The sequence below is a fragment of the Spermophilus citellus genome (assembly GCF_964194105.1).
Source record: "Spermophilus citellus genome assembly, chromosome: 15".
Classification (NCBI taxonomy): Eukaryota; Metazoa; Chordata; class Mammalia; order Rodentia; family Sciuridae; genus Spermophilus; species Spermophilus citellus.
Window position 1 is genome coordinate 14,511,758 of NC_138195.1, and position 72,089 is coordinate 14,583,846.

A 72,089-nucleotide genomic window follows, 5' to 3' on the forward strand; every position below is an offset into this window, starting at 1 on the left:
TTCGTTGGCAGTAACAGTTTTAATTTTTAGGTTTCTCTCTGTTTCCTCCTATATGGATACATGTATTTGGAACTCTAAATCAAACACGGTTTGTGCTAGCACTTTGAAACTTGAAACAATTAAGTAGTTCCAAGTTCTATCTCTATGGTTTGTTTCCTATTGATGTAGCTCTAAGCAGAGACTGGCACAAATCCCTTTCATGGAAAGGGGTTGCCAAGCTTCCAAAAAACTACAAGTTTCCTGAAATCTCAGCACACATTTTTTTCACCCAATCTTGATGACAATTTCAGGTAATGATCAGTACCCCTATCCCACTTGGCTCACCAAATTTCGTTCTTCTGTGTTAAACCGTTCGTTGGCAGTAACAGTTTTAATTTTTATGTTTCACTCTGTTTTCTCCTATATGGATACATGTAGTTGGAACTCTAAATCAAACACGGTTTGTGCTAGCTCTTTGAAACTTGACACAATCAAGTAGTTCCAGGTTCTATCACTATGGTTTGTTTCCTATAGATGTAGCCCTAAGCAGAGACTGGCAAAAATCACTTTCATGGAAAGGGGTTGTCTAGCTTCCAAAAACCTACGTGTATCCTGACATCTCAGCACACATTTTTTCAACCAATCTTGATGACACTTTCAGGTAATGATCAGTACCCCAATCCCACTTGGCTCACCAAATTACCTTCTTCTAGGTTAAACCGTTCGTTGGCAGTAACAGTTTTAATTTTTAGGTTTCACTCTGTTTTCTCCTATATGGATACATGTATTGGAACTCTAAATCAAACACGGTTTGTGCTAGCTCTTTGAAACTTGACACAATGAAGTAGTTCCAAGTTCTATCTCTATGGTTTGTTTCCTATTGATGTAGCCCTAAGCAGAGACTGGCAAAAATCACTTAAATGGAAAGGGGTTGCCAAGCTTCCAAAAACCTACGAGTTTCCTGACATCTCAGCACACATTTTTTCACCCAATCTTGATGACACTTTCAGGTAATGATCAGTACCCCAATCCCACTTGGCTCACCAAATTTCGTTCTTCTAGGTTAAACCGTTCGTTGGCAGTAACAGTTTTAATTTTTAGGTTTCACTCTGTTTCCTCCTATATGGATACAGGTAGTTGGAACTCTAAATCAAACATGGTTTGTGCTAGCTCTTTGAAACTTGACACAATCAAGTAGTTCCAAGTTCTATCTCAATGGTTTGTTTCCTACTGATGTAGCCCTAAGCAGTGACTGGCGCAAATCACATTCATGGAAAGGGGTTGCCAAGCTTCCAAAAAACTACTAGTTTCCTGAAATCTCAGCACACATTTTTTCACCCAGTCTTGATGACACTTTCAGGTAATGATCAGTACCCCAATTCCACTTGGCTCACCAAATTTCGTTCTTCTAGGTTAAACCGTTCGTTGGCAGTAACAGTTTTAATTTTTAGGTTTCACTCTGTTTTCTCCTACATGGATACATGTAGTTGGAACTCTAAATAAAACACGGTTTGTGCTGCCTCTTTGAAACTTGACACAATCAAGTAGTTCTAAGTTTTATCTCTATGATTTGTTTCCTATTGATGTAGCCCTAAGCAGAGACTGGCGCAAATCACTTTCATGGAAAGGGGTGACAAGCTTCCAAAAAACTAAGAGTTTCCTCAAATCTCAGCACACATTTTTTCACCCAATCTTGAGGACACTTTCAGGTAATGATCAGTACCCCAATCCCACTTGGCTCACCAAATTTCGTTAATCTGTTTTAAACCGTTCGTTGGCAGTAACAGTTTTAATTTTTAGGTTTCACTCTGTTTTCTCCTATGTGGGTACATGTAGTTGGAACTCTAAATCAAACACGGTTTGTGCTAGCTCTTTGAAACTTGACACAATCATGTAGTTCCACGTTCTATCTCTATGGTTTGTTTCGTATTGATGTAGCCCTAAGCAGAGAATGGCACAAATCACTTTCATGGAAAGGGGTTGCCAAGCTTTCAAAAAACTACGAGTTTCCTGAAATCTCAGAACACATTTTTTCACCCAATCTTCATGAACTTTTAGGTAATGATCAGTTCCCCAATCCCACTTGGCTCACCAAATTTCGTTCTTCTAGGTTAAACCGTTCATTGACAGTAACAGTTTTAATTTTTAGGTTTCACTCTGTTTCCTCCTATATGGATACATGTAGTTGGAACTATAAATCAAACACGGTTTGTGCTAGCTCTTTGAAAAATGACAAAATAATGTAGTTCCAAGTTCTATCTCTATGGTTTGTTTCCAATTGGCGTAGCCCTAAGCAGAGACTGGCGCAAATCACTTTCATGGAAAGTGGTTGCCAAGCTTCCAAAAAACTACGAGTTTCCTGAAATCTCAGCACACATTTTTTCACCCAATCTTGATGACACTTTCAGGTAATGATCAGTACCCCAATCCCACTTGGCTCACCAAATTTCGTTCTTCTAGGTTAAACCGTTCGTTGGCAGTAACAGTTTTAATTTTTAGGTTTCTCTCTGTTTCCTCCTATATGGATACATGTATTTGGAACTCTAAATCAAACACGGTTTGTGCTAGCACTTTGAAACTTGAAACAATTAAGTAGTTCCAAGTTCTATCTCTATGGTTTGTTTCCTATTGATGTATCTCTAAGCAGAGACTGGCGCATATCACTTTAATGGAAAGGGGTTGCCAAGCTTCCAAAAAACTACGAGTTTCCTGAAATCTAAGCACACATTTTTTCACCCAATCTTGATGACACTTTCAGGTAATGATCAGTACCCCAATGCCACTTGGCTCAACAAATTTCGTTCTTCTAGGTTAAACCGTTCGTTGGCAGTAACAGTTTTAATTTTTAGGTTTCACTCTCTTTTCTCCTATATGGATACATGTAGTTGGAACTCTAAATCAACGACGGTTTGTGCTAGCTCTTTGTAACTTGACACAATCAAGTAGTTCCAAGTTCTATCTCGATGGTTTGTTTCCTATTGATGTAGCCCTATGCAGAGACTGGCACAAATCACTTTCATGGAAAGGGGTTGCCAAGCTTCCAAAAAACTACTAGTTTCCTGAAATCTCAGCACACATTTTTTCACCCAATCTTGATGACACTTTCAGGTAATGATCAGTACCCCAATCCCACTTGGCTAACCAAATTTCGTTAATCTGTTTTAAACCGTTCGTTGGCAGTAACAGTTTTAATTTTTAGGTTTCACTCTGTTTTCTCCTACGTGGGTACATGTAGTTGGAACTCTAAATAAAACACGGTTTGTGCTAGCTCTTTGAAACTTGACACAATCATGTAGTTCCACGTTCTATCTCTATGGTTTGTTTCGTATTGATGTAGCCCTAAGCAGAGAATGGCACAAATCACTTTCATGGAAAGGGGTTGCCAAGCTTTCAAGAAACTACGAGTTTCCTGAAATCTCAGAACACATTTTTTCACCCAATCTTCATGAACTTTTAGGTAATGATCAGTTCCCCAATCCCACTTGGCTCACCAAATTTCGTTCTTCTAGGTTAAACCGTTCATTGACAGTAACAGTTTTAATTTTTAGGTTTCACTCTGTTTCCTCCTATATGGATACATGTAGTTGGAACTATAAATCAAACACGGTTTGTGCTAGCTCTTTGAAAAATGACAAAATAAAGTAGTTCCAAGTTCTATCTCTATGGTTTGTTTCCAATTGGCGTAGCCCTAAGCAGAGACTGGCGCAAATCACTTTCATGGAAAGTGGTTGCCAAGCTTCCAAAAAACTACGAGTTTCCTGAAATCTCAGCACACATTTTTTCACCCAATCTTGATGACACTTTCAGGTAATGATCAGTACCCCAATCCCACTTGGGTCACCAAATTTCGTTCTTCTAGGTTAAACCGTTCGTTGGCAGTAACAGTTTTAATTTTTAGGTTTCTCTCTGTTTCCTCCTATATGGATACATGTATTTGGAACTCTAAATCAAACACGGTTTGTGCTAGCACTTTGAAACTTGAAACAATTAAGTAGTTCCAATTTCTATCTCTATGGTTTGTTTCCTATTGATGTAGCTCTAAGCAGAGACTGGCACAAATCCCTTTCATGGAAAGGGGTTGCCAAGCTTCCAAAAAACTACAAGTTTCCTGAAATCTCAGCACACATTTTTTTCACACAATCTTGATGACAATTTCAGGTAATGATCAGTACCCCTATCCCACTTGGCTCACCAAATTTCGTTCTTCTGTGTTAAACCGTTCGTTGGCAGTAACAGTTTTAATTTTTATGTTTCACTCTGTTTTCTCCTATATGGATACATGTAGTTGGAACTCTAAATCAAACACGGTTTGTGCTAGCTCTTTGAAACTTGACACAATCAAGTAGTTCCAGGTTCTATCACTATGGTTTGTTTCCTATAGATGTAGCCCTAAGCAGAGACTGGCAAAAATCACTTTCATGGAAAGGGGTTGTCTAGCTTCCAAAAACCTACGTGTATCCTGACATCTCAGCACACATTTTTTCAACCAATCTTGATGACACTTTCAGGTAATGATCAGTACCCCAATCCCACTTGGCTCACCAAATTACCTTCTTCTAGGTTAAACCGTTCGTTGGCAGTAACAGTTTTAATTTTTAGGTTTCACTCTGTTTTCTCCTATATGGATACATGTAGTTGGAACTCTAAATCAAACACGGTTTGTGCTAGCTCTTTGAAACTTGACACAATGAAGTAGTTCCAAGTTCTATCTCTATGGTTTGTTTCCTATTGATGTAGCCCTAAGCAGAGACTGGCAAAAATCACTTACATGGAAAGGGGTTGCCAAGCTTCCAAAAACCTACGAGTTTCCTGACATATCAGCACACATTTTTTCACCCAATCTTGATGACACTTTCAGGTAATGATCAGTACCCCAATCCCACTTGGCTCACCAAATTTCGTTCTTCTAGGTTAAACCGTTCATTGGCAGTAACAGTTTTAATTTTTAGGTTTCACTCTGTTTCCTCCTATATGGATACAGGTAGTTGGAACTCTAAATCAAACACGGTTTGTGCTAGCTCTTTGAAACTTGACACAATCAAGTAGTTCCAAGTTCTATCTCAATGGTTTGTTTCCTACTGATGTAGCCCTAAGCAGTGACTGGCGCAAATCACATTCATGGAAAGGGGTTGCCAAGCTTCCAAAAAACTACTAGTTTCCTGAAATCTCAGCACACCTTTTTTCACCCAGTCTTGATGACACTTTCAGGTAATGATCAGTACCCCAATTCCACTTGGTTCACCAAATTTCGTTCTTCTAGGTTAAACCGTTCGTTGGCAGTAACAGTTTTAATTTTTAGGTTTCACTCTGTTTTCTCCTACATGGATACATGTAGTTGGAACTCTAAATAAAACACGGTTTGTGCTGCCTCTTTGAAACTTGACACAATCAAGTAGTTCTAAGTTTTATCTCTATGATTTGTTTCCTATTGATGTAGCCCTAAGCAGAGACTGGCGCAAATCACTTTCATGGAAAGGGGTGACAAGCTTCCAAAAAACTAAGAGTTTCCTCAAATCTCAGCACACATTTTTTCACCCAATCTTGATGACACTTTCAGGTAATGATCAGTACCCCAATCCCACTTGGCTCACCAAATTTCGTTAATCTGTTTTAAACCGTTCGTTGGCAGTAACAGTTTTAATTTTTAGGTTTCACTCTGTTTTCTCCTATGTGGGTACATGTAGTTGGAACTCTAAATCAAACACGGTTTGTGCTAGCTCTTTGAAACTTGACACAATCATGTAGTTCCACGTTCTATCTCTATGGTTTGTTTCGTATTGATGTAGCCCTAAGCAGAGAATGGCACAAATCACTTTCATGGAAAGGGGTTGCCAAGCTTTCAAAAAACTACGAGTTTCCTGAAATCTCAGAACACATTTTTTTCACCCAATCTTCATGAACTTTTAGGTAATGATCAGTTCCCCAATCCCACTTGGCTCACCAAATTTCGTTCTTCTAGGTTAAACCGTTCATTGACAGTAACAGTTTTAATTTTTAGGTTTCACTCTGTTTCCTCCTATATGGATACATGTAGTTGGAACTATAAATCAAACACGGTTTGTGCTAGCTCTTTGAAAAATGACAAAATAATGTAGTTCCAAGTTCTATCTCTATGGTTTGTTTCCAATTGGCGTAGCCCTAAGCAGAGACTGGCGCAAATCACTTTCATGGAAAGTGGTTGCCAAGCTTCCAAAAAACTACGAGTTTCCTGAAATCTCAGCACACATTTTTTCACCCAATCTTGATGACACTTTCAGGTAATGATCAGTACCCCAATCCCACTTGGGTCACCAAATTTCGTTCTTCTAGGTTAAACCGTTCGTTGGCAGTAACAGTTTTAATTTTTAGGTTTCTCTCTGTTTCCTCCTATATGGATACATGTATTTGGAACTCTAAATCAAACACGGTTTGTGCTAGCACTTTGAAACTTGAAACAATGAAGTAGTTCCAAGTTCTATCTCTATGGTTTGTTTCCTATTGATGTAGCTCTAAGCAGAGACTGGCACAAATCCCTTTCATGGAAAGGGGTTGCCAAGCTTCCAAAAAACTACGAGTTTCCTGAAATCTCAGCACACATTTTTTTCACCCAATCTTGATGACAATTTCAGGTAATGATCAGTACCCCTATCCCACTTGGCTCACCAAATTTTGTTCTTCTGTGTTAAACCGTTCGTTGGCAGTAACAGTTTTAATTTTTATGTTTCACTCTGTTTTCTCCTATATGGATACATGTAGTTGGAACTCTAAATCAAAGACGGTTTGTGCTAGCTCTTTGAAACTTGACACAATCAAGTAGTTCCAGGTTCTATCACTATGGTTTGTTTCCTATAGATGTAGCCCTAAGCAGAGACTGGCAAAAATCACTTTCATGGAAAGGGGTTGTCTAGCTTCCAAAAACCTACAAGTTTCCTGACATCTCAGCACACATTTTTTCACCCAATCTTGATGACACTTTCAGGTAATGATCAGTACCCCAATCCCACTTGGCTCACCAAATTACCTTCTTCTAGGTTAAACCGTTCGTTGGCAGTAACAGTTTTAATTTTTAGGTTTCACTCTGTTTTCTCCTATATGGATACATGTAGTTGGAAATCTAAATCAAACACGGTTTGTGCTAGCTCTTTGAAACTTGACACAATCATGTAGTTCCAAGTTCTATCTCTATGATTTGTTTCCTATTGATGTAGCCCTAAGCAGAGACTGGCACAAATCCCTTTCATGGAAAGGGATTGCCAAGCTTCCAAAAAACTATGAGTTTCCTGAAATCTCAGCACAAATTCTTTCACCCAAACTTGATGACACTTTCAGGTAATGATAAGTACCCGAATCCCACTTGGCTCACCAAATTTCGTTCTTCTAGGTTAAACCGTTCGTTGTCAGTAACAGTTTTAATTTTTAGGTTTCACTCTGTTTTCTCCTATATGGATACATGTATTGGAACTCTAAATCAAACACGGTTTGTGCTAGCTCTTTGAAACTTGACACAATGAAGTAGTTCCAAGTTCTATCTCTATGGTTTGTTTCCTATTGATGTAGCCCTAAGCAGAGACTGGCAAAAATCACTTACATGGAAAGGGGTTGCCAAGCTTCCAAAAACCTACGAGTTTCCTGACATCTCAGCACACATTTTTTCACCCAATCTTGATGACACTTTCAGGTAATGATCAGTACCCCAATCCCACTTGGCTCACCAAATTTCGTTCTTCTTGGTTAAACCGTTCGTTGGCAGTAACAGTTTTAATTTTTAGGTTTCACTCTGTTTCCTCCTATATGGATACAGGTAGTTGGAACTCTAAATCAAACATGGTTTGTGCTAGCTCTTTGAAACTTGACACAATCAAGTAGTTCCAAGTTCTATCTCAATGGTTTGTTTCCTACTGATGTAGCCCTAAGCAGTGACTGGCGCAAATCACATTCATGGAAAGGGGTTGCCAAGCTTCCAAAAAACTACTAGTTTCCTGAAATCTCAGCACACCTTTTTTCACCCAGTCTTGATGACACTTTCAGGTAATGATCAGTACCCCAATTCCACTTGGCTCACCAAATTTCGTTCTTCTAGGTTAAACCGTTCGTTGGCAGTAACAGTTTTAATTTTTAGGTTTCACTCTGTTTTCTCCTACATGGATACATGTAGTTAGAACTCTAAATAAAACACGGTTTGTGCTGCCTCTTTGAAACTTGACACAATCAAGTAGTTCTAAGTTTTATCTCTATGATTTGTTTCCTATTGATGTAGCCCTAAGCAGAGACTGGCGCAAATCACTTTAATGGAAAGGGGTGACAAGCTTCCAAAAAACTAAGAGTTTCCTCAAATCTCAGCACACATTTTTTCACCCAATCTTGATGACACTTTCAGGTAATGATCAGTACCCCAATCCCACTTGGCTCACCAAATTTCGTTAATCTGTTTTAAACCGTTCGTTGGCAGTAACAGTTTTAATTTTTAGGTTTCACTCTGTTTTCTCCTATGTGGGTACATGTAGTTGGAACTCTAAATCAAACACGGTTTGTGCTAGCTCTTTGAAACTTGACACAATCATGTAGTTCCACGTTCTATCTCTATGGTTTGTTTCGTATTGATGTAGCCCTAAGCAGAGAATGGCACAAATCACTTTCATGGAAAGGGGTTGCCAAGCTTTCAAAAAACTACGAGTTTCCTGAAATCTCAGAACACATTTTTTCACCCAATCTTCATGAACTTTTAGGTAATGATCAGTTCCCCAATCCCACTTGGCTCACCAAATTTCGTTCTTCTAGGTTAAACCGTTCATTGACAGTAACAGTTTTAATTTTTAGGTTTCACTCTGTTTCCTCCTATATGAATACATGTAGTTGGAACTATAAATCAAACACGGTTTGTGCTAGCTCTTTGAAAAATGACAAAATAATGTAGTTCCAAGTTCTATCTCTATGGTTTGTTTCCAATTGGCGTAGCCCTAAGCAGAGACTGGCGCAAATCACTTTCATGGAAAGTGGTTGCCAAGCTTCCAAAAAACTACGAGTTTCCTGAAATCTCAGCACACATTTTTTCACCCAATCTTGATGACACTTTCAGGTAATGATCAGTACCCCAATCCCACTTGGCTCACCAAATTTCGTTCTTCTAGGTTAAACCGTTCGTTGGCAGTAACAGTTTTAATTTTTAGGTTTCTCTCTGTTTCCTCCTATATGGATACATGTATTTGGAACTCTAAATCAAACACGGTTTGTGCTAGCACTTTGAAACTTGAAACAATTAAGTAGTTCCAAGTTCTATCTCTATGGTTTGTTTCCTATTGATGTAGCTCTAAGCAGAGACTGGCACAAATCCCTTTCATGGAAAGGGGTTGCCAAGCTTCCAAAAAACTACGAGTTTCCTGAAATCTCAGCACACATTTTTTTCACCCAATCTTGATGACAATTTCAGGTAATGATCAGTACCCCTATCCCACTTGGCTCACCAAATTTCGTTCTTCTGTGTTAAACCGTTCGATGGCAGTAACAGTTTTAATTTTTATGTTTCACTCTGTTTTCTCCTATATGGATACATGTAGTTGGAACTCTAAATCAAACACGGTTTGTGCTAGCTCTTTGAAACTTGACACAATCAAGTAGTTCCAGGTTCTATCACTATGGTTTGTTTCCTATAGATGTAGCCTTAAGCAGAGACTGGCAAAAATCACTTTCATGGAAAGGGGTTGTCTAGCTTCCAAAAACCTACGAGTTTCCTGACATCTCAGCACACATTTTTTCAACCAATCTTGATGACACTTTCAGGTAATGATCAGTACCCCAATCCCACTTCGCTCACCAAATTACCTTCTTCTAGGTTAAACCGTTCGTTGGCAGTAACAGTTTTAATTTTTAGGTTTCACTCTGTTTTCTCCTATATGGATACATGTAGTTGGAACTCTAAATCAAACACGGTTTGTGCTAGCTCTTTGAAACTTGACACAATCATGTAGTTCCAAGTTCTATCTCTATGATTTGTTTCCTATTGATGTAGCCCTAAGCAGAGACTGGCACAAATCCCTTTCATGGAAAGGGATTGCCAAGCTTCCAAAAAACTATGAGTTTCCTGAAATCTCAGCACAAATTCTTTCACCCAAACATGATGACACTTTCAGGTAATGATAAGTACCCGAATCCCACTTGGCTCACCAAATTTCGTTCTTCTAGGTTAAACCGTTCGTTGTCAGTAACAGTTTTAATTTTTAGGTTTCTCTCTGTTTCCTCCTATATGGATACATGTATTTGGAACTCTAAATCAAACACGGTTTGTGCTAGCTCTTTGAAACTTGACACAATCAAGTAGTTCCAGGTTCTATCACTATGGTTTGTTTCCTATAGATGTAGCCCTAAGCAGAGACTGGCAAAAATCACTTTCATGGAAAGGGGTTGTCTAGCTTCCAAAAACCTACGAGTTTCCTGACATCTCAGCACACATTTTTTCAACCAATCTTGATGACACTTTCAGGTAATGATCAGTACCCCAATCCCACTTGGCTCACCAAATTACCTTCTTCTAGGTTAAACCGTTCGTTGGCAGTAACAGTTTTAATTTTTAGGTTTCACTCTGTTTTCTCCTATATGGATACATGTAGTTGGAACTCTAAATCAAACACGGTTTGTGCTAGCTCTTTGAAACTTGACACAATCATGTAGTTCCAAGTTCTATCTCTATGATTTGTTTCCTATTGATGTAGCCCTAAGCAGAGACTGGCACAAATCCCTTTCATGGAAAGGGATTGCCAAGCTTCCAAAAAACTATGAGTTTCCTGAAATCTCAGCACAAATTCTTTCACCCAAACTTGATGACACTTTCAGGTAATGATAAGTACCCGAATCCCACTTGGCTCACCAAATTTCGTTCTTCTAGGTTAAACCGTTCGTTGTCAGTAACAGTTTTAATTTTTAGGTTTCACTCTGTTTTCTCCTATATGGATACATGTATTGGAACTCTAAATCTAACACGGTTTGTGCTAGCTCTTTGAAACTTGAAACAATTAAGTAGTTCCAAGTTCTATCTCTATGATTTGTTTCCTATTGATGTAGCTCTAAGCAGAGACTGGCGCATATCACTTTAATGGAAAGGGGTTGCCAAGCTTCCAAAAAACTACGAGTTTCCTGAAATCTAAGCACACATTTTTTCACCCAATCTTGATGACACTTTCAGGTAATGATCAGTACCCCAATGCCACTTGGCTCAACAAATTTCGTTCTTCTAGGTTAAACCGTTCGTTGGCAGTAACAGTTTTAATTTTTAGGTTTCACTCTCTTTTCTCCTATATGGATACATGTAGTTGGAACTCTAAATCAACGACGGTTTGTGCTAGCTCTTTGTAACTTGACACAATCAAGTAGTTCCAAGTTCTATCTCGATGGTTTGTTTCCTATTGATGTAGCCCTATGCAGAGACTGGCACAAATCACTTTCATGGAAAGCGGTTGCCAAGCTTCCAAAAAACTACTAGTTTCCTGAAATCTCAGCACACATTTTTTCACCCAATCTTGATGACACTTTCAGGTAATGATCAGTACCCCAATCCCACTTGGCTCACCAAATTTCGTTAATCTGTTTTAAACCGTTCGTTGGCAGTAACAGTTTTAATTTTTAGGTTTCACTCTGTTTTCTCCTACGTGGGTACATGTAGTTGGAACTCTAAATCAAACACGGTTTGTGCTAGCTCTTTGAAACTTGACACAATCATGTAGTTCCACGTTCTATCTCTATGGTTTGTTTCGTATTGATGTAGCCCTAAGCAGAGAATGGCACAAATCACTTTCATGGAAAGGGGTTGCCAAGCTTTCAAAAAACTACGAGTTTCCTGAAATCTCAGAACACATTTTTTCACCCAATCTTCATGAACTTTTAGGTAATGATCAGTTCCCCAATCCCACTTGGCTCACCAAATTTCGTTCTTCTAGGTTAAACCGTTCATTGACAGTAACAGTTTTAATTTTTAGGTTTCACTCTGTTTCCTCCTATATGGATACATGTAGTTGGAACTATAAATCAAACACGGTTTGTGCTAGCTCTTTGAAAAATGACAAAATAATGTAGTTCCAAGTTCTATCTCTATGGTTTGTTTCCAATTGGCGTAGCCCTAAGCAGAGACTGGCGCAAATCACTTTCATGGAAAGTGGTTGCCAAGCTTCCAAAAAACTACGAGTTTCCTGAAATCTCAGCACACATTTTTTCACCCAATCTTGATGACACTTTCAGGTAATGATCAGTACCCCAATCCCACTTGGGTCACCAAATTTCGTTAATCTGTTTTAAACCGTTCGTTGGCAGTAACAGTTTTAATTTTTAGGTTTCACTCTGTTTTCTCCTATGTGGGTACATGTAGTTGGAACTCTAAATCAAACACGGTTTGTGCTAGCTCTTTGAAACTTGACACAATCATGTAGTTCCACGTTCTATCTCTATGGTTTGTTTCGTATTGATGTAGCCCTAAGCAGAGAATGGCACAAATCACTTTCATGGAAAGGGGTTGCCAAGCTTTCAAAAAACTACGAGTTTCCTGAAATCTCAGAACACATTTTTTCACCCAATCTTCATGAACTTTTAGGTAATGATCAGTTCCCCAATCCCACTTGGCTCACCAAATTTCGTTCTTCTAGGTTAAACCGTTCATTGACAGTAACAGTTTTAATTTTTAGGTTTCACTCTGTTTCCTCCTATATGGATACATGTAGTTGGAACTATAAATCAAACACGGTTTGTGCTAGCTCTTTGAAAAATGACAAAATAATGTAGTTCCAAGTTCTATCTCTATGGTTTGTTTCCAATTGGCGTAGCCCTAAGCAGAGACTGGCGCAAATCACTTTCATGGAAAGTGGTTGCCAAGCTTCCAAAAAACTACGAGTTTCCTGAAATCTCAGCACACATTTTTTCACCCAATCTTGATGACACTTTCAGGTAATGATCAGTACCCCAATCCCACTTGGCTCACCAAATTTCGTTCTTCTAGGTTAAACCGTTCGTTGGCAGTAACAGTTTTAATTTTTAGGTTTCTCTCTGTTTCCTCCTATATGGATACATGTATTTGGAACTCTAAATCAAACACGGTTTGTGCTAGCACTTTGAAACTTGAAACAATTAAGTAGTTCCAAGTTCTATCTCTATGGTTTGTTTCCTATTGATGTAGCTCTAAGCAGAGACTGGCGCATATCACTTTAATGGAAAGGGGTTGCCAAGCTTCCAAAAAACTACGAGTTTCCTGAAATCTAAGCACACATTTTTTCACCCAATCTTGATGACACTTTCAGGTAATGATCAGTACCCCAATGCCACTTGGCTCAACAAATTTCGTTCTTCTAGGTTAAACCGTTCGTTGGCAGTAACAGTTTTAATTTTTAGGTTTCACTCTCTTCTCTTCTATATGGATACATGTAGTTGGAACTCTAAATCAACGACGGTTTGTGCTAGCTCTTTGTAACTTGACACAATCAAGTAGTTCCAAGTTCTATCTCGATGGTTTGTTTCCTATTGATGTAGCCCTATGCAGAGACTGGCACAAATCACTTTCATGGAAAGGGGTTGCCAAGCTTCCAAAAAACTACTAGTTTCCTGAAATCTCAGCACACATTTTTTCACCCAATCTTGATGACACTTTCAGGTAATGATCAGTACCCCAATCCCACTTGGCTCACCAAATTTCGTTAATCTGTTTTAAACCGTTCGTTGGCAGTAACAGTTTTAATTTTTAGGTTTCACTCTGTTTTCTCCTACGTGGGTACATGTAGTTGGAACTATAAATAAAACACGGTTTGTGCTAGCTCTTTGAAACTTGACACAATCATGTAGTTCCACGTTCTATCTCTATGGTTTGTTTCGTATTGATGTAGCCCTAAGCAGAGAATGGCACAAATCACTTTCATGGAAAGGGGTTGCCAAGCTTTCAAAAAACTACGAGTTTCCTGAAATCTCAGAACACATTTTTTCACCCAATCTTCATGAACTTTTAGGTAATGATCAGTTCCCCAATCCCACTTGGCTCACCAAATTTCGTTCTTCTAGGTTAAACCGTTCATTGACAGTAACAGTTTTAATTTTTAGGTTTCACTCTGTTTCCTCCTATATGGATACATGTAGTTGGAACTATAAATCAAACACGGTTTGTGCTAGCTCTTTGAAAAATGACAAAATAATGTAGTTCCAAGTTCTATCTCTATGGTTTGTTTCCAATTGGCGTAGCCCTAAGCAGAGACTGGCGCAAATCACTTTCATGGAAAGTGGTTGCCAAGCTTCCAAAAAACTACGAGTTTCCTGAAATCTCAGCACACATTTTTTCACCCAATCTTGATGACACTTTCAGGTAATGATCAGTACCCCAATCCCACTTGGGTCACCAAATTTCGTTCTTCTAGGTTAAACCGTTCGTTGGCAGTAACAGTTTTAATTTTTAGGTTTCTCTCTGTTTCCTCCTATATGGATACATGTATTTGGAACTCTAAATCAAACACGGTTTGTGCTAGCACTTTGAAACTTGAAACAATTAAGTAGTTCCAAGTTCTATCTCTATGGTTTGTTTCCTATTGATGTAGCTCTAAGCAGAGACTGGCACAAATCCCTTTCATGGAAAGGGGTTGCCAAGCTTCCAAAAAACTACGAGTTTCCTGAAATCTCAGCACACATTTTTTTCACCCAATCTTGATGACAATTTCAGGTAATGATCAGTACCCCTATCCCACTTGGCTCACCAAATTTCGTTCTTCTGTGTTAAACCGTTCGTTGGCAGTAACAGTTTTAATTTTTATGTTTCACTCTGTTTTCTCCTATATGGATACATGTAGTTGGAACTCTAAATCAAACACGGTTTGTGCTAGCTCTTTGAAACTTGACACAATCAAGTAGTTCCAGGTTCTATCACTATGGTTTGTTTCCTATAGATGTAGCCCTAAGCAGAGACTGGCAAAAATCACTTTCATGGAAAGGGGTTGTCTAGCTTCCAAAAACCTACGAGTTTCCTGACATCTCAGCACACATTTTTTCAACCAATCTTGATGACACTTTCAGGTAATGATCAGTACCCCAATCCCACTTGGCTCACCAAATTACCTTCTTCTAGGTTAAACCGTTCGTTGGCAGTAACAGTTTTAATTTTTAGGTTTCACTCTGTTTTCTCCTATATGGATACATGTAGTTGGAACTCTAAATCAAACACGGTTTGTGCTAGCTCTTTGAAACTTGACACAATCATGTAGTTCCAAGTTCTATCTCTATGATTTGTTTCCTATTGATGTAGCCCTAAGCAGAGACTGGCACAAATCCCTTTCATGGAAAGGGATTGCCAAGCTTCCAAAAAACTATGAGTTTCCTGAAATCTCAGCACAAATTCTTTCACCCAAACTTGATGACACTTTCAGGTAATGATAAGTACCCGAATCCCACTTGGCTCACCAAATTTCGTTCTTCTAGGTTAAACCGTTCGTTGTCAGTAACAGTTTTAATTTTTAGGTTTCACTCTGTTTTCTCCTATATGGATACATGTATTGGAACTCTAAATCTAACACGGTTTGTGCTAGCTCTTTGAAACTTGAAACAATTAAGTAGTTCCAAGTTCTATCTCTATGATTTGTTTCCTATTGATGTAGCTCTAAGCAGAGACTGGCGCATATCACTTTAATGGAAAGGGGTTGCCAAGCTTCCAAAAAACTACGAGTTTCCTGAAATCTAAGCACACATTTTTTCACCCAATCTTGATGACACTTTCAGGTAATGATCAGTACCCCAATGCCACTTGGCTCAACAAATTTCGTTCTTCTAGGTTAAACCGTTCGTTGGCAGTAACAGTTTTAATTTTTAGGTTTCACTCTCTTTTCTCCTATATGGATACATGTAGTTGGAACTCTAAATCAACGACGGTTTGTGCTAGCTCTTTGTAACTTGACACAATCAAGTAGTTCCAAGTTCTATCTCGATGGTTTGTTTCCTATTGATGTAGCCCTATGCAGAGACTGGCACAAATCACTTTCATGGAAAGGGGTTGCCAAGCTTCCAAAAAACTACTAGTTTCCTGAAATCTCAGCACACATTTTTTCACCCAATCTTGATGACACTTTCAGGTAATGATCAGTACACCAATCCCACTTGGCTCACCAAATTTCGTTAATCTGTTTTAAACCGTTCGTTGGCAGTAACAGTTTTAATTTTTAGGTTTCACTCTGTTTTCTCCTACGTGGGTACATGTAGTTGGAACTCTAAATCAAACACGGTTTGTGCTAGCTCTTTGAAACTTGACACAATCATGTAGTTCCACGTTCTATCTCTATGGTTTGTTTCGTATTGATGTAGCCCTAAGCAGAGAATGGCACAAATCACTTTCATGGAAAGGGGTTGCCAAGCTTTCAAAAAACTACGAGTTTCCTGAAATCTCAGAACACATTTTTTCACCCAATCTTCATGAACTTTTAGGTAATGATCAGTTCCCCAATCCCACTTGGCTCACCAAATTTCGTTCTTCTAGGTTAAACCGTTCATTGACAGTAACAGTTTTAATTTTTAGGTTTCACTCTGTTTCCTCCTATATGGATACATGTAGTTGGAACTATAAATCAAACACGGTTTGTGCTAGCTCTTTGAAAAATGACAAAATAATGTAGTTCCAAGTTCTATCTCTATGGTTTGTTTCCAATTGGCGTAGCCCTAAGCAGAGACTGGCGCAAATCACTTTCATGGAAAGTGGTTGCCAAGCTTCCAAAAAACTACGAGTTTCCTGAAATCTCAGCACACATTTTTTCACCCAATCTTGATGACACTTTCAGGTAATGATCAGTACCCCAATCCCACTTGGGTCACCAAATTTCGTTAATCTGTTTTAAACCGTTCGTTGGCAGTAACAGTTTTAATTTTTAGGTTTCACTCTGTTTTCTCCTATGTGGGTACATGTAGTTGGAACTCTAAATCAAACACGGTTTGTGCTAGCTCTTTGAAACTTGACACAATCATGTAGTTCCACGTTCTATCTCTATGGTTTGTTTCGTATTGATGTAGCCCTAAGCAGAGAATGGCACAAATCACTTTCATGGAAAGGGGTTGCCAAGCTTTCAAAAAACTACGAGTTTCCTGAAATCTCAGAACACATTTTTTCACCCAATCTTCATGAACTTTTAGGTAATGATCAGTTCCCCAATCCCACTTGGCTCACCAAATTTCGTTCTTCTAGGTTAAACCGTTCATTGACAGTAACAGTTTTAATTTTTAGGTTTCACTCTGTTTCCTCCTATATGGATACATGTAGTTGGAACTATAAATCAAACACGGTTTGTGCTAGCTCTTTGAAAAATGACAAAATAATGTAGTTCCAAGTTCTATCTCTATGGTTTGTTTCCAATTGGCGTAGCCCTAAGCAGAGACTGGCGCAAATCACTTTCATGGAAAGTGGTTGCCAAGCTTCCAAAAAACTACGAGTTTCCTGAAATCTCAGCACACATTTTTTCACCCAATCTTGATGACACTTTCAGGTAATGATCAGTACCCCAATCCCACTTGGCTCACCAAATTTCGTTCTTCTAGGTTAAACCGTTCGTTGGCAGTAACAGTTTTAATTTTTAGGTTTCTCTCTGTTTCCTCCTATATGGATACATGTATTTGGAACTCTAAATCAAACACGGTTTGTGCTAGCACTTTGAAACTTGAAACAATTAAGTAGTTCCAAGTTCTATCTCTATGGTTTGTTTCCTATTGATGTAGCTCTAAGCAGAGACTGGCGCATATCACTTTAATGGAAAGGGGTTGCCAAGCTTCCAAAAAACTACGAGTTTCCTGAAATCTAAGCACACATTTTTTCACCCAATCTTGATGACACTTTCAGGTAATGATCAGTACCCCAATGCCACTTGGCTCAACAAATTTCGTTCTTCTAGGTTAAACCGTTCGTTGGCAGTAACAGTTTTAATTTTTAGGTTTCACTCTCTTCTCTTCTATATGGATACATGTAGTTGGAACTCTAAATCAACGACGGTTTGTGCTAGCTCTTTGTAACTTGACACAATCAAGTAGTTCCAAGTTCTATCTCGATGGTTTGTTTCCTATTGATGTAGCCCTATGCAGAGACTGGCACAAATCACTTTCATGGAAAGGGGTTGCCAAGCTTCCAAAAAACTACTAGTTTCCTGAAATCTCAGCACACATTTTTTCACCCAATCTTGATGACACTTTCAGGTAATGATCAGTACCCCAATCCCACTTGGCTCACCAAATTTCGTTAATCTGTTTTAAACCGTTCGTTGGCAGTAACAGTTTTAATTTTTAGGTTTCACTCTGTTTTCTCCTACGTGGGTACATGTAGTTGGAACTATAAATAAAACACGGTTTGTGCTAGCTCTTTGAAACTTGACACAATCATGTAGTTCCACGTTCTATCTCTATGGTTTGTTTCGTATTGATGTAGCCCTAAGCAGAGAATGGCACAAATCACTTTCATGGAAAGGGGTTGCCAAGCTTTCAAAAAACTACGAGTTTCCTGAAATCTCAGAACACATTTTTTCACCCAATCTTCATGAACTTTTAGGTAATGATCAGTTCCCCAATCCCACTTGGCTCACCAAATTTCGTTCTTCTAGGTTAAACCGTTCATTGACAGTAACAGTTTTAATTTTTAGGTTTCACTCTGTTTCCTCCTATATGGATACATGTAGTTGGAACTATAAATCAAACACGGTTTGTGCTAGCTCTTTGAAAAATGACAAAATAATGTAGTTCCAAGTTCTATCTCTATGGTTTGTTTCCAATTGGCGTAGCCCTAAGCAGAGACTGGCGCAAATCACTTTCATGGAAAGTGGTTGCCAAGCTTCCAAAAAACTACGAGTTTCCTGAAATCTCAGCACACATTTTTTCACCCAATCTTGATGACACTTTCAGGTAATGATCAGTACCCCAATCCCACTTGGGTCACCAAATTTCGTTCTTCTAGGTTAAACCGTTCGTTGGCAGTAACAGTTTTAATTTTTAGGTTTCTCTCTGTTTCCTCCTATATGGATACATGTATTTGGAACTCTAAATCAAACACGGTTTGTGCTAGCACTTTGAAACTTGAAACAATTAAGTAGTTCCAAGTTCTATCTCTATGGTTTGTTTCCTATTGATGTAGCTCTAAGCAGAGACTGGCACAAATCCCTTTCATGGAAAGGGGTTGCCAAGCTTCCAAAAAACTACGAGTTTCCTGAAATCTCAGCACACATTTTTTTCACCCAATCTTGATGACAATTTCAGGTAATGATCAGTACCCCTATCCCACTTGGCTCACCAAATTTCGTTCTTCTGTGTTAAACCGTTCGTTGGCAGTAACAGTTTTAATTTTTATGTTTCACTCTGTTTTCTCCTATATGGATACATGTAGTTGGAACTCTAAATCAAACACGGTTTGTGCTAGCTCTTTGAAACTTGACACAATCAAGTAGTTCCAGGTTCTATCACTATGGTTTGTTTCCTATAGATGTAGCCCTAAGCAGAGACTGGCAAAAATCACTTTCATGGAAAGGGGTTGTCTAGCTTCCAAAAACCTACGAGTTTCCTGACATCTCAGCACACATTTTTTCAACCAATCTTGATGACACTTTCAGGTAATGATCAGTACCCCAATCCCACTTGGCTCACCAAATTACCTTCTTCTAGGTTAAACCGTTCGTTGGCAGTAACAGTTTTAATTTTTAGGTTTCACTCTGTTTTCTCCTATATGGATACATGTAGTTGGAACTCTAAATCAAACACGGTTTGTGCTAGCTCTTTGAAACTTGACACAATCATGTAGTTCCAAGTTCTATCTCTATGATTTGTTTCCTATTGATGTAGCCCTAAGCAGAGACTGGCACAAATCCCTTTCATGGAAAGGGATTGCCAAGCTTCCAAAAAACTATGAGTTTCCTGAAATCTCAGCACAAATTCTTTCACCCAAACTTGATGACACTTTCAGGTAATGATAAGTACCCGAATCCCACTTGGCTCACCAAATTTCGTTCTTCTAGGTTAAACCGTTCGTTGTCAGTAACAGTTTTAATTTTTAGGTTTCACTCTGTTTTCTCCTATATGGATACATGTATTGGAACTCTAAATCTAACACGGTTTGTGCTAGCTCTTTGAAACTTGAAACAATTAAGTAGTTCCAAGTTCTATCTCTATGATTTGTTTCCTATTGATGTAGCTCTAAGCAGAGACTGGCGCATATCACTTTAATGGAAAGGGGTTGCCAAGCTTCCAAAAAACTACGAGTTTCCTGAAATCTAAGCACACATTTTTTCACCCAATCTTGATGACACTTTCAGGTAATGATCAGTACCCCAATGCCACTTGGCTCAACAAATTTCGTTCTTCTAGGTTAAACCGTTCGTTGGCAGTAACAGTTTTAATTTTTAGGTTTCACTCTCTTTTCTCCTATATGGATACATGTAGTTGGAACTCTAAATCAACGACGGTTTGTGCTAGCTCTTTGTAACTTGACACAATCAAGTAGTTCCAAGTTCTATCTCGATGGTTTGTTTCCTATTGATGTAGCCCTATGCAGAGACTGGCACAAATCACTTTCATGGAAAGGGGTTGCCAAGCTTCCAAAAAACTACTAGTTTCCTGAAATCTCAGCACACATTTTTTCACCCAATCTTGATGACACTTTCAGGTAATGATCAGTACACCAATCCCACTTGGCTCACCAAATTTCGTTAATCTGTTTTAAACCGTTCGTTGGCAGTAACAGTTTTAATTTTTAGGTTTCACTCTGTTTTCTCCTACGTGGGTACATGTAGTTGGAACTCTAAATCAAACACGGTTTGTGCTAGCTCTTTGAAACTTGACACAATCATGTAGTTCCACGTTCTATCTCTATGGTTTGTTTCGTATTGATGTAGCCCTAAGCAGAGAATGGCACAAATCACTTTCATGGAAAGGGGTTGCCAAGCTTTCAAAAAACTACGAGTTTCCTGAAATCTCAGAACACATTTTTTCACCCAATCTTCATGAACTTTTAGGTAATGATCAGTTCCCCAATCCCACTTGGCTCACCAAATTTCGTTCTTCTAGGTTAAACCGTTCATTGACAGTAACAGTTTTAATTTTTAGGTTTCACTCTGTTTCCTCCTATATGGATACATGTAGTTGGAACTATAAATCAAACACGGTTTGTGCTAGCTCTTTGAAAAATGACAAATAATGTAGTTCCAAGTTCTATCTCTATGGTTTGTTTCCAATTGGCGTAGCCCTAAGCAGAGACTGGCGCAAATCACTTTCATGGAAAGTGGTTGCCAAGCTTCCAAAAAACTAGGAGTTTCCTGAAATCTCAGCACACATTTTTTCACCCAATCTTGATGACACTTTCAGGTAATGATCAGTACCCCAATCCCACTTGGCTCACCAAATTTCGTTAATCTGTTTTAAACCGTTCGTTGGCAGTAACAGTTTTAATTTTTAGGTTTCACTCTGTTTTCTCCTATGTGGGTACATGTAGTTGGAACTCTAAATCAAACACGGTTTGTGCTAGCTCTTTGAAACTTGACACAATCATGTAGTTCCACGTTCTATCTCTATGGTTTGTTTCGTATTGATGTAGCCCTAAGCAGAGAATGGCACAAATCACTTTCATGGAAAGGGGTTGCCAAGCTTTCAAAAAACTACGAGTTTCCTGAAATCTCAGAACACATTTTTTCACCCAATCTTCATGAACTTTTAGGTAATGATCAGTTCCCCAATCCCACTTGGCTCACCAAATTTCGTTCTTCTAGGTTAAACCGTTCATTGACAGTAACAGTTTTAATTTTTAGGTTTCACTCTGTTTCCTCCTATATGGATACATGTAGTTGGAACTATAAATCAAACACGGTTTGTGCTAGCTCTTTGAAAAATGACAAAATAATGTAGTTCCAAGTTCTATCTCTATGGTTTGTTTCCAATTGGCGTAGCCCTAAGCAGAGACTGGCGCAAATCACTTTCATGGAAAGTGGCTGCCAAGCTTCCAAAAAACTACGAGTTTCCTGAAATCTCAGCACACATTTTTTCACCCAATCTTGATGACACTTTCAGGTAATGATCAGTACCCCAATCCCACTTGGGTCACCAAATTTCGTTCTTCTAGGTTAAACCGTTCGTTGGCAGTAACAGTTTTAATTTTTAGGTTTCTCTCTGTTTCCTCCTATATGGATACATGTATTTGGAACTCTAAATCAAACACGGTTTGTGCTAGCACTTTGAAACTTGAAACAATTAAGTAGTTCCAAGTTCTATCTCTATGGTTTGTTTCCTATTGATGTAGCTCTAAGCAGAGACTGGCACAAATACCTTTCATGGAAAGGGGTTGCCAAGCTTCCAAAAAACTACGAGTTTCCTGAAATCTCAGCACACATTTTTTTCACCCAATCTTGATGACAATTTCAGGTAATGATCAGTACCCCTATCCCACTTGGCTCACCAAATTTCGTTCTTCTGTGTTAAACCGTTCGTTGGCAGTAACAGTTTTAATTTTTATGTTTCACTCTGTTTTCTCCTATTTGGATACATGTAGTTGGAACTCTAAATCAAACACGGTTTGTGCTAGCTCTTTGAAACTTGACACAATCAAGTAGTTCCAGGTTCTATCACTATGGTTTGTTTCCTATAGATGTAGCCCTAAGCAGAGACTGGCAAAAATCACTTTCATGGAAAGGGGTTGTCTAGCTTCCAAAAACCTACGAGTTTCCTGACATCTCAGCACACATTTTTTCAACTAATCTTGATGACACTTTCAGATAATGATCAGTACCCCAATCCCACTTGGCTCACCAAATTACCTTCTTCTAGGTTAAACCGTTCGTTGGCAGTAACAGTTTTAATTTTTAGGTTTCACTCTGTTTTCTCCTATATGGATACATGTAGTTGGAACTCTAAATCAAACACGGTTTGTGCTAGCTCTTTGAAACTTGACACAATCATGTAGTTCCAAGTTCTATCTCTATGATTTGTTTCCTATTGATGTAGCCCTAAGCAGAGACTGGCACAAATCCCTTTCATGGAAAGGGATTGCCAAGCTTCCAAAAAACTATGAGTTTCCTGAAATCTCAGCACAAATTCTTTCACCCAAACTTGATGACACTTTCAGGTAATGATAAGTACCCGAATCCCACTTGGCTCACCAAATTTCGTTCTTCTAGGTTAAACCGTTCGTTGTCAGTAACAGTTTTAATTTTTAGGTTTCACTCTGTTTTCTCCTATATGGATACATGTATTGGAACTCTAAATCAAACACGGTTTGTGCTAGCTCTTTGAAACTTGACACAATGAAGTAGTTCCAAGTTCTATCTCTATGGTTTGTTTCCTATTGATGTAGCCCTAAGCAGAGACTGGCAAAAATCACTTACATGGAAAGGGGTTGCCAAGCTTCCAAAAACCTACGAGTTTCCTGACATATCAGCACACATTTTTTCACCCAATCTTGATGACACTTTCAGGTAATGATCAGTACCCCAATCCCACTTGGCTCACCAAATTTCGTTCTTCTAGGTTAAACCGTTCGTTGGCAGTAACAGTTTTAATTTTTAGGTTTCACTCTGTTTCCTCCTATATGGATACAGGTAGTTGGAACTCTAAATCAAACATGGTTTGTGCTAGCTCTTTGAAACTTGACACAATCAAGTAGTTCCAAGTTCTATCTCAATGGTTTGTTTCCTACTGATGTAGCCCTAAGCAGTGACTGGCGCAAATCACATTCATGGAAAGGGGTTGCCAAGCTTCCAAAAAACTACTAGTTTCCTGAAATCTCAGCACACCTTTTTTCACCCAGTCTTGATGACACTTTCAGGTAATGATCAGTACCCCAATTCCACTTGGCTCACCAAATTTCGTTCTTCTAGGTTAAACCGTTCGTTGGCAGTAACAGTTTTAATTTTTAGGTTTCACTCTGTTTTCTCCTACATGGATACATGTAGTTGGAACTCTAAATAAAACACGGTTTGTGCTGCCTCTTTGAAACTTGACACAATCAAGTAGTTCTAAGTTTTATCTCTATGATTTGTTTCCTATTGATGTAGCCCTAAGCAGAGACTGGCGCAAATAACTTTCATGGAAAGGGGTGACAAGCTTCCAAAAAACTAAGAGTTTCCTTAAATCTCAGCACACATTTTTTCACCCAATCTTGATGACACTTTCAGGTAATGATCAGTACCCCAATCCCACTTGGCTCACCAAATTTCGTTAATCTGTTTTAAACCGTTCGTTGGCAGTAACAGTTTTAATTTTTAGGTTTCACTCTGTTTCCTCCTATATGGATACATGTAGTTGGAACTATAAATCAAACACGGTTTGTGCTAGCTCTTTGAAAAATGACAAAATAATGTAGTTCCAAGTTCTATCTCTATGGTTTGTTTCCAATTGGCGTAGCCCTAAGCAGAGACTGGCGCAAATCACTTTCATGGAAAGTGGTTGCCAAGCTTCCAAAAAACTACGAGTTTCCTGAAATCTCAGCACACATTTTTTCACCCAATCTTGATGACACTTTCAGGTAATGATCAGTACCCCAATCCCACTTGGCTCACCAAATTTCGTTCTTCTAGGTTAAACCGTTCGTTGGCAGTAACAGTTTTAATTTTTAGGTTTCACTCTGTTTTCTCCTATGTGGGTACATGTAGTTGGAACTCTAAATCAAACACGGTTTGTGCTAGCTCTTTGAAACTTGACACAATCATGTAGTTCCACGTTCTATCTCTATGGTTTGTTTCGTATTGTTGTAGCCCTAAGCAGAGAATGGCACAAATCACTTTCATGGAAAGGGGTTGCCAAGCTTTCAAAAAACTACGAGTTTCCTGAAATCTCAGAACACATTTTTTCACCCAATCTTCATGAACTTTTAGGTAATGATCAGTTCCCCAATCCCACTTTGCTCACCAAATTTCGTTCTTCTAGGTTAAACCGTTCATTGACAGTAACAGTTTTAATTTTTAGGTTTCACTCTGTTTCCTCCTATATGGATACATGTAGTTGGAACTATAAATCAAACACGGTTTGTGCTAGGTCTTTGAAAAATGACAAAATAATGTAGTTCCAAGTTCTATCTCTATGGTTTGTTTCCAATTGGCGTAGCCCTAAGCAGAGACTGGCGCAAATCACTTTCATGGAAAGTGGTTGCCAAGCTTCCAAAAAACTACGAGTTTCCTGAAATCTCAGCACACATTTTTTCACCCAATCTTGATGACACTTTCAGGTAATGATCAGTACCCCAATCCCACTTGGCTCACCAAATTTCGTTCTTCTAGGTTAAACCGTTCATTGACAGTAACAGTTTTAATTTTTAGGTTTCACTCTGTTTCCTCCTATATGGATACATGTAGTTGGAACTATAAATCAAACACGGTTTGTGCTAGGTCTTTGAAAAATGACAAAATAATGTAGTTCCAAGTTCTATCTCTATGGTTTGTTTCCAATTGGCGTAGCCCTAAGCAGAGACTGGCGCAAATCACTTTCATGGAAAGTGGTTGCCAAGCTTCCAAAAAACTACGAGTTTCCTGAAATCTCAGCACACATTTTTTCACCCAATCTTGATGACACTTTCAGGTAATGATCAGTACCCCAATCCCACTTGGCTCACCAAATTTCGTTCTTCTAGGTTAAACCGTTCGTTGGCAGTAACAGTTTTAATTTTTAGGTTTCTCTCTGTTTCCTCCTATATGGATACATGTATTTGGAACTCTAAATCAAACACGGTTTGTGCTAGCACTTTGAAACTTGAAACAATTAAGTAGTTCCAAGTTCTATCTCTATGGTTTGTTTCCTATTGATGTAGCTCTAAGCAGAGACTGGCGCATATCACTTTAATGGAAAGGGGTTGCCAAGCTTCCAAAAAACTACGAGTTTCCTGAAATCTAAGCACACATTTTTTCACCCAATCTTGATGACACTTTCAGGTAATGATCAGTACCCCAATGCCACTTGGCTCAACAAATTTCGTTCTTCTAGGTTAAACCGTTCGTTGGCAGTAACAGTTTTAATTTTTAGGTTTCACTCTCTTTTCTCCTATATGGATACATGTAGTTGGAACTCTAAATCAACGACGGTTTGTGCTAGCTCTTTGTAACTTGACACAATCAAGTAGTTCCAAGTTCTATCTCGATGGTTTGTTTCCTATTGATGTAGCCCTATGCAGAGACTGGCACAAATCACTTTCATGGAAAGGGGTTGCCAAGCTTCCAAAAAACTACTAGTTTCCTGAAATCTCAGCACACATTTTTTCACCCAATCTTGATGACACTTTCAGGTAATGATCAGTACCCCAATCCCACTTGGCTCACCAAATTTCGTTAATCTGTTTTAAACCGTTCGTTGGCAGTAACAGTTTTAATTTTTAGGTTTCACTCTGTTTTCTCCTACGTGGGTACATGTAGTTGGAACTCTAAATAAAACACGGTTTGTGCTAGCTCTTTGAAACTTGACACAATCATGTAGTTCCACGTTCTATCTCTATGGTTTGTTTCGTATTGATGTAGCCCTAAGCAGAGAATGGCACAAATCACTTTCATGGAAAGGGGTTGCCAAGCTTTCAAAAAACTACGAGTTTCCTGAAATCTCAGAACACATTTTTTCACCCAATCTTCATGAACTTTTAGGAAATGATCAGTTCCCCAATCCCACTTGGCTCACCAAATTTCGTTCTTCTAGGTTAAACCGTTCATTGACAGTAACAGTTTTAATTTTTAGGTTTCACTCTGTTTCCTCCTATATGGATACATGTAGTTGGAACTATAAATCAAACACGGTTTGTGCTAGCTCTTTGAAAAATGACAAAATAATGTAGTTCCAAATTCTATCTCTATGGTTTGTTTCCTATTAATGTAGCCCTAAGCAGAGACTCGCGCAAATCACTTTCATGGAAAGGGGTTGCCATGCTCCCAAAAAACTATGATTTTCCTGAAATCTCAGCACACATTTTTTCACCCAATCTTCATGACACTTTCAGGTAAGATCAGTACCCCAATCCCACTTGGCTCACCAAATTTCGTTCTTCTAGGTTAAACCGTTCATTGGCAGTAACAGTTTTAATTTTTAGGTTTCACTCTGTTTTTTCCTATGTGGGTACATATAGTTGGAACTCTAAATCAAACACGGTTTGTGCTAGCTCTTTGAAACTTGACACAATCAAGTAGTTCCAAGTTCTATCTCTATGATTTGTTTCCTATTGATGTAGCCCTAAGCAAAGACTGGCGCAAATCACTTTCATGGAAAGGGATTGCCAAGCTTCCAAAAAACTACGAGTTTCCTGAAATTTCTGCACAAATTTTTTCACCCAATCTTGATGACACTTTCAGGTAATGATCAGTACCCCATTCCCACTTGGCTCACCAAATTACCTTCTTCTAGGTTAAACCGTTCGTTGGCAGTAACAGTTTTAATTTTTAGGTTTCACTCTGTTTTCTCCTATATGGATACATGTAGTTGGAACTCTAAATCAAACACGGTTTGTGCTAGCTCTTTGAAACTTGACACAATCATGTAGTTCCAAGTTCTATCTCTATGATTTGTTTCCTATTGATGTAGCCCTAAGCAGAGACTGGCACAAATCCCTTTCATGGAAAGGGATTGCCAAGCTTCCAAAAAACTACGAGTTTCCTGAAATCTCAGCACAAATTCTTTCACCCAAACTTGATGACACTTTCAGGTAATGATAAGTACCCGAATCCCACTTGGCTCACCAAATTTCGTTCTTCTAGGTTAAACCATTCATTGGCAGTAACAGTTTTAATTTTTAGGATTCACTCTGTTTTCTCCTATATGGATACATGGATTTGGAACTGTAAATCAAACATGGTTTGTGCTAGCTCTTTGAAACTTGACACAATCAAGTAGTTCCAAATTCTATCTCTATGGTTTGTTTCCTATTGATGTAGCCCTAAGCAGAGACTGGCAAAAATCACTTATAAGGAAAGGGGTTGCCAAGCTTCCAAAAAACTACGAGTTTCCTGAAATCTCAGCACACATTTTTTCACCCAATCTTGATGACACTTTCAGGTAATGATCAGTACCCCAATCCCACTTGCTTCACCAAATTTCGTTCTTCTGGGTTAAACCGTTCATTGGCAGTAACAGTTTTAATTTTTAGGTTTCACTCAGTTTTCTCCTACATGGATACATGTAGTTGGAACTCTAAATAAAACACGGTTTGTGCTGGCTCTTTGAAACTTGACACAATCAAGTAGTTCTAAGTTTTATCTCTATGGTTTGTTTCCTATTGATGTAGCCCTAAGCAGAGACTGGCACAAATCACTTTCATGGAAAGGGGTTGCCAAGCTTCCAAAAACCTAAGAGTTTCCTGTCATCTCAGCACACATTTTTTCAACCAATCTTGATGACACTTTCAGGTAATGATCAGTACCCCAATCCCTCTTGTCTCACCAAATTTTGTTCTTCTAGGTTAAACCGTTCGTTGGAAGTAACAGTTTTAATTTTTAGGTTTCACTCTGTTTTCTCCTATATGGATACATGGAGTTGGAACTCTAAAGCAAACACGGTTTGTGCTAGCTCTTTGAAACTTGACACAATCAAGTAGTTCCACATTCTATCTCGATGGTTTGTTTCCTATTGATGTAGCCCTAAGCAGAGATTGGCGCTAATCACGTTCATTGAAAGGGGTTACTAAGCTTCCAAAAATTTACGACTTTCGTGAAATCTTAGCACACATTTTTTCACCCAATCTTGATGACACTTTCAGGTAATGATCAGTACCCCAATCCCACTGGGCTCACCAAATTTCGTTCTTCTAGGTTAAGCCATTCATTGGCAGTAACAGTTTTAATTTTTAGGTTTCACTCTGTTTCCTCCCCTATGGATACATGTAGTTGGAACTCTAAATCAAACACAGTTTGTGCTAGCTCTTTGAAAAATGACAAAATAAAGTAGTTCCAAGTACTATCTCTATGGTTTGTTTCCTATTTATGTAGCCCTAAGCAGAGACTGGCACAAATCACTTTCATGGAAAGGGGTTGCCAAGCTTCCAAAAACCTACGAGTTTCCTGACATCTCAGCACACATTTTTTCACCCAAACTTGATGACACTTTCAGGTAATGATCAGTACCCAAATCCCTCTTGTCTCACCAAATTTTGTTCTTCTAGTTTAAACCGTTAGTTGGCAGTAACAGTTTTAATTTTTAGGTTTCACTCTGTTTTTTCCTACGTGGGTACATGTATTTGGAACTCTAAATCAAACACGGTTTGTGCTAGCTCTTTGAAACTTGACAAAATCAAGTAGTTCCATGTTCTATCTCTATGGTTTGTTTCCTATTGATGTAGCCCTAAGCAGAGATTGGTGCAAATCACTTTCATGGAAAGGGGTTGCTAAGCTTCCAAAAATTCACAACTTTCGTGAAATCTGAGCACACATTTTTTCACCCAATCTTCATGACACTTTCAGGTAATGATCAGTACCCCAATCCCACTTGGCTCAACAAATTTCGTTCTTCTAGGTTAAACCGTACGTTGGCAGTAACAGTTTTAATTTTTAGGTTTCACTCCGTTTCCTCCTATATGGATACATGTAGTTGGAACTCTAAATCAAACACGGTTTGTGCTAGCTCATTGAAAAATGACTAAATAAAGTAGTTCCAAGTTCTATCTCTGTGGTTTGTTTCCAATTGATGTAGCCCTAAGCAGAGACTGGCGCAAATCACTTTCATGGAAAGCGGTTGCCAAGCTTCCAAAAAACTACGAGTTTCCTGAAATCTCAGCACACATTTTTTCACCCAATCTTGATGACACTTTCAGATAATGATCAGTACCCCAATCCCACTTGGCTCACCAAATTTCGTTCTTCTAGGTTAAACCGTTTGTTGGCAGTAACAGTTTTAATTTTTAGGTTTCACTCTGTTTTCTCCTATATGGATACATGTAGTTGGAACTCTAAATCAAACACGGTTTGTGCTAGCTCTTTGAAACTTGAAACAATTAAGCAGTTCCAAGTTCTATCTCTATGGTTTGTTTCCTATTGATGTAGCTCTAAGCAGAGACTGGCGCAAATCACTTTAATGGAAAGGGGTTGATATGCTTCCAAAAAACTACGATTTTCCTGAAATCTCAGCACACATTTTTTCACCCAATCTTCATGACACTTTCAGGTAAGATCAGTACCCCAATCCCACTTGGCTCACCAAATTTCGTTCTTCTAGGTTAAACCGTTCGTTGGCAGTAACAGTTTTAATTTTTAGGTTTCACTCTGTTTTTTCCTATGTGGGTACATGTAGTTGGAACTCTAAATCAAACACGGTTTGTGCTAGCTCTTTGAAACTTGACACAATCAAGTAGTTCCAAGTTCTATCTCTATGATTTGTTTCCTATTGATGTAGCCCTAAGCAAAGACTGGTGCAAATCACTTTCATGGAAAGGGATTGCCAAGCTTCCAAAAAACTACGAGTTTCCTGAAATTTCTGCACACATTTTTTCACCCAATCTTGATGACACTTTCAGGTAATGATCAGTACCCCAATCCCACTTGGCTCACCAAATTTCGTTCTTCTAGGTTAAACCGTTGGTTGGCAGTAACAGTTTTAATTTTTAGGTTTCACTCTGTTTTCTCCTATATGGATACATATAGTTGGAACTCTAAATCAAACACGGTTTGTGCTAGCTCTTTGAAACTTGACACAATCATGTAGTTCCAAGTTCTATCTCTATGACTTGTTTCCTATTGATGTAGCCATAAGCAGAGACTGGCACAAATCCCTTTCATGGAAAGGGATTGCCAAGCTTCCAAAAAAATACGAGTTTCCTGAAATCTCAGCACACATTCTTTCACCCAAACTTGATGACACTTTCAGGTAATGATCAGTACCCGAATCCCACTTGGCTCACCAAATTTCGTTCTTCTAGGTTAAACTGTTCGTTGGCAGTAACAGTTTTAATTTTTAGGTTTCACTCTGTTTTCTCCTATATGGATACATGTATTGGAACTCTAAATCAAACACGGTTTGTGCTAGCTCTTTGAAACTTGACACAATCAAGTAGTTCCAAGTTCTATCTCTATGTTTTTTTTTCTTATTGATGTAGCCCTAAGCAGAGACTGGCAAAAATCACTTATAAGGAAAGGGGTTGCCAAGCTTCCAAAAAACTACGAGTTTCCTGAAATCTCAGCACACATTTTTTCACCCAATCTTGATGACACTTTCAGGTAATGATCAGTACCCCAATCCCACTTGCTTCACCAAATTTCGTTCTTCTGGGTTAAACCGTTCATTGGCAGTAACAGTTTTAATTTTTAGGTTTCACTCAGTTTTCTCCTACATGGATACATGTAGTTGGAACTCTAAATAAAACACGGTTTGTGCTGGCTCTTTGAAACTTGACACAATCAAGTAGTTCTAAGTTTTATCTCTATGGTTTGTTTCCTATTGACGTAGCCCTAAGCAGAGACTGGCACAAATCACTTTCATGGAAAGGGGTTGCCAAGCTTCCAAAAAACTACGAGTTTCCTGTCATCTCAGCACACATTTTTTCAACCAATCTTGATGACACTTTCAGGTAATGATCAGTACCCCAATCCCTCTTGTCTCACCAAATTTTGTTCTTCTAGGTTAAACCGTTCGTTGGAAGTAACAGTTTTAATTTTTAGGTTTCACTCTGTTTTCTCCTATATGGATACATGGATTTGGAACTCTAAAGCAAACACGGTTTGTGCTAGCTCTTTGAAACTTGACACAATCAAGTAGTTCCACATTCTATCTCGATGGTTTGTTTCCTATTGATGTAGCCCTAAGCAGAGATTGGCGCTAATCACGTTCATTGAAAGGGGTTACTAAGCTTCCAAAAATTTACGACTTTCGTGAAATCTTAGCACACATTTTTTCACCCAATCTTGATGACACTTTCAGGTAATGATCAGTACCCCAATCCCACTGGGCTCACCAAATTTCGTTCTTCTAGGTTAAGCCATTCATTGGCAGTAACAGTTTAAATTTTTAGGTTTCACTCTGTTTCCTCCCCTATGGATACATGTAGTTGGAACTCTAAATCAAACACAGTTTGTGCTAGCTCTTTGAAAAATGACAAAATAAAGTAGTTCCAAGTACTATCTCTATGGTTTGTTTCCTCTTTATGTAGCCCTAAGCAGAGACTGGCACAAATCACTTTCATGGAAAGGGGTTGCCAAGCTTCCAAAAACCTACGAGTTTCCTGACATCTCAGCACACATTTTTTCACCCAAACTTGATGACACTTTCAGGTAATGATCAGTACCCAAATCCCTCTTGTCTCACCAAATTTTGTTCTTCTAGGTTAAACCGTTAGTTGGCAGTAACAGTTTTAATTTTTAGGTTTCACTCTGTTTTCTCCTATGCGGGTACATGTATTTGGAACTCTAAATCAAACACGGTTTGTGCTAGCTCTTTGAAACTTGACAAAATCAAGTAGTTCCATGTTCTATCTCTATGGTTTGTTTCCTATTGATGTAGCCCTAAGCAGAGATTGGTGCAAAGCACTTTCATGGAAAGGGGTTGCTAAGCTTCCAAAAATTCACAACTTTCGTGAAATCTGAGCACACATTTTTTCACCCAATCTTCATGACACATTCAGGTAATGATCAGTAATCCAATCCCACTTGGCTCAACAAATTTCGTTCTTCTAGGTTAAACCGTACATTGGCAGTAACAGTTTTAATTTTTAGGTTTCACTCCGTTTCCTCCTATATGGATACATGTAGTTGGAACTCTAAATCAAACACGGTTTGTGCTAGCTCATTGAAAAATGGCTAAATAAAGTAGTTCCAAGTTCTATCTCTGTGGTTTGTTTCCAATTGATGTAGCCCTAAGCAGAGACTGGCGCAAATCACTTTCATGGAAAGCGGTTGCCAAGCTTTCAAAAAACTACGAGTTTCCTGAAATCTCAGCACACATTTTTTCACCCAATCTTGATGACACTTTCAGGTAATGATCAGTACCCCAATCCCACTTGGCTCACCAAATTTCATTCTTCTAGGTTAAACCGTTTGTTGGCAGTAACAGTTTTAATTTTTAGGTTTCACTCTGTTTTCTCCTATATGGATACATGTAGTTGGAACTCTAAATCAAACACGGTTTGTGCTAGCTCTTTGAAACTTGAAACAATTAAGTAGTTCCAAGTTCTATCTCTATGGTTTGTTTCCTATTGATGTAGCTCTAAGCAGAGACTGGCGCAAATCACTTTAATGGAAAGGGGTTGATATGCTTCCAAAAAACTACGATTTTCCTGAAATCTCAGCACACATTTTTTCACCCAATCTTCATGACACTTTCAGGTAAGATCAGTACCCCAATCCCACTTGGCTCACCAAATTTCGTTCTTCTAGGTTAAACCGTTCGTTGGCAGTAACAGTTTTAATTTTTAGGTTTCACTCTGTTTTCTCCTATATGGATACATATAGTTGGAACTCTAAATCAAACACGGTTTGTGCTAGCTCTTTGAAACTTGACACAATCATGTAGTTCCAAGTTCTATCTCTATGACTTGTTTCCTATTGATGTAGCCCTAAGCAGAGACTGGCACAAATCCCTTTCATGGAAAGGGATTGCGAAGCTTCCAAAAAAATACGAGTTTCCTGAAATCTCAGCACACATTCTTTCACCCAAACTTGATGACACTTTCAGGTAATGATCAGTACCCGAATCCCACTTGGCTCACCAAATTTCGTTCTTCTAGGTTAAACTGTTCGTTGGCAGTAACAGTTTTAATTTTTAGGTTTCACTCTGTTTTCTCCTATATGGATACATGTATTGGAACTCTAAATCAAACACGGTTTGTGCTAGCTCTTTGAAACTTGACACAATCAAGTAGTTCCAAGTTCTATCTCTATGGTTTTTTTCCTATGGATGTAGCCCTAAGCAGAGACAGGCAAAAATCACTTTCATGGAAAGGGGTTGCCAAGCTTCCAAAAACCTACGAGTTTCCTGACATCTCAGCACACATTTTTTCACCCAATCTTGATGACACTTTCAGGTAATGATCAGTACCCCAATCCCACTTGGCTCACCAAATTTCGTTCTTCTAGGTTAAACCGTTCATTGGAAGTAACAGTTTTAATTTTTAGGTTTCACTCTGTTTTCTCCTATATGGATACATGGATTTGGAACTGTAAATCAAACACGGTTTGTGCTAGCTCTTTGAAACTTGACACAATCAAGTAGTTCCACATTCTATCTCGATGGTTTGTTTCCTATTGATGTAGCCCTAAGCAGAGATTGGCGCTAATCACGTTCATTGAAAGGGGTTACTAAGCTTCCAAAAATTTACGACTTTCGTGAAATCTGAGCACACATTTTTTCACCCAATCTTCATGACACTTTCAGGTAATGATCAGTACCCCAATCCCACTTGGCTCACCAAATTTCGTTCTTCTAGGTTAAACCGTACGTTGGCAGTACAGTTTTAATTTTTAGGTTTCACTCTGTTTTCTCCTATATGGATACATGGAGTTGGAACTCTAAATCAAACAAGGTTTGTGCTAGCTCTTTGAAAAATGACTAAATAAAGTAGTTCCAAGTTCTATCTCTATGGTTTGTTTCCTATTGATGTAGCCCTAAGCAAAGACTGGCGCAAATCACTTTCATGGAAAGGGATTGCCAAGCTTCCAAAAAACTACGAGTTTCCTGAAATCTCAAAACACATTTTTTCACCCAATTTTGATGACACTTTCATGTAATGATCAGTACCCCAATCCCACTTGGCTCACCAAATTTCGTTCTTCTAGGTTAAACCGGTCGTTGGCAGTAACAGTTTTAATTTTTAGGTTTCACTCTGTTTTCTCCTATATGCATACATGTAGTTGGAACTCTAAATCAAACACGGTTTGTGCTAGCTTTAGAAACTTCACAGAATAAAGTAGTTCCAAGTTCTATCTCCTTGGTTTGTTTCTTATTGATGTAGCCTTAAGCAGAGACTGGCGCAAATCACTTTCATGTATAGGGGTTGCCAAGCTTCCAAAAACTACGAGTTTCCTGAAATCTCAGCACACATTTTTTCACACAATCTTGATGACACTTTCAGGTAATGATCAGTAAGCCAATCCCACTTGGCTCACGAAATTTCGTTCTTCTAGATTAAACCATTCATTGGCAGTAACAGTTTAAATTTTTAGGTTTCACTCTGTTTTCTCCTATGGATACATGAAGTTGGAATTCTAAATCAAACACGGTTTGTGCTAGCTCAATGAAAGTTGACAAAGTCAAGTAGTTCCTAGTTCTATTTCTATGGTTTGTTTCCTATTGATGAAGCCCTAAGCAGAGTGTGGCGCAAATCACTTTCATGGAAAGGGGTTGCCAAGCTTCCAAAAAAGTACGAGTTTCCTGAAATCTCAGCACACATTTTTTCACCCAATCTTGATGAAACTTTCAGGTAATGATCAGTACCCCAATCCCACTTGGCTCACCAAATTTCGTTCTTCTAGGTTAAACCGGTCGTTGGCAGTAACAGTTTTAATTTTTAGGTTTCACTCTGTTTTCTCCTATATAGATACATGTAGTTGGAACTCTAAATCAAACATGGTTTGTGCTAGCTCTTTGAAACTTGACACTATAAAGTAGTTCCAAGTTCTATCTCAATGGTTTGTTTCCTATTGATGTAGCCCTAAGCAGAGTCTGGTTCAAATCACTTTCATGGAAAGGGGTTGCCAAGCTTCCAAAAAACTATGAGTTTCCTGAAATCTCAGCACACATTTTTTCACCCAATCTTCATGACACTTTCAGGTAATGATCAGTACCCCAATCCCACTTGGCTCACCAAATTTCTTTCTTCTCGGTTAAACCTTTTTTTCGCAGTAACAGTTTTAATTTTTAGGTTACAATCTGTTTTCTTCTATATGGATACATGTAGTTGGAACTCTAAATCAAACACGGTTTGTGCTAGCTCTTTGAAAAATGACAAAATAAAGTAGATCCAAGTACTATCTCTATGGTTTGTTTCCTATTTATGTAGCCCTAAGCAGAGAATGGCACAAATCACTTTCATGGAAAGGGGTTGCCAAGCTTCCAAAAACCTACGAGTTTCCTGACATCTCAGCACACATTTTTTCACCCAAACTTGATGACACTTTCAGGTAATGATCAGTACCCAAATCCCTCTTGTCTCACAAATTTCGTTCTTCTAGGTTAAACCGTTAGTTGGCAGTAACAGTTTTAATTTTTAGGTTTCACTCTGTTTTCTCCTATGTGGGTACATGTATTTGGAACTCTAAATCAAACACGGTTTGTGCTAGCTCTTTGAAACTTGACAAAATCAAGTAGTTCCATGTTCTATCTCTATGGTTTGTTTCCTATTGATGTAGCCCTAAGCAGAGATTGGTGCAAATCACTTTCATGGAAAGGGGTTGCTAAGCTTCCAAAAATTCACAACTTTCGTGAAATCTGAGCACACATTTTTTCACCCAATCTTCATGACACTTTCAGGTAATGATCAGTACCCCAATCCCACTTGGCTCACCAAATTTCGTTCTTCTAGGTTAAACCGTACGTTGGCAGTAACAGTTTTAATTTTTAGGTTTCACTCTGTTTTCTCCTATATGGATAGATGGAGTTGGAACTCTAAATCAAACAAGGTTTGTGCTAGCTCTTTGAAATATGACTAAATAAAGTAGTTCCAAGTTCTATCTCTATGGTTTGTTTCCTATTGATGTAGCCCTAAGCAAAGACTGGCGCAAATCACTTTCATGGAAAGGGATTGCCAAGCTTCCAAAAAACTACGAGTTTCCTGAAATCTGAAAACACATTTTTTCACCCAATTTTGATGACACTTTCATGTAATGATCAGTACCCCAATCCCACTTGGCTCACCAAATTTCGTTCTTCTAGGTTAAACCGTTGGTTGGCAGTAACAGTTTTAATTTTTAGGTTTCACTCCGTTTCCTCCTATATGGATACATGTAGTTGGAACTCTAAATCAAACACGGTTTGTGCTAGCTCATTGAAAAATGACTAAATAAAGTAGTTCCAAGTTCTATCTCTGTGGTTTGTTTCCAATTGATGTAGCCCTAAGCAGAGACTGGCGCAAATCACTTTCATGGAAAGCGGTTGCCAAGCTTCCAAAAAACTACGAGTTTCCTGAAATCTCGGCACACATTTTTTCACCCAATCTTGATGACACTTTCAGGTAATGATCAGTACCCCAATCCCACTTGGCTCACCAAATTTCGTTCTTCTAGGTTAAACCGTTTGTTGGCTGTAACAGTTTTAATTTTTAGGTTTCACTCTGTTTTCTCCTATATGGATACATGTATTTGGAACTCTAAATCAAACACGGTTTGTGCTAGCTCTTTGAAACTTGAAACAATTAAGTAGTTCCAAGTTCTATCTCTATGGTTTGTTTCCTATTGATGTAGCCCTAAGCAGAGACTGGCGCAAATCACTTTAATGGAAAGGGGTTGATATGCTTCCAAAAAACTACGATTTTCCTGAAATCTCAGCACACATTTTTTCACCCAATCTTCATGACACTTTCAGGTAATGATCAGTACCCCAATCCCACTTGGCTCACCAAATTTCTTTCTTCTCGGTTAAACCTTTTTTTCGCAGTAACAGTTTTAATTTTTAGGTTACAATCTGTTTTCTTCTATATGGATACATGTAGTTGGAACTCTAAATCAAACACGGTTTGTGCTAGCTCTTTGAAAAATGACAAAATAAAGTAGATCCAAGTACTATCTCTATGGTTTGTTTCCTATTTATGTAGCCCTAAGCAGAGAATGGCACAAATCACTTTCATGGAAAGGGGTTGCCAAGCTTCCAAAAACCTACGAGTTTCCTGACATCTCAGCACACATTTTTTCACCCAAACTTGATGACACTTTCAGGTAATGATCAGTACCCAAATCCCTCTTGTCTCACAAATTTCGTTCTTCTAGGTTAAACCGTTAGTTGGCAGTAACAGTTTTAATTTTTAGGTTTCACTCTGTTTTCTCCTATGTGGGTACATGTATTTGGAACTCTAAATCAAACACGGTTTGTGCTAGCTCTTTGAAACTTGACAAAATAAAGTAGTTCCATGTTCTATCTCTATGGTTTGTTTCCTATTGATGTAGCCCTAAGCAGAGATTGGTGCAAATCACTTTCATGGAAAGGGGTTGCTAAGCTTCCAAAAATTCACAACTTTCGTGAAATCTGAGCACACATTTTTTCACCCAATCTTCATGACACTTTCAGGTAATGATCAGTACCCCAATCCCACTTGGCTCACCAAATTTCGTTCTTCTAGGTTAAACCGTACGTTGGCAGTAACAGTTTTAATTTTTAGGTTTCACTCTGTTTTCTCCTATATGGATACATGGAGTTGGAACTCTAAATCAAACAAGGTTTGTGCTAGCTCTTTGAAAAATGACTAAATAAAGTAGTTCCAAGTTCTATCTCTATGGTTTGTTTCCTATTGATGTAGCCCTAAGCAAAGACTGGCGCAAATCACTTTCATGGAAAGGGATTGCCAAGCTTCCAAAAAACTACGAGTTTCCTGAAATCTCAAAACACATTTTTTCACCCAATTTTGATGACACTTTCATGTAATGATCAGTACCCCAATCCCACTTGGCTCACCAAATTTCGTTCTTCTAGGTTAAACCGTTGGTTGGCAGTAACAGTTTTAATTTTTAGGTTTCACTCCGTTTCCTCCTATATGGATACATGTAGTTGGAACTCTAAATCAAACACGGTTTGTGCTAGCTCATTGAAAAATGACTAAATAAAGTAGTTCCAAGTTCTATCTCTGTGGTTTGTTTCCAATTGATGTAGCCCTAAGCAGAGACTGGCGCAAATCACTTTCATGGAAAGCGGTTGCCAAGCTTCCAAAAAACTACGAGTTTCCTGAAATCTCGGCACACATTTTTTCACCCAATCTTGATGACACTTTCAGGTAATGATCAGTACCCCAATCCCACTTGGCTCACCAAATTTCGTTCTTCTAGGTTAAACCGTTTGTTGGCTGTAACAGTTTTAATTTTTAGGTTTCACTCTGTTTTCTCCTATATGGATACATGTATTTGGAACTCTAAATCAAACACGGTTTGTGCTAGCTCTTTGAAACTTGAAACAATTAAGTAGTTCCAAGTTCTATCTCTATGGTTTGTTTCCTATTGATGTAGCTCTAAGCAGAGACTGGCGCAAATCACTTTAATGGAAAGGGGTTGATATGCTTCCAAAAAACTACGATTTTCCTGAAATCTCAGCACACATTTTTTCACCCAATCTTCATGACACTTTCAGGTAATGATCAGTACCCCAATCCCACTTGGCTCACCAAATTTCTTTCTTCTAGGTTAAACCTTTTTTTGGCAGTAACAGTTTTAATTTTTAGGTTACAATCTGTTTTCTTCTATATGGATACATGTAGTTGGAACTCTAAATCAAACACGGTTTGTGCTAGCTCTTTGAAAAATGACAAAATAAAGTAGATCCAAGTACTATCTCTATGGTTTGTTTCCTATTTATGTAGCCCTAAGCAGAGAATGGCACAAATCACTTTCATGGAAAGGGGTTGCCAAGCTTCCAAAAACCTACGAGTTTCCTGACATCTCAGCACACATTTTTTCACCCAAACTTGATGACACTTTCAGGTAATGATCAGTACCCAAATCCCTCTTGTCTCACAAATTTCGTTCTTCTAGGTTAAACCGTTAGTTGGCAGTAACAGTTTTAATTTTTAGGTTTCACTCTGTTTTCTCCTATGTGGGTACATGTATTTGGAACTCTAAATCAAACACGGTTTGTGCTAGCTCTTTGAAACTTGACAAAATCAAGTAGATCCATGTTCTATCTCTATGGTTTGTTTCCTATTGATGTAGCCCTAAGCAGAGATTGGTGCAAATCACTTTCATGGAAAGGGGTTGCTAAGCTTCCAAAAATTCACAACTTTCGTGAAATCTGAGCACACATTTTTTCACCCAATCTTCATGACACTTTCAGGTAATGATCAGTACCCCAATCCCACTTGGCTCACCAAATTTCGTTCTTCTAGGTTAAACCGTACGTTGGCAGTACAGTTTTAATTTTTAGGTTTCACTCTGTTTTCTCCTATATGGATACATGGAGTTGGAACTCTAAATCAAACAAGGTTTGTGCTAGCTCTTTGAAAAATGACTAAATAAAGTAGTTCCAAGTTCTATCTCTATGGTTTGTTTCCTATTGATGTAGCCCTAAGCAAAGACTGGCGCAAATCACTTTCATGGAAAGGGATTGCCAAGCTTCCAAAAAACTACGAGTTTCCTGAAATCTCAAAACACATTTTTTCACCCAATTTTGATGACACTTTCATGTAATGATCAGTACCCCAATCCCACTTGGCTCACCAAATTTCGTTCTTCTAGGTTAAACCGTTGGTTGGCAGTAACAGTTTTAATTTTTAGGTTTCACTCCGTTTCCTCCTATATGGATACATGTAGTTGGAACTCTAAATCAAACACGGTTTGTGCTAGCTCATTGAAAAATGACTAAATAAAGTAGTTCCAAGTTCTATCTCTGTGGTTTGTTTCCAATTGATGTAGCCCTAAGCAGAGACTGGCGCAAATCACTTTCATGGAAAGCGGTTGCCAAGCTTCCAAAAAACTACGAGTTTCCTGAAATCTCGGCACACATTTTTTCACCCAATCTTGATGACACTTTCAGGTAATGATCAGTACCCCAATCCCACTTGGCTCACCAAATTTCGTTCTTCTAGGTTAAACCGTTTGTTGGCTGTAACAGTTTTAATTTTTAGGTTTCACTCTGTTTTCTCCTATATGGATACATGTATTTGGAACTCTAAATCAAACACGGTTTGTGCTAGCTCTTTGAAACTTGAAACAATTAAGTAGTTCCAAGTTCTATCTCTATGGTTTGTTTCCTATTGATGTAGCTCTAAGCAGAGACTGGCGCAAATCACTTTAATGGAAAGGGGTTGATATGCTTCCAAAAAACTACGATTTTCCTGAAATCTCAGCACACATTTTTTCACCCAATCTTCATGACACTTTCAGGTAATGATCAGTACCCCAATCCCACTTGGCTCACCAAATTTCTTTCTTCTCGGTTAAACCTTTTTTTCGCAGTAACAGTTTTAATTTTTAGGTTACAATCTGTTTTCTTCTATATGGATACATGTAGTTGGAACTCTAAATCAAACACGGTTTGTGCTAGCTCTTTGAAAAATGACAAAATAAAGTAGATCCAAGTACTATCTCTATGGTTTGTTTCCTATTTATGTAGCCCTAAGCAGAGAATGGCACAAATCACTTTCATGGAAAGGGGTTGCCAAGCTTCCAAAAACCTACGAGTTTCCTGACATCTCAGCACACATTTTTTCACCCAAACTTGATGACACTTTCAGGTAATGATCAGTACCCAAATCCCTCTTGTCTCACAAATTTCGTTCTTCTAGGTTAAACCGTTAGTTGGCAGTAACAGTTTTAATTTTTAGGTTTCACTCTGTTTTCTCCTATGTGGGTACATGTATTTGGAACTCTAAATCAAACACGGTTTGTGCTAGCTCTTTGAAACTTGACAAAATCAAGTAGTTCCATGTTCTATCTCTATGGTTTGTTTCCTATTGATGTAGCCCTAAGCAGAGATTGGTGCAAATCACTTTCATGGAAAGGGGTTGCTAAGCTTCCAAAAATTCACAACTTTCGTGAAATCTGAGCACACATTTTTTCACCCAATCTTCATGACACTTTCAGGTAATGATCAGTACCCCAATCCCACTTGGCTCACCAAATTTCGTTCTTCTAGGTTAAACCGTACGTTGGCAGTAACAGTTTTAATTTTTAGGTTTCACTCTGTTTTCTCCTATATGGATACATGGAGTTGGAACTCTAAATCAAACAAGGTTTGTGCTAGCTCTTTGAAAAATGACTAAATAAAGTAGTTCCAAGTTCTATCTCTATGGTTTGTTTCCTATTGATGTAGCCCTAAGCAAAGACTGGCGCAAATCACTTTCATGGAAAGGGATTGCCAAGCTTCCAAAAAACTACGAGTTTCCTGAAATCTCAAAACACATTTTTTCACCCAATTTTGATGACACTTTCATGTAATGATCAGTACCCCAATCCCACTTGGCTCACCAAATTTCGTTCTTCTAGGTTAAACCGTTGGTTGGCAGTAACAGTTTTAATTTTTAGGTTTCACTCCGTTTCCTCCTATATGGATACATGTAGTCGGAACTCTAAATCAAACACGGTTTGTGCTAGCTCATTGAAAAATGACTAAATAAAGTAGTTCCAAGTTCTATCTCTGTGGTTTGTTTCCAATTGATGTAGCCCTAAGCAGAGACTGGCGCAAATCACTTTCATGGAAAGCGGTTGCCAAGCTTCCAAAAAACTACGAGTTTCCTGAAATCTCGGCACACATTTTTTCACCCAATCTTGATGACACTTTCAGGTAATGATCAGTACCCCAATCCCACTTGGCTCACCAAATTTCGTTCTTCTAGGTTAAACCGTTTGTTGGCTGTAACAGTTTTAATTTTTAGGTTTCACTCTGTTTTCTCCTATATGGATACATGTATTTGGAACTCTAAATCAAACACGGTTTGTGCTAGCTCTTTGAAACTTGAAACAATTAAGTAGTTCCAAGTTCTATCTCAATGGTTTGTTTCCTATTGATGTAGCCCTAAGCAGAGTCTGGTTCAAATCACTTTCATGGAAAGGGTTTGCCAAGCTTCCAAAAAACTATGAGTTTCCTGAAATCTCAGCACATATTTTTTCAACCAATCTTGATGACACTTTCAGGTAATGATCAGTACCCCAATCCCACTTGGCTCACCAAATTTCTTTCTTCTAGGTTAAACCGTTTTTTGGCAGTAACAGTTTTAATTTTTAGGTTTCACTCTGTTTTCTCCTATATGGATACATGTAGTTGGAACTCTAAATCAAACACGGTTTGTGCTAGCTGTTTGAAACTTGACACTATAAAGTAGATCCAAGTTCTATCTCTATGGTTTGTTTCCTATTGATGTAGCCCTAAGCAGAGACTGGCGAAAATCACTTTCTTGGATAGGGGTTGCCAAGCTTCCAAAAACTACGAGTTTCCTGAAATCTCAGCACACATTTTGTCACCCAATCTTGATGACACTTTCAGGTAATGATCAGTACCCCAATCCCACTTGGCTCACCAAATTTCGTTCTTCTAGGTTAAACCGTTCTTTGGCACTAACAGTTTTAATTTTTAGGTTTCACTCTCTTTTCTCCTATATGGACACATGTAGTTGGAACTCTAAATCCAACACGGTTTGTGCTAGCTCTTTGAAACTTGACAAAATAATGTAGTTCCAAGTTCTATCTCTATGGTTTGTTTACTATTGATGTAGCCCTAAGCAGAGACTGGCGCAAATCACTTTCTTCGAAAGTGGTTGCCAAGCTTCCAAAAAACTATGAGTTTCCTGAAATCTCAGCACACATTTTTTCACCCAATCTTGATGACACTTTCAAGTAATGATCAGTACCCAAATCCCACTTGGCTCACCAAATTTCGGTCTTCTAGGTTAAACCATTCGTTGACAGTAACAGTTTTAGTTTTTAGGTTTCACTTGGTTTTCTCCTATATGGATACATGTAGTTGGAACTCTAAATCAAACATGGTTTGTGCTAGCTCTTTGAAACTTGACACTTTATGTAGTTCCACGTTCTATCTCAATGGTTTGTTTCCTATTGATGTAGCCCTAAGCAGAGTCTGGCCCAAATCACTTTCATGGAAAGGGGTTGCCAAGATTCCAAAACACTACGAGTTTCCTGAAATCTCAGCACACATTTTTTCACCCAATCTTGATGACACTTTCAGGTAATGATCAGCACCCCAATACCACTTGGCTCACCAAATTTCGTTCTTCTAGGTTAAACCGTTCGTTGGCAGTAACAGTTTTAATTTTTAGGTTTCACTCTGTTTTCTCCTATATGGATACATGTAGTTGGAACTCTAAATCAAACACGGTTTGTGCTAGCTCTTTGAAACTTGACACAATAAAGAAGTTCGAAGTTTTATCTCTATGGTTTGTTTCCAATTGATGTAGCCCTAAGCAGAGACTGGCGCATATCACTTTCATGGAAAGGGGTTGCCAAGCTTCCAAAAAACTATGAGTTTCCTGAAATCTCAGAACACATTTTTTCACCCAATCTTGATGACACTTTCAGGTAATGATCAGTACCCCAATCCCAGTTGGCTCAAAATTTCGTTCTTCTAGGTTAAACCGTTCGTTGGCACTAACAGTTTTAATTTTTAGGTTTCACTCTGTTTCCTCCTATATGGATACATGTAGTTGGAACTCTAAATCAAACACGGTTTGTGCTAGCTCTTTGAAACTTGACAAATAAAGTAGTTCCAAGTTCTATCTCGATGGTTTGTTTCCTATTGATGTAGCCCTAAGCAGAGACTGGCGGAAATCACTTTTATGGAAAGGGGTTGCCCAGCTTCCAAAAAACTACGAGTTTCCTGAAATCTCAGCACACATTTTTTCACCCAATGTTGATGACACTTTCAGGTAATGATCAGTACCCCAATCCCACTTGGCTCACCAAATTTCGTTCTTCTAGGTTAAACCGGTCGTTGGCAGTAACAGTTTTAATTTTTAGGTTTCACTCTGTTTTCTCCTATAATGATACATGTAGTGGGAACTCTAAATCAAACACGGTTTGTGCTAGCTCTTTGAAACTTGACACAACCAAGTAGTTCCAAGTTCTATCTCTATGGTTTGTTTCCTATTGATGTAGCCCTAAGCAGAGACTGGTGCAAATCTCTTTCATTGAAAGGGGTTGCCAAGCTTCCAAAAAACTACGAGTTTCCTGAAATCTCAGCACACATTTTTATACACAATCTTGATGACACTTTCAGGTAATAACCAGTACCCCAATCCCACTTGGCTCACCAAATTTCGTTTTTCTACGTTAAACCGTTCATTGGCAGTAACAGTTTTAATTTTTAGGTTTCACTCTGTTTTCTCCTATATGCATACATGTAGTTGGAACTCTAAATCAAACACGGTTTGTGCTAGCTCTTTGAAACTTGACACAATCAAGTAGTTCCAAGTTCTATCTCTATGGTTTGTTTCCTATTGATGTAGCCCTAAGCAGAGACTGGTGCAAATCACTTTCATGGAAACGGGTTGCCAAGCTTCCAAAAAAATACGAGTTTCCTGAAATCTCAGCACACATTTTTTCACCCAATCTTGATGACACTTTCAGGTAATGATCAGTACCCCAATCTCACTTGGCTCACCAAATTTCGTTCTTCTAGTTTAAACCGTTCGTTGGCAGTAACAGTTTTAATTTTTAGGTTTCACTCTGTTTTCTCCTATATGGATACATGTAGTTGGAACTCTAAATCAAACACGGTTTGTGCTAGCTTTTCAAACTTCACAGAATAAAGTAGTTCCAAGTTCTATCTCCTTGGTTTGTTTCTTATTGATGTAGCCTTAAGCAGAGACTGGCGCAAATCACTTTCTTGGATAGGGGTTGCCAAGCTTCCAAAAACTACGAGTTTCCTGAAATCTCAGCACACATTTTTTCACCCAATCTTGATGACACTTTCAGGTAATGATCATTAAGCCATTCCCACTTGGCTCACCAAATTTCGTTCTTCTAGATTAAACCATTCTTTGGCAGTAACAGTTTTAATTATTAGGTTTCACTCTGTTTTCTCCTATGGATACATGAAGTTGGAATTCTAAATCAAACACGGTTTGTGGTAGCTCAATGAAACTTGACACAGTCAAGTACTTCCTAGTTCTATTTCTATGGTTTGTTTCCTATTGATGAAGCCCTAAGCAGAGACTGGCGCAAATCACTTTCATGGAAAGGGGTTGCCAAGCTTCCAAAAAAGTACGAGTTTCCTGAAATCTCAGCACACATTTTTTCACCCAATCTTAATGAAACTTTCAGGTAATGATCAGTAACCCAATCCCACTTGGCTCACCAAATTTCGTTCTTCTAAGATAAACAGTTCGTTGGCAGTAACAGTTAAAATTTTTAGCTTTCACTCTATTTTCTCTTATATTCATACATGTATTTGGAACTCTAAATCAAACACGGTTTGTCCTAGCTCTTTGAAACTTGACACAATAAAGTAGTTCCAAGTTCTATCTCTATGGTTTGTTTCCTATTGATGTAGCCCTAAGCTGAGACTGGCGCAAATCACTTTCATGGAAACGGGTTGCCAAGCTTCCAAAAAACTACGAGTTTTCTGAAATCTCAGCACACATTTTTTCACCCAATCTTGATGACACTTTCAGGTAATGATCAGTACCCCAATCCCACTTGGCTCACCAAATTTCGTTCTTCTAGGTTAAACCGTTTGTTGGCAGTAACAGTTTTAATTTTTAGGTTTCACTCTGTTTTCTCCTATATGCATACATGTAGTTGGAACTCTAAATCAAACACGGTTTGTGCTAGCTTTAGAAACTTCACAGAATAAAGTAGTTCCAAGTTCTATCTCCTTGGTTTGTTTCTTATTGATGTAGCCTTAAGCAGAGACTGGCGCAAATCACTTTCATGTATAGGGGTTGCCAAGCTTCCAAAAACTACGAGTTTCCTGAAATCTCAGCACACATTTTTTCACCCAATCTTGATGACACTTTCAGGTAATGATCAGTAAGCCAATCCCACTTGGCTCACGAAATTTCGTTCTTCTAGATTAAACCATTCGTTGGCAGTAACAGTTTAAATTTTTAGGTTTCACTCTGTTTTCTCCTATGGATACATGAAGTTGGAATTCTAAATCAAACACGGTTTGTGCTAGCTCAATGAAAGTTGACAAAGTCAAGTAGTTCCTAGTTCTATTTCTATGGTTTGTTTCCTATTGATGAAGCCCTAAGCAGAGTCTGGCGCAAATCACTTTCATGGAAAGGGGTTGCCAAGCTTCCAAAAAAGTACGAGTTTCCTGAAATCTCAGCACACATTTTTTCACCCAATCTTGATGAAACTTTCAGGTAATGATCAGTACCCCAATCCCACTTGGCTCACCTAATTTCGTTCTTCTAGGTTAAACCGGTCGTTGGCAGTCACAGTTTTAATTTTTAGGTTTCACTCTGTTTTCTCCTATATAGATACATGTAGTTGGAACTCTAAATCAAACATGGTTTGTGCTAGCTCTTTGAAACTTGACACTATAAAGTAGTTCCAAGTTCTATCTCAATGGTTTGTTTCCTATTGATGTAGCCCTAAGCAGAGTCTGGTTCAAATCACTTTCATGGAAAGGGGTTGCCAAGCTTCCTAAAAACTATGAGTTTCCTGAAATCTCAGCACACATTTTTTCACCCAATCTTGATGACACTTTCAGGTAATGATCAGTACCCCAATCCCACTTGGCTCACCAAATTTCTTTCTTCTAGGTTAAACCTTTTTTTGGCAGTAACAGTTTTAATTTTTAGGTTACAATCTGTTTTCTTCTATATGGATACATGTAGTTGGAACTCTAAGTCAAACACGGTTTGTGCTAGCTCTTTGAAACTTGACACTATAAAGTAGATCCAAGTTCTCTCTCTATGGTTTGTTTCCTATTGATGTAGCCCTAAGCAGAGACTGGCACAAATCACTTTCATGGAAAGGGGTTGCCAAGCTTCCAAAAAACTATGAGTTTCCTGAGATCTCAGAACACATTTTTTCACCCAATCTTGATGACACTTTCAGGTAATGATCAGTACCCCAATCCCACTTGGCTCACCAAATTTCGTTCTTCTAGGTTAAACCGTTCGTTGGCACTAACAGTTTTAATTTTTAGGTTTCACTCTCTTTTCTCCTATATGGATACATGTAGTTGGAACTCTAAATCAAACACGGTTTGTGATAGCTCTTTGAAACTTGACACAACAAAGAAGTTCGAAGTTTTATCTCTATGGTTTGTTTCCTATTGATATAGCACTAAGCAGAGACTGGCGCAAATCACTTTCATGGAAAGGGGTTGCCAAGCTTCCAAAAAACTATGAGTTTCCTGAAATCTCAGCACACATTTTTTCACCCAATCTTGATGACACTTTCAGGTAATGATCAGTACCCCAATCCCACTTGGCTCACCAAATTTCTTTCTTCTAGGTTAAACCGTTTTTTGGCAGTAACAGTTTTAATTTTTAGGTTTCACTCTGTTTTCTCCTATATGGATACATGTAGTTGGAACTCTAAATCAAACACGGTTTGTGCTAGCTCTTTGAAACTTGACACTATAAAGTAGATCCAAGTTCTATCTCTATGGTTTGTTTCCTTTTGATGTAGCCCTAAGCAGAGACTGGCGAAAATCACGTTCTTGGATAGGGGTTGCCAAGCTTCCAAAAACTACGAGTTTCCTGAAATCTCAGCACACATTTTGTTACCCAATCTTGATGACACTTTCAGGTAATGATCAGTACCCCAATCCCACTTGGCTCAAAATTTCGTTCTTCTAGGTTAAACCGTTCGTTGGCACTAACAGTTTTAATTTTTAGGTTTCACTCTCTTTTCTCCTATATGGACACATGTAGTTGGAACTCTAAATCCAACACGGTTTGTGCTAGCTCTTTGAAACTTGACAAAATAATGTAGTTCCAAGTTCTATCTCTATGGTTTGTTTACTATTGATGTAGCCCTAGGCAGAGACTGGCGCAAATCACTTTCTTCGAAAGTGGTTGCCAAGCTTCCAAAAAACTATGAGTTTCCTGAAATCTCAGCACACATTTTTTCACCCAATCTTGATGACACTTTCAAGTAATGATCAGTACCCAAATCCCACTTGGCTCACCAAATTTCGGTCTTCTAGGTTAAACCATTCGTTGACAGTAACAGTTTTAGTTTTTAGGTTTCCCTTGGTTTTCTCCTATATGGATACATGTAGTTGGAACTCTAAATCAAACATGGTTTGTGCTAGCTCTTTGAAACTTGACACTTTAAAGTAGTTCCACGTTCTATCTCAATGGTTTGTTTCCTATTGATGTAGCCCTAAGCAGAGTCTGGCTCAAATCACTTTCATGGAAAGGGGTTGCCAAGATTCCAAAACACTACGAGTTTCCTGAAATCTCAGCACACATTTTTTCACCCAATCTTGATGACACTTTCAGGTAATGATCAGCACCCCAATACCACTTGGCTCACCAAATTTCGTTCTTCTAGGTTAAACCGTTCGTTGGCAGTAACAGTTTTAATTTTTAGGTTTCACTCTGTTTTCTCCTATATGGATACATGTAGTTGGAACTCTAAATCAAACACGGTTTTTGCTAGCTCTTTGAAACTTGACACAATAAAGAAGTTCGAATTTTTATCTCTATGGTTTGTTTCCTATTGATGTAGCCCTAAGCAGAGACTGGCGCATATCACTTTCATGGAAAGGGGTTGCCAAGCTTCCAAAAAACTATGAGTTTCCTGAAATCTCAGAACACATTTTTTCACCCAATCTTGATGACACTTTCAGGTAATGATCAGTACCCCAATCCCAGTTGGCTCAAAATTTCGTTCTTCTAGGTTAAACCGTTCGTTGGCACTAACAGTTTTAATTTTTAGGTTTCACTCTGTTTCCTCCTATATGGATACATGTAGTTGGAACTCTAAATCAAACACGGTTTGTGCTAGCTCTTTGAAACTTGACACAACCAAGTAGTTCCAAGTTCTATCTCTATGGTTTGTTTCCTATTGATGTAGCCCTAAGCAGAGACTGGTGCAAATCTCTTTCATTGAAAGGGGTTGCCAAGCTTCCAAAAAACTACGAGTTTCCTGAAATCTCAGCACACATTTTTATACACAATCTTGATGACACTTTCAGGTAATAACCAGTACCCCAATCCCACTTGGCTCACCAAATTTCGTTCTTCTACGTTAAACCGTTCATTGGCAGTAACAGTTTTAATTTTTAGGTTTCACTCTGTTTTCTCCTATATGCATACATGTAGTTGGAACTCTAAATCAAACACGGTTTGTGCTAGCTCTTTGAAACTTGACACAATCAAGTAGTTCCAAGTTCTATCTCTATGGTTTGTTTCCTATTGATGTAGCCCTAAGCAGAGACTGGTGCAAATCACTTTCATGGAAACGGGTTGCCAAGCTTCCAAAAAAATACGAGTTTCCTGAAATCTCAGCACACATTTTTTCACCCAATCTTGATGACACTTTCAGGTAATGATCAGTACCCCAATCTCACTTGGCTCACCAAATTTCGTTCTTCTAGTTTAAACCGTTCATTGGCAGTAACAGTTTTAATTTTTAGGTTTCACTCTGTTTTCTCCTATATGGATACATGTAGTTGGAACTCTAAATCAAACACGGTTTGTGCTAGCTTTTCAAACTTCACAGAATAAAGTAGTTCCAAGTTCTATCTCCTTGGTTTGTTTCTTATTGATGTAGCCTTAAGCAGAGACTGGCGCAAATCACCTTCTTGGATAGGGGTTGCCAAGTTTCCAAAAACTACGAGTTTCCTGAAATCTCAGAACACATTTTTTCACCCAATCTTGATGACACTTTCAGGTAATGATCATTAAGCCATTCCCACTTGGCTCACCAAATTTCGTTCTTCTAGATTAAACCATTCTTTGGCAGTAACAGTTTTAATTATTAGGTTTCACTCTGTTTTCTCCTATGGATACATGAAGTTGGAATTCTAAATCAAACACGGTTTGTGGTAGCTCAATGAAACTTGACACAGTCAAGTACTTCCTAGTTCTATTTCTATGGTTTGTTTCCTATTGATGAAGCCCTAAGCAGAGACTGGCGCAAATCACTTTCATGGAAAGGGGTTGCCAAGCTTCCAAAAAAGTACGAGTTTCCTGAAATCTCAGCACACATTTTTTCACCCAATCTTAATGAAACTTTCAGGTAATGATCAGTAACCCAATCCCACTTGGCTCACCAAATTTCGTTCTTCTAAGATAAACAGTTCGTTGGCAGTAACAGTTAAAATTTTTAGCTTTCACTCTGTTTTCTCTTATATTCATACATGTATTTGGAACTCTAAATCAAACACGGTTTGTCCTAGCTCTTTGAAACTTGACACAATAAAGAAGTTCCAAGTTCTATCTCTATGGTTTGTTTCCTATTGATGTAGCCCTAAGCAGAGACTGGCGAAAATCACGTTCTTGGATAGGGGTTGCCAAGCTTCCAAAAACTACGAGTTTCCTGAAATCTCAGCACACATTTTGTCACCCAATCTTGATGACACTTTCAGGTAATGATCAGTACCCCAATCCCACTTGGCTCAAAATTTCGTTCTTCTAGGTTAAACCGTTCGTTGGCACTAACAGTTTTAATTTTTAGGTTTCACTCTCTTTTCTCCTATATGGACACATGTAGTTGGAACTCTAAATCCAACACGGTTTGTGCTAGCTCTTTGAAACTTGACAAAATAATGTAGTTCCAAGTTCTATCTCTATGGTTTGTTTACTATTGATGTAGCCCTAGGCAGAGACTGGCGCAAATCACTTTCTTCGAAAGTGGTTGCCAAGCTTCCAAAAAACTATGAGTTTCCTGAAATCTCAGCACACATTTTTTCACCCAATCTTGATGACACTTTCAAGTAATGATCAGTACCCAAATCCCACTTGGCTCACCAAATTTCGGTCTTCTAGGTTAAACCATTCATTGACAGTAACAGTTTTAGTTTTTAGGTTTCCCTTGGTTTTCTCCTATATGGATACATGTAGTTGGAACTCTAAATCAAACATGGTTTGTGCTAGCTCTTTGAAACTTGACACTTTAAAGTAGTTCCACGTTCTATCTCAATGGTTTGTTTCCTATTGATGTAGCCCTAAGCAGAGTCTGGCTCAAATCACTTTCATGGAAAGGGGTTGCCAAGATTCCAAAACACTACGAGTTTCCTGAAATCTCAGCACACATTTTTTCACCCAATCTTGATGACACTTTCAGGTAATGATCAGCACCCCAATACCACTTGGCTCACCAAATTTCGTTCTTCTAGGTTAAACCGTTCGTTGGCAGTAACAGTTTTAATTTTTAGGTTTCACTCTGTTTTCTCCTATATGGATACATGTAGTTGGAACTCTAAATCAAACACGGTTTTTGCTAGCTCTTTGAAACTTGACACAATAAAGAAGTTCGAATTTTTATCTCTATGGTTTGTTTCCTATTGATGTAGCCCTAAGCAGAGACTGGCGCATATCACTTTCATGGAAAGGGGTTGCCAAGCTTCCAAAAAACTATGAGTTTCCTGAAATCTCAGAACACATTTTTTCACCCAATCTTGATGACACTTTCAGGTAATGATCAGTACCCCAATCCCAGTTGGCTCAAAATTTCGTTCTTCTAGGTTAAACCGTTCGTTGGCACTAACAGTTTTAATTTTTAGGTTTCACTCTGTTTCCTCCTATATGGATACATGTAGTTGGAACTCTAAATCAAACACGGTTTGTGCTAGCTCTTTGAAACTTGACACAACCAAGTAGTTCCAAGTTCTATCTCTATGGTTTGTTTCCTATTGATGTAGCCCTAAGCAGAGACTGGTGCAAATCTCTTTCATTGAAAGGGGTTGCCAAGCTTCCAAAAAACTACGAGTTTCCTGAAATCTCAGCACACATTTTTATACACAATCTTGATGACACTTTCAGGTAATAACCAGTACCCCAATCCCACTTGGCTCACCAAATTTCGTTCTTCTACGTTAAACCGTTCATTGGCAGTAACAGTTTTAATTTTTAGGTTTCACTCTGTTTTCTCCTATATGCATACATGTAGTTGGAACTCTAAATCAAACACGGTTTGTGCTAGCTCTTTGAAACTTGACACAATCAAGTAGTTCCAAGTTCTATCTCTATGGTTTGTTTCCTATTGATGTAGCCCTAAGCAGAGACTGGTGCAAATCACTTTCATGGAAACGGGTTGCCAAGCTTCCAAAAAAATACGAGTTTCCTGAAATCTCAGCACACATTTTTTCACCCAATCTTGATGACACTTTCAGGTAATGATCAGTACCCCAATCTCACTTGGCTCACCAAATTTCGTTCTTCTAGTTTAAACCGTTCATTGGCAGTAACAGTTTTAATTTTTAGGTTTCACTCTGTTTTCTCCTATATGGATACATGTAGTTGGAACTCTAAATCAAACACGGTTTGTGCTAGCTTTTCAAACTTCACAGAATAAAGTAGTTCCAAGTTCTATCTCCTTGGTTTGTTTCTTATTGATGTAGCCTTAAGCAGAGACTGGCGCAAATCACCTTCTTGGATAGGGGTTGCCAAGTTTCCAAAAACTACGAGTTTCCTGAAATCTCAGAACACATTTTTTCACCCAATCTTGATGACACTTTCAGGTAATGATCATTAAGCCATTCCCACTTGGCTCACCAAATTTCGTTCTTCTAGATTAAACCATTCTTTGGCAGTAACAGTTTTAATTATTAGGTTTCACTCTGTTTTCTCCTATGGATACATGAAGTTGGAATTCTAAATCAAACACGGTTTGTGGTAGCTCAATGAAACTTGACACAGTCAAGTACTTCCTAGTTCTATTTCTATGGTTTGTTTCCTATTGATGAAGCCCTAAGCAGAGACTGGCGCAAATCACTTTCATGGAAAGGGGTTGCCAAGCTTCCAAAAAAGTACGAGTTTCCTGAAATCTCAGCACACATTTTTTCACCCAATCTTAATGAAACTTTCAGGTAATGATCAGTAACCCAATCCCACTTGGCTCACCAAATTTCGTTCTTCTAAGATAAACAGTTCGTTGGCAGTAACAGTTAAAATTTTTAGCTTTCACTCTGTTTTCTCTTATATTCATACATGTATTTGGAACTCTAAATCAAACACGGTTTGTCCTAGCTCTTTGAAACTTGACACAATAAAGAAGTTCCAAGTTCTATCTCTATGGTTTGTTTCCTATTGATGTAGCCCTAAGCAGAGACTGGAGCAAATCACCTTAATGGAAAGGGGTTGCCAAGCTTCAAAAAACTATGAGTTTCCTGAAATCTCAGCACACATTTTTACACCCAATCTTGATGACACTTTCAGGTAATGATCAGTACCCCAATCATACTTGGCTCACCAAATTTCGTTCTTCTAGGTTAAACGGTTTCTTGGCAGTAACAGTTTTAATTTTTAGGTTTCACTCTGTTTTCTCCTATATAGATACATGTAGTTGGAACTCTAAATCAAACACGGTTTGTGCTAGCTCTTTGAAACGTGACACTATTAAGTAGATCCATGTTCTATCTCTATGGTTTGTTTCCTATTGATGTAGCCCTAAGCAGAGACTGGCGCAAATCACTTTCATGGAAAGGGGTTGCCAAGCTTCCAAAAAACTGCGAGTTTCCTGAAATCTCAGCACACATTTTGTCACCCAATCTTGATGACACTTTCAGGTAATGATCAGTACCCCAATCCCACTGGGCTCAAAATTTCGTTCTTCTAGGTTAAACCGTTCGTTTTCACTAACAGTTTTAATTTTTAGGTTTCACTCTCTTTTCTCCTATATGGATACATGTAGTTGGAACTCTAAATCAAACACGGTTTGTGCTAGCTCTTTGAAACTTGACACAATAAAGTAGTTCCAAGTTCTATCTCTATGGTTTGTTTCCTATTGATGTAGCCCTAAGCTGAGACTGGCGCAAATCACTTTCATGGAAACGGGTTGCCAAGCTTCCAAAAAACTACGAGTTTTCTGAAATCTCAGCACACATTTTTTCACCCAATCTTGATGACACTTTCAGGTAATGATCAGTACCCCAATCCCACTTGGCTCACCAAATTTCGTTCTTCTAGGTTAAACCGTTTGTTGGCAGTAACAGTTTTAATTTTTAGGTTTCACTCTGTTTTCTCCTATATGCATACATGTAGTTGGAACTCTAAATCAAATACGGTTTGTGCTAGCTTTAGAAACTTCACAGAATAAAGTAGTTCCAAGTTCTATCTCCTTGGTTTGTTTCTTATTTATGTAGCCTTAAGCAGAGACTGGCGCAAATCACTTTCATGTATAGGGGTTGCCAAGCTTCCAAAAACTACGAGTTTCCTGAAATCTCAGCACACATTTTTTCACCCAATCTTGATGACACTTTCAGGTAATGATCAGTAAGCCAATCCCACTTGGCTCACGAAATTTCGTTCTTCTAGATTAAACCATTCGTTGGCAGTAACAGTTTAAATTTTTAGGTTTCACTCTGTTTTCTCCTATGGATACATGAAGTTGGAATTCTAAATCAAACACGGTTTGTGCTAGCTCAATGAAAGTTGACAAAGTCAAGTAGTTCCTAGTTCTATTTCTATGGTTTGTTTCCTATTGATGAAGCCCTAAGCAGAGTCTGGCGCAAATCACTTTCATGGAAAGGGGTTGCCAAGCTTCCAAAAAAGTACGAGTTTCCTGAAATCTCAGCACACATTTTTTCACCCAATCTTGATGAAACTTTCAGGTAATGATCAGTAACCCAATCCCACTTGGCTCACCAAATTTCGTTCTTCTAAGATAAACCGTTCGTTGGCAGTAACAGTTTAAATTTTTAGCTTTCACTGTGTTTTCTCTTATATTCATACATGTATTTGGAACTCTAAATCAAACACGGTTTGTCCTACCTCTTTGAAACTTGACACAATAAAGAAGTTCCAAGTTCTGTCTCTATGGTTTGTTTCCTATTGATGTAGCCCTAAGCAGAGACTGGCGCAAATCACTTTCATGGAAAGGGGTTGCCAAGCTTCCAAAAAACTATGAGTTTCCTGAAATCTCAGCACACATTTTTTCACCCAATCTTGATGACACTTTCAGGTAATGATCAGTACCCCAATCCCACTTGGCTCACCAAATTTCGCTCTTCTAGGTTAAACAGTTTGTTGGCAGTAAAAGTTTTAATATTTAGGTTTCACTCTGTTTTCTCCTATATGGATACATGTAGTTGGAACTCTAAATCAAACACGGTTTGTGTTATCTGTTTGAAACTTGACACTATAAAGTAGATCCAAGTTCTATCTCTATGGTTTGTTTCCTATTGATGTAGCCCTAAGCAGAGACTGGCGAAAATCACTTTCATGGAAATGGGTTGCCAAGCTTCCAAAAACCTGCGAGTTTCCTGAAATCTCAGCACACATTTTGTCACCCAATCTTGATGACACTTTCAGGTAATGATCAGTACCCCAATCCCACTTGGCTCAAAACTTCGTTCTTCTAGGTTAAACCGTTCGTTGGTACTAACAGTTTTAATTTTTAGGTTTTACTCTGTTTTCTCCTATATGGATACATGTAGTTGGAACTCTAAATCAAACACGGTTTGTGCTAGCTCCTTGCAACTTGACACAATAGTAGTTCCAATTTCTATCTCTATGGTTTGTTTCCTATTGATGTAGCCCTAAGCAGAGACTGGCACAAATCACTTTAATGGAAAGGGGTTGCCAAGCTTCCAAAAAACTATGAGTTTCCTGAAATCTCAGCACACATTTTTTCACCCAATCTTGATGACACTTTCAGGTAATGATCAGCACCCCAATACCACTTGGCTCACCAAATTTCGTTCTTCTAGGTTAAACCGTTCGTTGGCAGTAACAGTTTTAATTTTTAGGTTTCACTCTGTTTTCTCCTATATGGATACATGTAGTTGGAACTCTAAATCAAACACGGTTTGTGCTAGCTCTTTGAAACTTGACACAATAAAGAAGTTCGAATTTTTATCTCTATGGTTTGTTTCCTATTGATGTAGCCCTAAGCAGAGACTGGCGCATATCACTTTCATGGAAAGGGGTTGCCAAGCTTCCAAAAAACTATGAGTTTCCTGAAATCTCAGAACACATTTTTTCACCCAATCTTGATGACACTTTCAGGTAATGATCAGTACCCCAATCCCAGTTGGCTCAAAATTTCGTTCTTCTAGGTTAAACCGTTCGTTGGCACTAACAGTTTTAATTTTTAGGTTTCACTCTGTTTCCTCCTATATGGATACATGTAGTTGGAACTCTAAATCAAACACGGTTTGTGCTAGCTCTTTGAAACTTGACACAATAAAGTAGTTCCAAGTTCTATCTCGATGGTTTGTTTCCTATTGATGTAGCCCTAAGCAGAGACTGGCGGAAATCACTTTTATGGAAAGGGGTTGCCCAGCTTCCAAAAAACTACGAGTTTCCTGAAATCTCAGCACACATTTTTTCACCCAATGTTGATGACACTTTCAGGTAATGATCAGTACCCCAATCCCACTTGGCTCACCAAATTTCGTTCTTCTAGGTTAACCGGTCGTTGGCAGTAACAGTTTTAATTTTTAGGTTTCACTCTGTTTTCTCCTATAATGATACATGTAGTGGGAACTCTAAATCAAACACGGTTTGTGCTAGCTCTTTGAAACTTGACACAACCAAGTAGTTCCAAGTTCTATCTCTATGGTTTGTTTCCTATTGATGTAGCCCTAAGCAGAGACTGGTGCAAATCTCTTTCATTGAAAGGGGTTGCCAAGCTTCCAAAAAACTACGAGTTTCCTGAAATCTCAGCACACATTTTTATACACAATCTTGATGACACTTTCAGGTAATAACCAGTACCCCAATCCCACTTGGCTCACCAAATTTCGTTCTTCTACGTTAAACCGTTCATTGGCAGTAACAGTTTTAATTTTTAGGTTTCACTCTGTTTTCTCCTATATGCATACATGTAGTTGGAACTCTAAATCAAACACGGTTTGTGCTAGCTCTTTGAAACTTGACACAATCAAGTAGTTCCAAGTTCTATCTCTATGGTTTGTTTCCTATTGATGTAGCCCTAAGCAGAGACTGGTGCAAATCACTTTCATGGAAACGGGTTGCCAAGCTTCCAAAAAAATACGAGTTTCCTGAAATCTCAGCACACATTTTTTCACCCAATCTTGATGACACTTTCAGGTAATGATCAGTACCCCAATCTCACTTGGCTCACCAAATTTCGTTCTTCTAGTTTAAACCGTTCGTTGGCAGTAACAGTTTTAATTTTTAGGTTTCACTCTGTTTTCTCCTATATGGATACATGTAGTTGGAACTCTAAATCAAACACGGTTTGTGCTAGCTTTTCAAACTTCACAGAATAAAGTAGTTCCAAGTTCTATCTCCTTGGTTTGTTTCTTATTGATGTAGCCTTAAGCAGAGACTGGCGCAAATCACTTTCTTGGATAGGGGTTGCCAAGCTTCCAAAAACTACGAGTTTCCTGAAATCTCAGCACACATTTTTTCACCCAATCTTGATGACACTTTCAGGTAATGATCATTAAGCCATTCCCACTTGGCTCACCAAATTTCGTTCTTCTAGATTAAACCATTCTTTGGCAGTAACAGTTTTAATTATTAGGTTTCACTCTGTTTTCTCCTATGGATACATGAAGTTGGAATTCTAAATCAAACACGGTTTGTGGTAGCTCAATGAAACTTGACACAGTCAAGTACTTCCTAGTTCTATTTCTATGGTTTGTTTCCTATTGATGAAGCCCTAAGCAGAGACTGGCGCAAATCACTTTCATGGAAAGGGGTTGCCAAGCTTCCAAAAAAGTACGAGTTTCCTGAAATCTCAGCACACATTTTTTCACCCAATCTTAATGAAACTTTCAGGTAATGATCAGTAACCCAATCCCACTTGGCTCACCAAATTTCGTTCTTCTAAGATAAACAGTTCGTTGGCAGTAACAGTTAAAATTTTTAGCTTTCACTCTGTTTTCTCTTATATTCATACATGTATTTGGAACTCTAAATCAAACACGGTTTGTCCTAGCTCTTTGAAACTTGACACAATAAAGAAGTTCCAAGTTCTATCTCTATGGTTTGTTTCCTATTGATGTAGCCCTAAGCAGAGACTGGAGCAAATCACCTTAATGGAAAGGGGTTGCCAAGCTTCAAAAAACTATGAGTTTCCTGAAATCTCAGCACACATTTTTACACCCAATCTTGATGACACTTTCAGGTAATGATCAGTACCCCAATCATACTTGGCTCACCAAATTTCGTTCTTCTAGGTTAAACGGTTTCTTGGCAGTAACAGTTTTAATTTTTAGGTTTCACTCTGTTTTCTCCTATATAGATACATGTAGTTGGAACTCTAAATCAAACACGGTTTGTGCTAGCTCTTTGAAACGTGACACTATTAAGTAGATCCATGTTCTATCTCTATGGTTTGTTTCCTATTGATGTAGCCCTAAGCAGAGACTGGCGCAAATCACTTTCATGGAAAGGGGTTGCCAAGCTTCCAAAAAACTGCGAGTTTCCTGAAATCTCAGCACACATTTTGTCACCCAATCTTGATGACACTTTCAGGTAATGATCAGTACCCCAATCCCACTGGGCTCAAAATTTCGTTCTTCTAGGTTAAACCGTTCGTTTTCACTAACAGTTTTAATTTTTAGGTTTCACTCTCTTTTCTCCTATATGGATACATGTAGTTGGAACTCTAAATCAAACACGGTTTGTGCTAGCTCTTTGAAACTTGACACAATAAAGTAGTTCCAAGTTCTATCTCTATGGTTTGTTTCCTATTGATGTAGCCCTAAGCAGAGACTGGCGAAAATCACTTTCATGGAAATGGGTTGCCAAGCTTCCAAAAACCTGCGAGTTTCCTGAAATCTCAGCACACATTTTGTCACCCAATCTTGATGACACTTTCAGGTAATGATCAGTACCCCAATCCCACTTGGCGCAAAACTTCGTTCTTCTAGGTTAAACCGTTCGTTGGTACTAACAGTTTTAATTTTTAGGTTTTACTCTGTTTTCTCCTATATGGATACATGTAGTTGGAACTCTAAATCAAACACGGTTTGTGCTAGCTCCTTGCAACTTGACACAATAGTAGTTCCAATTTCTATCTCTATGGTTTGTTTCCTATTGATGTAGCCCTAAGCAGAGACTGGCACAAATCACTTTAATGGAAAGGGGTTGCCAAGCTTCCAAAAAACTATGAGTTTCCTGAAATCTCAGCACACATTTTTTCACCCAATCTTGATGACACTTTCAGGTAATGATCAGCACCCCAATACCACTTGGCTCACCAAATTTCGTTCTTCTAGGTTAAACCGTTCGTTGGCAGTAACAGTTTTAATTTTTAGGTTTCACTCTGTTTTCTCCTATATGGATACATGTAGTTGGAACTCTAAATCAAACACGGTTTGTGCTAGCTCTTTGAAACTTGACACAATAAAGAAGTTCGAATTTTTATCTCTATGGTTTGTTTCCTATTGATGTAGCCCTAAGCAGAGACTGGCGCATATCACTTTCATGGAAAGGGGTTGCCAAGCTTCCAAAAAACTATGAGTTTCCTGAAATCTCAGAACACATTTTTTCACCCAATCTTGATGACACTTTCAGGTAATGATCAGTACCCCAATCCCAGTTGGCTCAATATTTCGTTCTTCTAGGTTAAACCGTTCGTTGGCACTAACAGTTTTAATTTTTAGGTTTCACTCTGTTTCCTCCTATATGGATACATGTAGTTGGAACTCTAAATCAAACACGGTTTGTGCTAGCTCTTTGAAACTTGACACAATAAAGTAGTTCCAAGTTCTATCTCGATGGTTTGTTTCCTATTGATGTAGCCCTAAGCAGAGACTGGCGGAAATCACTTTTATGGAAAGGGGTTGCCCAGCTTCAAAAAAACTACGAGTTTCCTGAAATCTCAGCACACATTTTTTCACCCAATGTTGATGACACTTTCAGGTAATGATCAGTACCCCAATCCCACTTGGCTCACCAAATTTCATTCTTCTAGGTTAAACCGGTCGTTGGCAGTAACAGTTTTAATTTTTAGGTTTCACTCTGTTTTCTCCTATAATGATACATGTAGTGGGAACTCTAAATCAAACACGGTTTGTGCTAGCTCTTTGAAACTTGACACAACCAAGTAGTTCCAAGTTCTATCTCTATGGTTTGTTTCCTATTGATGTAGCCCTAAGCAGAGACTGGTGCAAATCTCTTTCATTGAAAGGGGTTGCCAAGCTTCCAAAAAACTACGAGTTTCCTGAAATCTCAGCACACATTTTTATACACAATCTTGATGACACTTTCAGGTAATAACCAGTACCCCAATCCCACTTGGCTCACCAAATTTCGTTCTTCTACGTTAAACCGTTCATTGGCAGTAACAGTTTTAATTTTTAGGTTTCACTCTGTTTTCTCCTATATGCATACATGTAGTTGGAACTCTAAATCAAACACGGTTTGTGCTAGCTCTTTGAAACTTGACACAATCAAGTAGTTCCAAGTTCTATCTCTATGGTTTGTTTCCTATTGATGTAGCCCTAAGCAGAGACTGGTGCAAATCACTTTCATGGAAACGGGTTGCCAAGCTTCCAAAAAAATACGAGTTTCCTGAAATCTCAGCACACATTTTTTCACCCAATCTTGATGACACTTTCAGGTAATGATCAGTACCCCAATCTCACTTGGCTCACCAAATTTCGTTCTTCTAGTTTAAACCGTTCGTTGGCAGTAACAGTTTTAATTTTTAGGTTTCACTCTGTTTTCTCCTATATGGATACATGTAGTTGGAACTCTAAATCAAACACGGTTTGTGCTAGCTTTTCAAACTTCACAGAATAAAGTAGTTCCAAGTTCTATCTCCTTGGTTTGTTTCTTATTGATGTAGCCTTAAGCAGAGACTGGCGCAAATCACCTTCTTGGATAGGGGTTGCCAAGCTTCCAAAAACTATGAGTTTCCTGAAATCTCAGAACACATTTTTTCACCCAATCTTGATGACACTTTCAGGTAATGATCATTAAGCCATTCCCACTTGGCTCACCAAATTTCGTTCTTCTAGATTAAACCATTCTTTGGCAGTAACAGTTTTAATTATTAGGTTTCACTCTGTTTTCTCCTATGGATACATGAAGTTGGAATTCTAAATCAAACACGGTTTGTGGTAGCTCAATGAAACTTGACACAGTCAAGTACTTCCTAGTTCTATTTCTATGGTTTGTTTCCTATTGATGAAGCCCTAAGCAGAGACTGGCGCAAATCACTTTCATGGAAAGGGGTTGCCAAGCTTCCAAAAAACTACGAGTTTCCTGAAATCTCAGCACACATTTTTTCACCCAATCTTAATGAAACTTTCAGGTAATGATCAGTAACCCAATCCCACTTGGCTCACCAAATTTCGTTCTTCTAAGATAAACAGTTCGTTGGCAGTAACAGTTAAAATTTTTAGCTTTCACTCTGTTTTCTCTTATATTCATACATGTATTTGGAACTCTAAATCAAACACGGTTTGTCCTAGCTCTTTGAAACTTGACACAATAAAGAAGTTCCAAGTTCTATCTCTATGGTTTGTTTCCTATTGATGTAGCCCTAAGCAGAGACTGGAGCAAATCACCTTAATGGAAAGGGGTTGCCAAGCTTCAAAAAACTATGAGTTTCCTGAAATCTCAGCACACATTTTTACACCCAATCTTGATGACACTTTCAGGTAATGATCAGTACCCCAATCATACTTGGCTCACCAAATTTCGTTCTTCTAGGTTAAACGGTTTCTTGGCAGTAACAGTTTTAATTTTTAGGTTTCACTCTGTTTTCTCCTATATAGATACATGTAGTTGGAACTCTAAATCAAACACGGTTTGTGCTAGCTCTTTGAAACGTGACACTATTAAGTAGATCCATGTTCTATCTCTATGGTTTGTTTCCTATTGATGTAGCCCTAAGCAGAGACTGGCGCAAATCACTTTCATGGAAAGGGGTTGCCAAGCTTCCAAAAAACTGCGAGTTTCCTGAAATCTCAGCACACATTTTGTCACCCAATCTTGATGACACTTTCAGGTAATGATCAGTACCCCAATCCCACTGGGCTCAAAATTTCGTTCTTCTAGGTTAAACCGTTCGTTTTCACTAACAGTTTTAATTTTTAGGTTTCACTCTCTTTTCTCCTATATGGATACATGTAGTTGGAACTCTAAATCAAACACGGTTTGTGCTAGCTCTTTGAAACTTGACACAATAAAGTAGTTCCAAGTTCTATCTCTATGGTTTGTTTCATATTGATGTAGCCCTAAGCTGAGACTGGCGCAAATCACTTTCATGGAAACGGGTTGCCAAGCTTCCAAAAAACTACGAATTTTCTGAAATCTCAGCACACATTTTTTCACCCAATCTTGATGACACTTTCAGGTAATGATCAGTACCCCAATCCCACTTGGCTCACCAAATTTCGTTCTTCTAGGTTAAACCGTTTGTTGGCAGTAACAGTTTTAATTTTTAGGTTTCACTCTGTTTTCTCCTATATGCATACATGTAGTTGGAACTCTAAATCAAATACGGTTTGTGCTAGCTTTAGAAACTTCACAGAATAAAGTAGTTCCAAGTTCTATCTCCTTGGTTTGTTTCTTATTGATGTAGCCTTAAGCAGAGACTGGCGCAAATCACTTTCATGTATAGGGGTTGCCAAGCTTCCAAAAACTACGAGTTTCCTGAAATCTCAGCACACATTTTTTCACCCAATCTTGATGACACTTTCAGGTAATGATCAGTAAGCCAATCCCACTTGGCTCACGAAATTTCGTTCTTCTAGATTAAACCATTCGTTGGCAGTAACAGTTTAAATTTTTAGGTTTCACTCTGTTTTCTCCTATGGATACATGAAGTTGGAATTCTAAATCAAACACGGTTTGTGCTAGCTCAATGAAAGTTGACAAAGTCAAGTAGTTCCTAGTTCTATTTCTATGGTTTGTTTCCCATTGATGAAGCCCTAAGCAGAGTCTGGCGCAAATCACTTTCATGGAAAGGGGTTGCCAAGCTTCCAAAAAAGTACGAGTTTCCTGAAATCTCAGCACACATTTTTTCACCCAATCTTGATGAAACTTTCAGGTAATGATCAGTAACCCAATCCCACTTGGCTCACCAAATTTCGTTCTTCTAAGATAAACCGTTCGTTGGCAGTAACAGTTTAAATTTTTAGCTTTCACTGTGTTTTCTCTTATATTCATACATGTATTTGGAACTCTAAATCAAACACGGTTTGTCCTACCTCTTTGAAACTTGACACAATAAAGAAGTTCCAAGTTCTGTCTCTATGGTTTGTTTCCTATTGATGTAGCCCTAAGCAGAGACTGGCGCAAATCACTTTCATGGAAAGGGGTTGCCAAGCTTCCAAAAAACTATGAGTTTCCTGAAATCTCAGCACACATTTTTTCACCCAATCTTGATGACACTTTCAGGTAATGATCAGTACCCCAATCCCACTTGGCTCACCAAATTTCGCTCTTCTAGGTTAAACAGTTTGTTGGCAGTAAAAGTTTTAATATTTAGGTTTCACTCTGTTTTCTCCTATATGGATACATGTAGTTGGAACTCTAAATCAAACACGGTTTGTGTTATCTGTTTGAAACTTGACACTATAAAGTAGATCCAAGTTCTATCTCTATGGTTTGTATCCTATTGATGTAGCCCTAAGCAGAGACTGGCGAAAATCACTTTCATGGAAATGGGTTGCCAAGCTTCCAAAAACCTGCGAGTTTCCTGAAATCTCAGCACACATTTTGTCACCCAATCTTGATGACACTTTCAGGTAATGATCAGTACCCCAATCCCACTTGGCTCAAAACTTCGTTCTTCTAGGTTAAACCGTTCGTTGGTACTAACAGTTTTAATTTTTAGGTTTTACTCTGTTTTCTCCTATATGGATACATGTAGTTGGAACTCTAAATCAAACACGGTTTGTGCTAGCTCCTTGCAACTTAACACAATAGTAGTTCCAATTTCTATCTCTATGGTTTGTTTCCTATTGATGTAGCCCTAAGCAGAGACTGGCACAAATCACTTTAATGGAAAGGGGTTGCCAAGCTTCCAAAAAACTATGAGTTTCCTGAAATCTCAGCACACATTTTTTCACCCAATCTTGATGACACTTTCAGGTAATGATCAGTACCCCAATCCCACTTGGCTCACCAAATTTCGTTGTTCTAGATTAACCCGTTCGTTGGCAGTAACAATTTTAATTTTTAGGTTTCACTCTGTTTTCTCCTATATGGATACATGTAGTTGGAACTCTAAATAAAACACGGTTTGTGCTAGCTCTTTGAAACTTGACACAATCAAGTAGTTCCAAGATCTATCTCTATGGTTTGTTTTCTATTTATGTAGCCCTAAGCAGAGACTGGCGCAAATGACTTTAATGGAAAGGGGTAGCCATGCTTCCAAAAAACTTCGAGTTTCCTGAAATCTCAGCACACATTTTTTCACCCAATCTTGATGACACTTTCAGGTAATGATCAGTACCCCAATCCCACTTGGCTCACCAAAATTCCTTTTTCTAGATTAAACCGTTCGTTGGCAGTAACAGTTTTAAATTTTAGGTTTCACTCTGTTTTCTCCTATATGGATACATGTAGTTGGATCTCAAAATCAAACATAGTTTGTGCTAGGTTTGAAACTTGACACAATCAAGCAGTTCCAACTTCTATCACTACGGTTTGTTTCCTATTGATGTAGCCCTAAGCAGAGACTGGCGCAAATCACTTTCATGGAAAGGGGTTGCCAAGCTTCCAAAAAAATACGAGTTTCCTGAAATCTCAGCACACTTTTTTTCACCCAATCTTGATGACACTTTCAGGTAATGATCAGTACCCCAATCATACTTGGCTCACCCAAGTTCGTTCATCTAGGTTAAACCGTTCGTTGGTAGTAACAGTTTTAATTTTTAGGTTCCACTCTGTTTTCTCCTATATGGATACATGTAGTTGGAACTCTAAATCAAACACGGTTTGTGCTAGATCTTTGAAACTTGACACAATCAAGTAGTTCCAAGTTGTATCTCTATGCTTTGTTTCCTATTGATGTAGCCCTAAGCAGAGACTGGCGCAAATCACTTTCATGGAAAGGGGTTGCCAAGCTTCCAAAAAACTAAGAGTTTCCTGTAATCTCAGCACACATTTTTTACCCAAACTTGATGACACTTTCAGGTAATGATCAGTACGCCAATCCCACTTGGCTCACGAAATTTCGTTCTTCTACGTTAAACTGTTCATTGGCAGTAACAGTTTAAATTTTTAGGTTTCACTGTGTTTTCTCCTATATGCATACATGTAGTTGGAACTCTAAATCAAACACGGTTTGTGCTAGCTCTTTGAAACTTGACACAATCAAGTAGTTGCAAGTTCTATCTCTATGGTTTGTTTCGTATTGATGTAGACCTAAGCAGAGACTGGCACAAATAACTTTCAAAGAAAGGGGTTGCCAAGCTTCCAAAAAACTATGAGTTTCTTGAAATCTCAGCACACATTTTTTCACCCAATCTTGATGACACTTTCAGGTAATGATCATTACCCCAATACCACTTGGCTCACCAAATTTCGCTCTTCTAGGTTAAAACGTTTGTTGGCAGTAACAGTATTTTTAGGTTTCACTCTGTTTTCTCCTATGGATCCATGAAGTTGGAATTCTAAATCAAACACGGTTTGTGCTAGCTCAATGAAACTTGACACAGTCAATAAGTTCCTAGTTCTATTTCTATGGTTTGTTTCCTATTGATGAAGCCCTAAGCAGAGACTGGTGCAAATCACTTTCATGGAAAGGGGTTGCCAAGCTTCCAAAAAACTACGAGTTTCCTGAAATCTCAGCACACTTTTTTTCACCCAATCTTGATGACACTTTCAGGTAATGATCAGTACCCCAATCCCACTTGGCTCACCAAATTTCCTTTTTCTAGATTAAACCGTTCGTTGGCAGTAACAGTTTTAAATTTTAGGTTTCACTCTGTTTTCTCCTATATGGATACATGTAGTTGGAACTCAAAATCAAACACGGTTTGTGCTAGCTCTTTGAAACTTGACACAATCAAGTAATTCCAAGTTCTATCACTATGGTTTGTTTCCTATTGATGTAGCCCTAAGCAGATATTGGAGCAAATCACTTTCATGGAAAGGGGTTGCCAAGCTTCCAAAAAACTAAGAGTTTCCTGTAATCTCAGCACACATTTTTTACCCAATCTTGATAACACTTTCAGGTAATGATCAGTACCCCAATCCCACTTGGCTCACCAAATTTCGTTCTTCTATGTTAAACTGTTCATTGGCAGTAACAGTTTAAATTTTTAGGTTTCACTGTGTTTTCTCCTATATGCATACATGTAGTTGGAACTCTAAATCAAATACGGTTTGTGCAAGCTCTTTGAAACTTGACACAATCAAGTAGTTCCAAGTTCTATCTCTATGGTTTGTTTTCTATTTATGTAGCCCTAAGCAGATACTGGCGCAAATAACTTTAATGGAAAGGGGTAGCCATGCTTCCAAAAAACTTCTAGTTTTCTGAAATCTCAGCACACATTTTTTCACCCAATCTTGATGACACTTTCAGGTAATGATCAGTACCCCAATCCAACTTGGCTCACCAAATTTCCTTTTTCTAGATTAAACCGTTCGTTGGCAGTAACAGTTTTAAATTTTAGATTTCACTCTGTTTTCTCCTATATGGATGCATGTAGTTGGATCTCAAAATCAAACATACTTTGTGCTAGCTTTGAAACTTGACACAATCAAGCAGTTCCAACTTCTATCTCTACGGTTTGTTTCCTATTGATGTAGCCCTAAGCAGAGACTGGCGCAAATCACTTTCATGGAAAGGGGTTGCCAAGCTTCCAAAAAACTATGAGTTTCCTGAAATCTCAGCACACTTTTTTTCACCCAATCTTGATGACACTTTCAGGTAATGATCAGTACGCCAATCCCACTTGGCTCACGAAATTTCGTTCTTCTACGTTAAACTGTTCATTGGCAGTAACAGTTTAAATTTTTAGGTTTCACTGTGTTTTCTCCTATATGCATACATGTAGTTGGAACTCTAAATCAAACACGGTTTGTGCTAGTTCTTTGAAACTTGACACAATCAAGTAGTTCCAAGTTCTATCTCTATGGTTTGTTTCGTATTGATGTAGACCTAAGCAGAGACTGGCGCAAATAACTTTCAAAGAAAGGGGTTGCCAAGCTTCCAAAAAACTATGAGTTTCTTGAAATCTCAGCACACATTTTTTCACCCAATCTTGATGACACTTTCAGGTAATGATCATTACCCCAATACCACTTGGCTCACCAAATTTCGCTCTTCTAGGTTAAACCGTTTGTTGGCAGTAACAGTTTTCATTTTTAGGTTTCACTCTGTTTTCTCCTATGGATCCATGAAGTTGGAATTCTAAATCAAACACGGTTTGTGCTAGCTCAATGAAACTTGACACAGTCAATAAGTTCCTAGTTCTATTTCTATGGTTTGTTTCCTATTGATGAAGCCCTAAGCAGAGACTGGCCCAAATCACATTCAAGGAAAGGGGTTGCCAAGCTTCCAAAAAAGTACGAGTTTCCTGAAATCTCAGCACACATTTTTTCACCCAATCTTGATGACACTTTCAGGTAATGATCAGTACCCCAATCTCGCTTGGCTCACCAAATTTCGTTCTTCTACATTAAACCGTTCGTTGGCAGTAACAGTTTTTATTTTTAGGTTTCACTCTGTTTTCTCCTATATGGATACATGTAGTTGAAACTCTAAATCAAACACGGTTTGTGCTAGCTCTTTGAAACATGACACAATCAAGTAGTTCCAAGTTCTATCTCTATGGTTTTTTTCCTATTGATGTAGCCCTAAGCAGAGACTGGCGCAAATAACTTTCATTGAAAGGGGTTCAAAAGCTTCCAAAAAACTACGAGTTTCCTGAAATCTCAGCACACATTTTTTCACCCAATCTTGATGACACTTTCAGGTAATGATCAGTACCACAATCCCGCTTGGCTCACCAAATTTCGTTCTTCTAGGTTAAACAGTTCGTTGGCAGTAACAGTTCTTATTTTTAGGTTTAACTCTGTTTTCTCCTATATGGATACATGTAGTTGGAAATGTAAATAAAACACGGTTTGTGCTAGCTCTTTGAAACTTGACACAGTCAATAAGTTCCTAGTTCTATTTCTATGGTTTGTTTCCTATTGATGAAGCCCTAAGCAGAGACTGGTGCAAATCACTTTCATTGAAAGGGGTTCAAAAGCTTCCAAAAAACTACGAGTTTCCTGAAATTTCAGCACACATTTTTTCACCCAATCATGATCACACTTTCAGGTGATGATCAGTACCCCAATCCGACTTGGCTCACCAAATTTCGTTCTTCTAGGTTAAACCGTTCGTTGGCAGTATAAGTTTTAATTTTTAGGTTTCACTCTGTTTTCTTATATGGATACATGTTGTTGGAACTCTAAATCAAACAAGGTTTGTGCTAACTCTTTGCAACTTGACACAATAGTAGTTCCAATTTCTATCTCTATGGTTTGTTTCCTATTGATGTAGCCCTAAGCAGAGACTGGCACAAATCACTTTAATGGAAAGGGGTTGCCAAGCTTCCAAAAAACTATGAGTTTCCTGAAATCTCAGCACACATTTTTTCACCCAATCTTGATGACACTTTCAGGTAATGATCAGTACCCCAATCACACTTGGCTCAGCAAATTTTGTTGTTCTAGATTAAACCGTTCGTTGGCAGTAACAGTTTTAAATTTTATGTTTCACTCTGTTTTCTCCTATATGGATACATGTAGTTGGATCTCTTAATCAAACACGGTTTGTGCTAGCTCTTTGAAACTTGACACAATCAAGCAGTTCCATGTTCTATCTCTATGGGTTGTTTCCTATTGATGTAGCCCTAAGCAGCGACTGGCGCAAATCACTTTCATGGAAAGGGGTTGCCAAGCTTAAAAAAAACTACGAGTTTCCTGAAATCTCGGCACACTTTTTTTCACCCAAACTTGATGACACTTTCAGGTAATGATCAGTACCCCAATGCCACTTGGCTCACCCAAGTTCGTTCTTCTAGGTTAAACCGTTCGTTGGCAGTAACAGTTTTAATTTTTAGGTTTCACTCTAATTTCTCCTATATGGATACATGTAGTTGGAACTCTAAATCAAACACGGTTTGTGCTAGCTCTTTGAAACTTGACACAATCAAGTAGTTCCAAGTTCTATCTTTATGGTTTGTTTCCTATTGATGTAGCCCTAAGCAGAGATTGGAGCAAATCACTTTCATGGAAAGGGGTTGCAAGCTTCCAAAAAACTAAGAGTTTCCTGTAATCTCAGCACACATTTTTTACCCAATCTTGATGACACTTTCAGGTAATGATCAGTACCCCAATCCCACTTGGCTCACCAAATTTCCTTTTTCTAGATTAAACCGTTCGTTGGCAGTTACAGTTTTAAATTTTAGGTTTCACTCTGTTTTCTCCTATATGGATACATGTAGTTGGATCTCTAAATCAAACATAGTTTGTGCTAGCTTTGAAACTTGACACAATCAAGCAGTTCCAAGTTCTATCACTACGGTTTGTTTCCTATTGATGTAGCCCTAAGCAGAGACTGGCGCAAATCACTTTCATGGAAAGGGGTTGCCAAGCTTCCAAAAAACTACGAGTTTCCTGAAATCTCAGCACACTTTTTTTCACCCAATCTTGATGACACTTTCAAGTAATGATCAGGACCCCAATCCCACTTGGCTCACCCAAGTTCGTTCTTCTATGTTAAACAGTTCGTTCGCAGTAACAGTTTTAATTTTTAGGTTTCACTCTGTTTTCTCCTATATGGATACATGTAGTTGGAACTCTAAATCAAACACGGTTTGTGCTAGCTCTTTGAAACTTGACACAATCAAGTAGTTCCAAGTTCTATCTCTATGGTTTGTTTCCTATTGATGTAGCCCTAAGCAGAGACTGGCGCAAATCACTTTCATGGAAAGGTGTTGCCAAGCTTCCAAAAAACTATGAGTTTCCTGAAATCTCAGCACACATTTTTTCACCCAATCTTCATGACACTTTCAGGTAATGATCAGTACCCCAATCCCACTTGGTTCACCAAATTTCGTTCTTCTAGGTTAAACCGTTTGTTGGCAGTAAAAGTTTTAATGTTTATGTTTCACTCTCTTCTCCTATATGGATACATGTAGTTGGAACTCTAAATCAAACACGGTTTTTGCTAGCTCTTTGAAACTTGACACTATAAAGTAGTTCCAAGTTCTATCTCTATGGTTTGTTTCCTATTGATGTAGCCCTAAGCAGAGTCTGGCACAAATCACTTTCATGGAAAGGGGTTGCCAAGCTTCCAAAAAACTACGAGTTTCCTAAAATCTCAGCACATATTTTTTCACCCAATCTTGATGACACTTTCAGGTAATGATCAGCACACCAATCCCACTTGGCTCACCAAATTTCCTTCTTCTAAGTTAAAGCGTTCGTTGGCAGTAAGAGTTTTAGTTTTTTAGGTTCGCTCTGTTTTATCCTATATGGATACATGTAGTTGGAACTCTAAATCAAACACGGTGTGTGCTAGCTCTTTGAAACTTGACACAACCAAGTAGTTCCAAGTTATATCTCTATGGTTTGTTTCCTATTGATGTAGCCCTAAGCAGAGACTGGTGCAAATCACTTTCATGAAAAAGGGTTGCCAAGTTTCCAAAAAACTACGAGTTTCCTGAAATGTCAGCACACATTTTTTCACCCAATCTTCATGACACTTTCATGTAATGATCAGTACCCCAATCCCACTTGGCTCACCAAATTTCGTTCTTCTAGGTTAAACCATTCGTTGGCAGTAACATTTCTAATTTTTTGGTTTCACTCTGTTTTTTCCTATATGGATACATGTAGTTGGAACTCTAAATCAAATACGGTTTGTGCTAGCTCTTTGATACTTGACACAATAAAGTAGTTCCTAGTTCTATCTCTATGGTTTGTTTCCTATTGATGTAGCACTAAGCAGAGACTGGCGCAAATCACTTTCATGGAAAGCGGTTGCCAAGCTTCCAAAAAACTACGAGTTTCCTGAAATCTCAGCACACATTTTTTCACCCAATCTTGATAACACTTTCAGGTAATGATCAGTACCCCAATCCCACTTGGCTCAACAAATTTCGTTCTTCTACGTTAAACTGTTCATTGGCAGTAACAGTTTTAATTTTTAGGTTTCACTGTGTTTTCTCCTATATGCATACATGTCGTTGGAACTCTAAATCAAACACGGTTTGTGCTAGCTCTTTGAAACTTGACACAATCAAGTAGTTCCAAGTTCTATCTCTATGGTTTGTTTCCTATTGATGTAGACCTGAGCAGAGACTGGCGCAAATCACTTTCATGGAAAGGGGTTGCCAAGCTTCCAAAAAACTACGTGTTTCGTGAAATCTCAGCACACATTTTTTCACTCAATCTTGATGACACTTTCATGTAAGGATCAGTACCCCAATCCCACTTGGCTCAAAAAATTTCGTTCTTGTAGGTTAAACCGTTTGTTGGCAGTAACAGTTTTAATTTTTAGGTTTCACTCTGTTTTCTCCTATATGGATACATGTAGTTGGAACTCTAAATCAAACACGGTTTGTGCTAGATTTTTGAAACTTGACAC